General features: G+C 37.8%; 1 protein-coding gene across 1 annotated transcript; it reads left to right on the top strand.

The window, feature by feature from the left end:
• Positions 1-903: 903 nt before the first annotated feature.
• Positions 904-58017, top strand: DHX15 (DEAH-box helicase 15). The gene is made up of 14 exons (XM_030800873.1): positions 904-1182; positions 9223-9658; positions 15087-15280; positions 29476-29635; positions 30945-31163; positions 36409-36576; positions 42346-42432; positions 43354-43503; positions 44430-44538; positions 45079-45270; positions 48215-48337; positions 52338-52528; positions 55736-55905; positions 57454-58017. Exons 1-14 carry the CDS (start codon positions 1112-1114, stop codon positions 57569-57571), a joined length of 2388 nt encoding a protein of 795 aa, XP_030656733.1. The 5' UTR covers positions 904-1111; the 3' UTR covers positions 57572-58017.
• The last annotated feature ends 14072 nt before the right edge of the window (positions 58018-72089 follow it).

Consider the following 72089-nt stretch of genomic DNA (forward strand, 5'->3'; position numbering starts at 1 on the left):
TAACACTGTGAAAGTGCATTAATAGGCACAGAAAGAAAAACAAAAAACAAACAAAAAAGCAAATTGTGCCCTCACTGCTAATTCTCTGTATTCTAGTTAAAAACATCTATAGCTTGAGTGCATGGTGCCCGTGCTGGGCAAGAAAAGGGCAAAATAGATCTTGACAAGCCTTAACATTTTCTCACTTCAGTTTCCTCACTGCAATTGATCTTTTTTTTCTTTCAAGTCGGAGTCTTGTTCTGTCGCCCAGGCTGGAGGGCACTGGCGTGATCTCGTATCACCGCAACCTCCGCCTCCCAGGTTCAAGCGATTCTCCTGCCTCAGCCTACCGAGTAGCTGGGATTACACGCGTACGCCACCACGCCCAGCTAATTTTTGTATTCTTAGTAGAGACGGGGTTTCACCATGTTGGCCAGGCTGGTCTCGAACTCCTGACCTCGTGATCCGCCCGCCTCCGTCCCCCAAAGCTTTGGGATAACAGGCGTGAACCATCGCGCGGCCCCTCACTGCAACTGAGGGTAGCGCAGTGGCCGCAAGTTCCAGATCTGTAGTTGCTAAATAGCTGGGTTCCAATCCCGGCTCTGCCACTTATTAGCTGTACGATCTTCATTCGTTTCTCAACCTCTCTGGGTCTGAGATTCCCTTAAAGCCAGGGTAATAGAGATGAATAGGATTTCCTAACTAGGACTAAACTTTCTCAATTTCTTGACTCAGAGGGGCAAGGATAGCCTGAAATGGAAAGTGAAGGCCTTCAGGCTCTTCCTAACACCCGCTCCGAGGAGGGGAAAGCTACAGGAAGAGGGAGGAGACTCAAGAAAGGTCGGACCAATGAGGCAGCGGGCGGGACAGGAGTTCCCGCCTTTAGGCGGCGTGCTCGCGCACCTCGCTCACACGCACACTCGCACGCACGCACGCCGCGGAAGCGCGCGCGCGCGCGCGGAGGCCCAGCCCTCGTCGCCGCCGCCATTTTAGCTGCTGGTTCCGGCCGCACCGTGTGGGCTGTAGTAGCGGGAGGGGTGGGGGTCCTCCAGAGTTAAGTGGCTGTCCTCGACTGTGCCCATACAGCAGCCAGCTTTCTTCCTTAATAATCGCCCGTTCGAAGACTGCGAGGATGTCCAAGCGGCACCGGTTGGACCTAGGGGAGGATTACCCCTCTGGCAAGAAGCGTGCGGGGACCGATGGGTAAGCCAGGCCGGGGGCGCGAGGCGGCAGCTCGGGCTTTGTTGGGGTCCTGGCAGGGAGCGGGCCGGGGCTGGCCTGGCCGAGCGGGTCCTGGAGCCCGAGCCTTTGTTTCCCTCTGGGCTGGGTTCACTAGCGGCGGGTCGGAGAAGCGCGGCGCCCGTTCGGCCCAGCAAGGGCGCGGGGGGTTGCGTGCGACGGGGCCGCTGCCCAGCCCAGTCCGGAGGGTAGAGAGGCCTGCAGTGGCCATGAGGGCGCCTTCTCCCCCAGGCGGAACCGAGCGGGAGTCACTTGCGAGGGCGTCGGGCGGGAGTGAACCGCGGACCTCGTGGCCTCGGTTCCCGAGGAAGGCCTGGAGCCGGGGGAGAGGGTGGGGGAGGGCGCGGCGGGAGTGTTCGCTTCCAAGGGCAGCAGGCACTTCCCAGGCAGAGGGGCCGTGGGGAGGGCCTGGGTGGGGGCGCGGCCAGGCACTCCAGACGGGAAAGGCGGAGGGCGGAAAGTGAGAGCAGCGCGTGGATCCTAATGTAGGCTGGGATGGGGGTGGCGGGAGTTGAGAGAAGCCAGCAAATGGGGAGTTCTCGGGGGAGGTGGGAGTACAGGATCTTTCTGGAGAAAGGAAAACGTGGAGTAATCACCTGATGGGCTGGAAGGCTGGTGCTTTGGGGCGACTGAGTTTATAGTTCGGCGGGAGAGAGCGTGCCTTGGTCCATTCAAACACTTCAAAGTAGATACTAGCAAACTTCCGCCCTCTGCCTACGCTCCCGCCATCTCCTCTATTTCCTGCTTTGGTTAAAACTGGTTACTGAACATCATCCCATGGGGAGGGATTAGAAGGCATTGTTTTTTTTTTTTTTCATCATTTATTTTCTGTGCATGTCCCACTTTTCTTCCTAAGTAGCTTTTGAAATACAGGGATCATGTTCAAAACGTGTTTTTAGTATTTATGGCGAAACACCGCCCATGTGGAGGTTGAGAGTTGAAATACTTACACAAACTCATGGTGTTCCAGATTCCTTTCCTTAAAGGTACAGAGGAATTGAGCAGTTAATTTAAGCAATTTCGTGAAAATCATTTCTTGTCCCGTGTGTGTTTTCATTGCTGAAGTACAAAGACCCGTTTGGATAATTCGGGCAAAACCCGCAAAAGCCCGAATAGCCAAATACTTTGCATAATTGTATCATTTTATTGTGTACTTGTGATACAGAATCACTGTGTCAAGTCACCTGTATAGCTTTTTTGAAGTTTTCAGCGAAAGTTCTTCATTGAAATTGATTTCCAGGGATATGTTTAGTGTCATTGTAGAGTATAAGCCAGGATAGGGTGTACTTTTTGAGGCCTTGCCATATGTTGAATTATTCAATAGAAAGCAAAAGCATGTCGTATTTTAATTTTGTGAGATCTTTAGTTTACAATATTAGGCATTGTAAAAAGACAATGACATCGTAAGACAGATTCTCTTTAGGCTATCACCCTCCCCCACCATTACCCCCCACAAAACGTTAATGCCTCTGAGCTGTATCTCACAGACTCTCAGAGCTGGAAGCAACTTAAAAAAGACTATACTCAGCTCCGATCAAGGAATGAGAAATGGAAAACAGAGTTAAGGTGGCTTGTGCAAGTTTACAGCAGGATCTGGAACCCTGCCTTTATCATTTTCACTCAGCAGCACACAGTTCAGTACTGTAGTTAAGAGTCATTACAGCCTATTTTAATGACATTTATAATGCGTTGGTAAAGTAGGGAACACTTAGTTCTTGATTTCTCTGAGGCAAAAATAAATTGCTGTCATCTGGAACTGATGTCTCTCACAGGAGGTCAGATTGGAACAAAATATTCTGGGAGGGAATGAATGAATTCATTTGTATTTGTGCATATGTGCACCATTTAAAATGTTTCCCTTAGGATTAGTGGTCCCACCATATGTATGTGCGATTGTTTACTTTCTCTTGCAAAAACAGATATTCTTAGTAAAAAGGTTGACTTTTAGGGTCTAATGGTAGCTTTATGATTCCCCTGTATATTATTTAGAATTTGCCTATGGATAAAGGAGAGTTCATCTTTGGAATAATGCCCAAGTTATAAGAAATTGTAGAGGGAAGTTTTTATACTCATTTCTATGTCATTTGAGTGCCATTTATCATAGAACTGGTTTTATTTAACAGTGGACTTAAAATGATTATCGGCATCAGAATTTTTTCATACTCGATAATTTTAAGTCACTTGTTGACTGCCATGCAATCCTGCAGATTTTTTTTTCCCCTGATAGCAAGTGGTTTTATCTGAGAGTATAAGCTTGTCCGTCTTACAAACTCCACTGCCAGATAGGGTTTCTCCAATACTGAGAAGGGAAGGTAATTCAGTGGGAGATTTCACTTATATTAATACTCCCAGACTATATAAGGCTTTATTTACTCCTGGCATATTTTAACTTTGAAATCAGGTGAAGTTATTATAGGTTTCTGTTGCATATTCTGGCCTCATTTCTTCTTTTTGTCAACCCACAGAATCTTCACTATACAATTACTACCGAAAGTAATACTTTTCCATACTTACCGTTGAAGTATGGAAAAAAGTTTTCGATGTTAGGGACGTTTTTCTTTTTGATGTTGGTTTTTGGTATTACCACCTGATAAGAGTTTTTTCTGTTAATTATGGGAAAGTAAAGCTAGTGTATTAATACTGTGATAACATTTGTAAAGCATGCACACTTTCACTACAATCCTGTATGGTAGATGAGGTTAAATGAACTTGCCGCGTGAACCCCGGGAGGCGGAGCTTGCAGTGAGCCGAGATCGCGCCACTGCACTCCAGCCTGGGGGACAGAGCAAGACTCCGTCTCAAAAAAAAAAAAAAAATGAACTTGCCACAGGGAACATAAGAAATGTTTATACTCAAAGGTTTAAAGAAGGCATTCCCTAAAATCTTCATCTCCATCTTTGGAAAACAGTTTTTGGTGAACATTTTTTAAGATCTCTGCATATTGACTCAAAAATATGAACTATAAAATTTAATATCACTGGGATCAACAACGCGTGTCATTTTGTACTTTGATTTTTTTTTTCCACTCAGAAATGTCATTAACTGTAGGTATACATTATGCTTTTAAATTGGCTGCCATAGGCCGGGCTTGATGGCTCACGCCTGTAATCCCAGCACTTTGGGAGGCCAAGGCGGGTGGATCACCTGAGGTCAGGAGATGAAGACCATCCTGGCTAATACGGTGAAACCCCGTCTCTACTAAAAATACAAAAAATTATTTGGGTGTGGTGGCAGGCACCTGTAGTCCCAGCTACTCGGGCGGCTGAGGAAGAATGGTATGAACCCGGGAGGCGGAGCTTGCAGTGAGCCGAGATTGCGCCACTGCACTCCAGCCTGGGCAACAGAGCGAGACTCTATCTCAAAATAAATAAATAAATAAATAAATAAATAAATAGATAGATTGGCTGCCATAGTACTCCAGTTGTAAAGGTATGACATCACTTATTTAACCAATATCCTGTTCATTGATATTTAGGTAGTTTTCCACTTGTTGCTATTTTATAAATGAGAAGTTTGATGAACATCCTTATACATATGTATTTGCACACATCCTTGAGAAGTTCCTGGAAATAAGATTGACAGATAAAAAGCAATGCTTATTGCCGAGCGCGGTGGCTCACACCTGTAATCCCAGCACTTTGGGAGGCCTAGGTGAATGGATCACCTGAGGTCAGGAGTTCAAGACCAGCTTGGCCAACGTGGTAAAACCTGTTTTTGTCCCTGTTAAAAATACAAAAATTAACTGGGCGTGGTGGCGCACCTCTGTAATCCCAGCTACTCTGGAGGCTGAGGCAGGAGAATTGCTTGGACCTGGGAGGCAGAGGTTGCAGTGAGTTGAGATTGCACCACTGCACTCCAGCCTGGGTAACAGAGGGAGACTGTCTTTTAAAAAAAAAAAAAAAAAAAAAGGCAATGCTTATTTAAAATACCATGATTTTGATGACCAGTTAACGTCTTCCTTAGCAGTACTTCAGTGCCTGTTATTATTCCATGTAGAATATTTTTATTTTTTAGAGACAGGGTCTTCCTCTGTTTGCCAGGCAGGAGTGCAGTGGTGTGATCATGGCTCACTGCAGTCTCAAATTCTGGGGCTCAAGTGATCTTCCCGCCTCAGCCTCCCAGGTAGCTGGGACTAGAGGCGTGCCACCACACCTATCTAAGTTTAAAGTTTTTTTGTAGCGATGGGGTCTCACTGTATTGCTCAGGCTGGTCTCAAACTTTTGGCCTCCAGTGATCCTCCCACTTTGGCCTCCCAAAGCACTGGGGTTACATGCGTGAGTTATTAGGTCTTGCCCTCCAGGCAGAATTTTAACGTGGTTTTAGAACTTTAAAAAGATCTTTAATAATAACCAATATTGGCGGGGGCGCGGTGGCTCATGCCTGTAATCCCAGCACTTTGGGAGGCCGAGGCAGTCAGATCATGAGGTCAAGAGATTGAAACCATCCTGGCCAACATGGTGAAACCTCGTCTCTACTAAAAATACAAAAATTAACCGGGTGTGGCAGCACGTGGCTGTAGTCCCAGCTACTCTGGAGGCTTAGACAGGAGAATCGCTTGAAACAGGGAGGCAGAGGTTGCAGTGAGCTGAGATTGCGCCACTGCACTCCAGCCTGGTGACAGAGCAAGACTCCGTCTCAAAATAATAGTAATAATAACAACAACCACCAATATTGGGCATTTGCAATGTGCCAGACAACACTTAAAGCACATCACATATATTAACTCATTTAATCCTATTGATACTCTACAAAACATTGACAGCCACATCTTATAGGTGAGGGAAGAAATAACTGTGATCGCATAGTTGGCTTAAGTCTTGAGCCAAGATTGAACTGAGACACAGTACAGAGCAGTGTGTTCAACAACTGTGTCATGTCATACCTCCCTCCCTGCTCGTGTTGTGGCTGTGTCTGAAGCACTGACTTGATACCAGTTTTTAAAAACCCTTATACTTCAACTAGTAAACTTTTAAGAACAAAACTCGTTTATAATAAAAAGTATCTGTTTAAAAAAGAAAACACGCACATGCATAATAGTTGACAAATATTTATGAAGTGGAGGGTTTGATTTTCCCCTTTTACTCACCTTTCATTTGTATCCTCCCTCTCTCATCGAAGGAAGGTAGTTTGAGCCATAAGCAACATTTCTAGGTGGCTGAATTTGCCTCCTGCATCCTCCCTGTTTTCTACTTTAATCTGAGACTAAAAGTATCTGAAAATGCTCTTCATTTTGCAGATCAGTAAATTGAGGCGGTGTCTTGCAACGGTGATTCCAGCATTCCTTTTATCTTAATACCACAGCTGTCCCCATTGCTTGATCAGCAGCTAACCTTTTTATCTTTAGAATGTATTTTATACATCCTTTGTTTGGTTTGGTAATGAAGCATCTGATGAAGTGGGCCCCTGAAAAAATCTTTGTTAGTATAGGTATTACTTTAACAAACTAAGGCAATGTATAATACATGATTTACTTTGTCACCCCTCTTCCCCCAAATTTTGTAACTCTTGAAAGGTTAGGTCCATTGCATTAAACTAGGCTGGGCATGGTAGCTCATATCGGTAATCCCAGCACTTTGGGAGGCTGAAGCAAGAGATTGCTTGATCCCAGGAGTTGAAAACCATCCTGGGCAACATGGTAAGACCCTCATCGCTACAAAAATAAGAAATTAGCCAGGCGTGGTGGTGCATGCCTATCGTCCCAGTTACTTGGGAGGCTGAGGTGAGAGGACCACATGAACTCGGAAGTTTGAGATTGCAGTGAGCCATGATCCAGTGAGCCACTGCACTCCAACCCAGGTGACGGAGCAAGATCCTATCTCAAAAAAAAGTTGTTTCAATTATTTTTTGTCATCTCCTCCTTCCCCCATGGTTGAGTGAATACTAGAAACATGAATCCTTTTTGTTTAGACCAGATGTTCTTTAAGAGTTCTTTTCTAGATGTATGATCCATGATCTTTAAGGCGTCAAGTATTTGAACCATTTGTGAGTACAGTGCTTCTTACTTTACTGGGTACATTTCTGTGTACTCTTATTATAAACTACACCTCGTTGGCATTTTGGAGCAATGTAAACACTTAATTAACAGTCACCTTAGGCCAGAAGCAGAAGAAGCAAAGATGGTTGATGGCATATTTCAGAAGATAGGCCCAGACTTTCAAGTATTGAATTGTGAGACTTCATTTTATGTTTAAGTTATCCTTTGACTTTTGTTTCCCATTGATTTTCTTTCTGTTTATGCCAGGTGAAATGAGAGGCTTCATACAGTTCTGGCTTGTATGCTCTGTGATTTTTGTAGAAGGTGAACATTGGGATGGAAGAGGGGAAAATCACTTTTCATTTTTATATATGCATATATATGGCTTTTCCGCTTTTTGAGTAAATTTGTACATGTCACACAACTGTACTTGGAGCACAGGGAATTTGTACTTTTGTGTGTTGTGGGTAAGGAACAATGACATGTTTAGGGGCTTGTGTCATAGCCCATCATGCCTCATTATTTCAAGTCTGGTTTAAACATCTTGAGGCAACTTTCTGTGCTGAAGGACTTGGTCTGAAGTAAACTGGATTAGTAAAATGAACAAGCATAGATTATTTTATTTTATTCCCACCACCAGTCTCCCAGAGGCTGTGCTGCTTTCAGCCACAACGCATATGAACAACCTGTAGCCATTCTGCTTGTGAAGTTCTTAGCATAGATACTTTTAAAATGACTTACTAAGGTCAATCTCTAGTAACTGGAAGTAGATACCAGAATTGACTACTTAAAATTGACCCAAGTTTAATAGAGTGGCTACCTGCATAATTTGAACATGTTAAACAACTTAATAGTATTCAGCGAAGCTTATTTTTAATTTGGCTATGTTTCATTTTATGGTAGACCAAGATACATAGATTGATAGAGTGCTTTCAGTGTTTTGCTGTTGCTGTTTAGGTTAAAATGCAAGAGTAAACAAGGAAGAAGGAATAAAAGTTTTAATTTCAGTTTTTTTAATAAAGCAATATACATTTACTGAACAAAATTGGGAAAGTGCTGGAAAGTATAACTAAGAAAACAAATTCTGCAGTCCTGTAATTCATATTTGTATTAGTTGAGATATTGACATGTATAACATTGTACCATGCTCTTTTCACTTTGCATTACAACCAAACATTGTCCTATGGCAAAGAAAGGAATATTAAAGTAATTTATTAGAAGTGGATTATAAAAGTATTGAGCAAAACCCACCACTGTTGACTGTAATAATGTGAGGTGGAGTTGTCTTTATCTCCAGTAGCAGTGTTTGTGCTAACTTCTGAATATACTTTTACTGCAAAAAATACCTCTTCACAAATTGAAGGAGAATTTGAGAAAGATTGAGATGCCATCTTCTTTTACCCAATTTGGACCTATCCTTTCTTCATCCTACCCTGAGTATCTGATTTCTGTTGTCTAAGTAGGAGGGGTTTTACTTGCAGCAGACTGAGTTCTTGTGTTACCTCACCTTATGTTAAAAGTTAAGGAAGGTGAGGCTGGGCGCGGTGGCTCACGCTTGTAATCTCAGCACCTTGGGAGGCCGAGGCGGGCGGATCACGAGGTCAGGAGATCAAGACCACGGTGAAACCCCGTCTCTACTAAAAAAAATACAAAAAATTAGCCAGGCGTGGTGGCGGGCGCCTGTAGTCCCAGCTACTCGGAGAGGCTGAGGCAGGAGGATGGCGTGAACCTGGGAGGCGGAGCTTGCAGTGAGCCGAGATCGCGCCACTGCACTCCAGCCTGGGTGATAGAGCGAGACTCCGTCTCAAAAAAAAGGAAAGTGAGGCATCAGCAAGGAAGGGAAAGATGTTTGTGGTGGAGTATGAGAGACCCTTGATTGTAGGGTATTTTTTATTATTTCTGATAGTTACATAATCCATTGGACTTCTTATTCATTTGAATGTTGGACATTTACTCTCTTTGTGATTATAACTTTACCATGAACATTCTGCATGAAATTCAGAATCTGAATTCTAAATTTTTGTTTTTAGGAAGGATCGAGATCGAGACCGGGATCGTGAAGATCGGTCTAAAGATCGAGACCGAGAACGTGATAGAGGAGATAGAGAGCGAGAGAGGGAGAAAGAAAAGGAGAAGGAGTTGCGAGCTTCAACGAATGCTATGCTTATCAGTGCTGGATTACCACCTTTAAAAGCTTCCCATTCAGCTCACTCAACCCACTCAGCACATTCAACGCATTCAACACATTCTGCTCATTCAACGCACGCCGGACATGCAGGTCACACGTCACTTCCACAGTGCATTAATCCGTTCACCAACTTACCCCATACTCCTCGATACTATGATATTCTAAAGAAACGGCTTCAGCTCCCTGTTTGGGAATACAAGGATAGGTTTACAGATATTCTGGTTAGACATCAGTCCTTTGTACTGGTTGGTGAGACTGGGTCTGGTAAAACAACACAGGTGAGTTACTGTATACCATGGTACGTATTTCATTTATGTTTAAGTTTACCAAATGTTGCATATTTGATTCTGGTGGTCATTTCCCTTGTCTGTCCTATAGAACATCTTGAAGAATAGTTGATTTGATGTTTAATTGGCACTCTGAATTTCAGAGTGGAAATCCTGTAGAGAGTACCTCTCTCCCCTGAGTCTAGGGGAAAATAGTGGTGCTCGCTTTTCAAATTTTGTTACCTTATGTATGGCAGAGTGATGCTCTCCCACCCATTTTGACTCTAGGACAGTACAGATTTAGGGACACACAGTTTGTTTTCTGGTGCTTGGGTGGAGAAATCACTGGGGTAGATTTTTGTCGTTTGTATTTAATGTAGTATTTTGAACCATGCAAATATCTATTTTTCCAAAAAATGAAGTGCTAAAATGATACAAAGTCTATACCAGTGACTTGTCCATCTAGTCGTCCTCCCCCCCATAGAACTAAACACTGTTACTAGTGTCTTATTTGTAATATAGCTAGGATATTTTTTAAACATGGATGGGCTGTTATTAACTAGACCCCTGTTGATAGACATTTAGGCTGTTTCCCATGGTGGTTTTGCATGGGGCAGGTGTTCCTGTAGGAAGCAGAGATTGGTGGGTCAGAACATCATTTGTAATTCTGATACAGAAAGCTGGATAGCCTTCCAGAGGGGGCGTATCAATTTACCTTTCCATGAGCATGTATGAGAACACACGGGAAACAATTAAAACATGAATTTTTACAAATCCAATAGGTGAAAAATTGCATTCTAATGTACTTTTTAATTTGCATTTTCTTGCTGTGGGTGAGAAGTAACTGTCTTTATACACTTAAGCCTGAACCATCAATTAAAAATTTCTGGTTTCAAAAGTAGCGGTCCCTTATCATTGTAGAAACTTTGAAAAAATCAGCAAAGTATTGAAGCGAATTTAATAATTACCTGTCTTACCATGCAGAGATTGAACATACTGCATACACAATTTATCTTTTTCTAAAGTTACATGTGCATAGAGACATCTTGAAGGTACAGTACCAACCAAAATAGGAAGCTTTTATTGCAGACTGAGCCTTAGTACCATTCTTCTTTTTTCTTTCTTTCTTTTTTTTTTTTTAAATTTTTGTGTTGTTGTTGAGACAGAGTCTCTTTCACCCATGCTGGAGTGCAGTGGTATGAACACAGCCTCAACCTCCTGGGCTGAAGCGATCCTCCTGCCTCAGCCTCCCAAGTAGCTGGGATCGCAGGCATATGCCACCAGTGCCTGGCTAATTTTTAAATAAAATTTTTGTAGAGTTGAGGTTTTGAACTCCTGAGCTCAAGCAATCCTCATGCCTTAGCCTTCCCAATTTTTCTTTTTTAATGAAGGAAAACTTAGAATTGATGTTAGGGTATTCAAAAATCACCTTATGGAAATTTAAAGAATTTTCAAACTACATGAAAGACTGTAACTCTGAACTTACTATTTAATTGACATTTGGGTAAAGCCAGTCACTGTATACTTTACATGTATTAGCTTATTTACATTTTTATATAACCCTGCAGGGAAGATATTCATCACCACTTTACAGATGAGCAAAATGAGGTTTAGGTTTATGAGAAACTTAGGTTTAGTGGATTGTCCTGGGTTACATGGATTATGGATTTTGGTGGGCTCAACATTTAAAACTTTGTACCTTTGTCTTTATATCTAAAGTTACATTTCATACTGCTATTCTGTGGTCTGATATGGGTAGCCTCATTTCAGAGATGAGTTTATTAATGGTTAGTGTAGAAGGAAGTCAGGTCAACTCAGGATGAGATTTGTGATTATTTGGATTAATATTTAACTTTTAGAGGGGTAATTAAGATACTTGAATACTGAGGATTACAGCACATCTGGGGGATTTGAAGGGAAACCAAACAGTTTAAAAAGTGAATTTCATTCAAATGTTTCCTAGCATGCTCTTACTAAACTTTGACTCAAACCGTTAAAGCCAGTCTTTTTTTGGTGATTTGTTCTTGTCAGAAAAATTCTCTGAACAAAATCTAAAGTAATGACTTTAACTTTTTTTTTTATTATTTTGAGACAAAGTCTCGCTCTGTCACCCAAGCTGGAGTGCAGTGGTATGATCTTGGCTATCTGCAACCTCCTTCTCCTGGGTTCAAGTGATTCTCCTGCCTCAGCCTCCTGAGTAGCTGGGACTACAAGCGTGCGCTACCATGCCTGGCTAATTTTTTTTTTTTTGTATTTTTAATAGAGACGGGGTTTCACCATGTTGGTCAGGCTGGTCTCTAAATCTTGACCTCGAGTTATTGGCCTGTCTGGGCCTCCCAAAGTGCTGAGATTACAGGCCTGAGCCACTGCACTGGGCCATGACTTTAACTTTTGACAGACCTACAATAAAGACATTTCACGTTGCTGCTTAGTAGACACATAACTGCACATGAGGAAGGAATTGAAGCTAGATCAGCCAAAGGGACAGTGTGAGCAAGGACACATGTTGAGCTAAGGGAATGCAGGTATGCTATGGCTAGAATACAGGGGGTTTGGGAAGGTGGAGGTGGGGCAGGTGAGACTGGAACTGTAAGTTGAGCCTTAATATATTTTATATAGATCGGAAGCTATCAGAGCTCTTGAATTGAAGAGGAATGATGAGGATTTTTTTAAAAAAATGTCCTGTCTAGTGAACATATTGATGATAGACCATGTAAGAGGTCATAACAAAAGTTTTGATTCTGTGAAGGGCCTTGGGAATAGAAAATAAATAATGGATTGGAGTCAGGATATTAGGAATTAAAAGTATTTTGGAGGAAGGTGAGAAATGGTTTTGCTTTTGAATGTGTGAATTTGAGATACCGACTAGGTGGAAATGACCGTTAGCTCTAAGATGGAAGCTAGAGTTAGGATTGGCATTGATGTATTATAGGTAGTATTAGAAGTTAGGACATACAAGACTTCACAGGATATTGTGTAAAACAAGAAGACTAGACACCGAGGATCAGTTTTTAAGATGACCTCAAGTGGAGGAAGCAAAGAAGCTGAAAAGGAGGAATGGCTTTAGAATAACTCAGACCTGGCTGGGTGCAGTGGCCCATGCCTGTAATCCTGGCACTTTGGGATGCTGAGGCTGGCGGATTACCTGAGGTCAGGGGTTTGAGACCAGCCTGGCCAATATGGTGAAACTCCGTCTCTACTAAAAATACAAAAATTAGCTGGGCGTGGTGGCGCACACCTGTAATCCCAGCTACTTGGGAGGCTGAGGCAGGAGAATCACTCGAACCCTGGAGGTGGAGGTTGCAGTAAGCCTGGATTGCGCCCCTGCACTCTAGCCTGGGCAGCAGAGTCAAACTCCGTCTTAAAAAAAAAAGGATCCCTGGCTTGAATACAACAGTAGCCTGCATATTTCAGGACCTCCTTCTTTTCCTAGTGCTATTTTCCTTAGAAATGTGAACAGATGCATTAACTGACTGGTTCTCCAGCTATTGCCAGGGAGTTCTTGAAAGTCCTTGAAACCATTTCAGGGGTCCTAGAATTTGTGAAAATATAAGGAAATGCACTCTTCTAGCTAAGTTTTTTTGTTTGAAAAGTAGTCATTTTTATAGAAAGCGTTATTTTGTGTTAAAACAGAATGAGTTTTTATTGTTAGGAATTAATGTTTTAGCAATTTTTCAGTTTTAATTTCTTGACACAGTTAATTTATTAGTAGCTTGGCATTCTTGGTCATTTTCAGAGTGAGTGTACAGGGGTCCTGAGAGCTGCTAATTAACTTGTTGATCTTGTTTTTAAAGTGGAGGTAAGCTGTTGATTTTAGCGGAGTGAATTAAAAATTCTGAACATTCTTGGCCAGGCATGGTGGCTCATGCCTATGATTCCAGCAATTTGGAAGGCCGAGGCGGGTGCGTCACCTGAGGTCAGGAGTTCGAGACCAGCCTGCTCAACATGGTGAAACCCCGTCTCTACTAAAAATACAAAAAATTAGCCAGGCGTGGTGGCACGTGCCTGTAGTCCCAGCTACTTGGGAGGCTGAAGCAGGAGAATCGCTTGAACCTGGGAGGTGGTGGTTGCAGTGAGCCGAGATTGTGCCACTGCATTCCAGCCTGGTCAACAGAGTGAGATTCCATCTCAAAAAACAAAAAAACAAAAGATCTGAACATTCTTGCCTTGAGAATTTTGATTAATTTTAACTATCTTTAGTTCACCAGTGAGTGAATTTCACTTTCTAGATCTTTGAAAGTACATTTTGCCTTTGTAAAAGGGTTGCCGAATTGAGGATATATCAGTAAGTAAGGCTTTATAGCCTGACTAGGAAACCACTTAAACTTAGGTCTGTGGATTTACAGAACCCGATAGATACTACTTCTTTAGCTATTTTTGTTCATTTAAAGTGTTTTAAAGATATATATGATGTTTTTAGAGAATCAGTATAATTACCCTCCCTTTCAGATACTTGTTAGTGACAAGTTACCCCCAAATTGCAGAAGCAACGTAACTAAAATGTAATAATAGTGCAGCCACCAGTATTCCTTATCAGTTTTACTGTACTGATACTATGCAGAAAACTCCATGTTTCCTGTAGCATTAGAGTTTGATAGGCTTTTGGAAGCTTTGATGTAAACCAATTATGCTCTTCTAGCAGTGGATTTCCGTTTAATATGGTGAGCACTTACATTTTTCCCATGGTTCTTTTCCAGTTAAGTGACTGGAAAACTGTAAAATTGGGGAATCCATTAGCTTATATTGATAATGGAACTGGGGGAAAATGTACTGCCGTCATGGCAACCAATTTAACTTGTGCTTGGGGGTCCCCCACCCCTTTGGCTGCGCTTAACGAAGTGGTGCTGCTCTAGGTCCTGTTAAATTTGAGACTGGCAGTTCTTAAAATTGACTTTAAGGTGGTACCTAAGGTGCTGCCATTGTGCATACTGCTCCTGAGGGGGAAAGCATAGGATTACAAAAGAGTTGGGTGCTAAGAGTTAGGTTCTGCTGGCTTATAAACCAAATTTGAATTGAATTAAATAAAAGTACAGCTTCAGAGTTACAAGGGGGTATGATTTCTACTTGATTTTGCAACTCAAATTATGTAAGAATTTAAAAGTTGCACTTTCTTAGAAACGTTTGTTATAAAGTAGAATTTGTTGTAAGTTGGATTTTTTAAAATTGCATAGAGAAATACTTCATGATGGGATAGTCACACTGTTGAGTGTATCCCTGATTGTGTCTACCCAACTTGGGTGTGTGTCATATCAGTATTATACATAACTGTTCCGTGGTTTAGAGAGCTTGTGTTGTTACAAGTTTTGAGTCACACGTCTTTTAGTCATTTGCCTAATTGGATTTGGTTTTAAATCATTGGAATGAGATGAAGTGCTTTATGTTACATATACTTGATATGCAGGCAGAATAGAATTAATTTAATTGTGAAATTATTTGATAGATTCCACAGTGGTGTGTGGAGTACATGCGATCATTACCAGGACCCAAGAGAGGAGTTGCCTGTACCCAACCCAGGAGAGTGGCTGCAATGAGTGTGGCTCAGAGAGTTGCTGATGAGATGGATGTGATGTTGGGCCAGGAAGTTGGTTACTCCATTCGATTTGAAGACTGCAGTAGTGCAAAAACCATTCTTAAGTAAGTACTATATCTTTAATGATGCTTTTATTTCTCTGCTTACCATTTTCTGCTATTAGATAGAAGACTTTGCTAGGGCAGGCTTATGTCATCCAAATTTAGAATTGTCCAAAGTAGGCCTTCTTAGACTTACCACATGACCTTAGTTTAATTATATATTATTGGTAATCTATAGTTATTTGGTAGAAATTGAAGTTCAAAGGTCAGATTTTAGTTACTTGTTTCTGCATTTTAGGTGAAATGTTACTGATACTGTAAAATGTGTGGTTTTAGTAGACACAATGGTGTATGATTTAATTGTGAAAGAAAAGGAAAGTGATATGTCTTAGTAAAAGATAACTACTTTTAGAAAGAAGAATGTATAGGATGGGATATGATTTATTTAGGGGAGAGAGGACTTTTAATGTTAATTATGCAGCTATTACTCTGCGTCTGTTATAAGCTAAAAAGCGAAATCCTTTGTTCTGTAATACACTCTTAGAGCTGCTTCTAGGTCCTCGTTTCTCTATAGCTACGGTGCAGATAATTGACTACCATATTGAGCTTTCTAATGTTTTAACTCTACCAACTTTTTATTGTCTTATACTTGCATTCTGCATAAGTTATGATATGTGCTACCTGATGATGATTCTTTCTCAAGTCTTACTTCCCTCTGGTTGCTTCTGCTTATTCTGTATTTATGTGATATTTAAGTTCTTTTAAATGTGACTTGTTTGAGTGGGACTCAGTGGCATATGCCTGTTTATTCCCAGCCACTTGGTAGGCTGAAGCAGGAGGATTGCTTGAGGCCAAAAGTTCAAGGCTACAGTGTGCTCTGATCATGCCTGTGATAGCTACTGCATTTGAACCTGAGCAACATAGCAAGACCACATTTCTTTAAAAAAAAAAAAAAAAAAATCATACCTATGTGATCTTCTCCCTGAGGTTTTTAAAAACCATTTTGGAGCATTGTGTAGGCAGTGATATGAGTCTTTGTTGTCAGAGAGATATATAGTGTTAATGGGATAAATGAAACAAGAGTCTCTCTTTTTTTTTTTTTTTTTTTGAGATGGAGTCTCACTCTGTTGCCCAGGCTGGAGTGCAGTGGTGCCATCTCGGCTCACTGCAACCTCTGCCTCCTGGGTTCAAGTGATTCTCCTGCCTCAGCCTCTCGGGTAGCTGGGACTATAGGTGTGCGCCACCATGCCTGGCTAACTTTAGTAGAGTTGTGGTTTCACTATGTTGGCCAGGCTGGTCTCGAACTCCTGACCTCATGATCCGCCCACCTCAGCCTCCCACAGTGCTGGGATTACAGGTGTGAGCCACCACACCCAGCCACAGAAATTGAATGGAATAATGAACTGCATGTGTTTATCATCGACTTTTAACTATTTCAGTTTTATTTAATTCATATTCCAAAACCCTTTCCCTGTCCCATGTTATTTTGAAGCAGTCTTAGATACCAAATAATTATATATATAAATATTTCAGTGTGTGTCTCTGAGATAGTTTCTTAAAATAGAGCTATCATAACTTAAAACAATTTATTGGATCAAAATATCCAGTCTTCATTCAACATTTGTGTCAGTTTTTTCTGATTCTTTGATTTATCTCATTTTATTAGAACTTTTTATTCAGCGTGATATTTAATAGCAGTTGAAGTTTAAAATATTTAAATAAGCTTATCCTTATGACTTTATGGTACATATTTTTGGCTTAAACCTTAATCTTCACTGAATAAATTCTTGTAGTTGTTCAGTGATATGTTATTGATCACTGGTAATTACAGTATAATTGACAATAATTACATAAGTAAAATCATAGCTCATTATGTTATATTACTTTAAAATGCAGATAATATCAAGGACTTGAGGATAATAAGGGGGAGATTTTACTCATCTTTAGGAGGAATATCATTATTCTGACTTGATTCACATTGCCTTGAATTTTTCTTGGTAAGCCACAGTTGAGTTGAGAACAGAATTTGGAAATTGGGATACAAGAAAGTTATGCAATATTGGTGCTGTGTGTATGTGTAGTAGGAAGTGGGTGGAGGATAGGCTTTCAAAAGATGAGTACTTCTGAAAGATTTTGGTTCACTTCATAGGGAATGACAAGTAACAGATTTTATAGTTCAAATGAAGTATTTTTGGCATTGTGATTTTTTTTTTTAATGGAGCAGTTTCTAGAGGTTATAACTACTTTTAAAGGCTTACTTAAGACAGGGTAAGCTTATTGGGGTTTCTTTTAGGAGCTAACCTGGTGTTGCCTTTAAGTAATATAAATAAAGGAGTGTATTATTACAATAAGTTAGCTTAAAATTTAAAAATTTCAAATGTAACTCTTTGCTATTTGATAGGAAGAACTTAACTAATGGGAATGCTTCATTAAATGTAGCTCTTATCATATATAGATATAAAATGCTTATATATCCATTGTGTAGCCAGGGCGAAGTTTAATTTTCACTCTAGGATGGTAAAGAGGCTAACTTAGGCAGATTATGCTTGAGGAGCACAGAATTTAACCATAGTTTGAGAGCATTTTAGCTAAATAATGTATCTTTAAATTGTCCCCATATAGATTAAGGGTCCGTAAGATAGTTTCTTCAGTGTTTGGGATGCCTATTCATAAATTTTAGGTTATAGATCTGATACTGTGCTCTTTTTGGAAGATTGGATCTGGTATAACTTAGTGCACACTCTGTCAGTCTAGCCTTAAATGGCTACCCCATCCCAGTGGACAAGTAAGTTTACAAAGCTGCCACTCCTAAATGGTTTTTATATTTCCTTTTTTATGTGTTTGCTTGTCCCTATCCTTTTCTTCTGAAGCATTCTTTTTGCAACATACTTACTTTCCTGTTGTCTTGGAGTGGAAATTATGAAGAAAAAACCCAATGAGATACCTAAAGAGCTTACCAGTCAGGGAACAATATATTGCTGTATTTGTGACTAGTCAGTGTAAATACCTTGATTCATTTTGATGTAGGGAAGGAGAGGTTGTTGGCTTCTGGTGTAGCCCTTTTGCCGTGGATTTTAAGAAGCATTTGTCTGTGGTTGTAACTTTTTTGTTTTTTTTTTTTTTGGTGACAGCTCTGTCGCCCAGGCTGAAGTGCAGTGGCACAATCTCGGCTCACTGCAACCTCCACCTCCTGGGTTCAAGCCATTCTCCTGCCTCAGCCTCCCAAGTAGCTGAGATTACAGGCACCCGCCACCACCCCCAGCTAATTTTTGTATTTTTGGTAGAGACGGGGTTTCACCATATTGGCCAGGCTGGTCTCAAACTCCTGACCTTGTGATCTGCCCACCTCGGCCTCCCAAAGTGCTGGGATTACAGGCAGCCGCCACCACGCCCGGCCTGGTTGTAACATATTTTAATTCAGAAAATCACCTTCAGTTTTTTGAAGGAGCTGATAATTTTTTAGGGAGGAAAACAATTTGATAATCTGGTATGTGTAGAAAAACATAATAATTGAAGTTGTTAATTTGATAGGTAATTTTACTGTTATTTTAGGTGATATGCTTCCTTTTTATTTTTTCCTAAGCTGTAAAATTAGAGATTTTTATGTTGAAGGAACCTAATAATTTGTACACACAACGATTAGTCATTCAGTCAGCTAATAATTAAGTACCTTCTATGTGTTGGGCAGTACTAGGTATAATGAAAAATGAATCTAGTCCCTGTTCTTGTTAAAGCAAATAAAAATGTAAATAAAAAGTTTGACATTGTGATTAACCTTCTGAAGTAGAATATGGGTGTTCATATGAAAGAATGATTTGAGAATAAGTTTAGGTGGGAAGATGTTGGATTTATTTATTTTGGAGACAGAGTCTCATCTCATCTGTCACTCAGGCTGGAGTGCAGTGGTGCCATCTCGGCTCACTGCAACCTCCACCTGCCGGGTTAAAGCGATTCTCATGCCTCACCCTCCCGAGTAGCTGGGATTGCAGGCGTGTGCCACCATGCCCAGCTACTTTTTGTATTTTTAGTAGAGACAGAGTTTCACCATGTTGGCCAGGCTGGTCTCAAACTCCTTACCTCAAGCGATCCACCCACCTCAGCCTCCCAAAGTGCTGGGATTACAGGCGTGAGCCACTGCTCCCGGCCAGGAAGTTGGAATTTAAGTCAAGGGTTGAATTTAAAGTAGTGGTTAGCCAGAACAGGGGTTATGGGATAGGGAATTACAGGGTATTGCCATAGTGGATTCTTTGGTGCCTCTGGAAACAGCTGACTGAAGCACTAACTGTATAAAAACTACTTATGCATATTCCAGAGTGGGTTTCCAACAAAACAACTTTGTTTAAAAATACCTTGAGGCCAGGAGCAGTGGCTCACACATGTAGTCCCAACAGTTTGGGAGGCTGAGGCAGGAGGATTACTTGAGTCCAGGGTGGGTAACATAGTGAGACCCTGGCTCTCCAAAGATTTATATATAAAAAAATTAGCCAGGTATGGTGGTATGTACCTGTAGTCCCAGCTACTTGGATGAGGTGAGTGGATCACTTGGACCCAAGAGTTCGAGACTGAGGTGAGCTAGGATTGTGTCACTGCACTCCAGCCTGGGTGACAGAGCAAGACTCCATCTCTCTTAAAAAAAAAAAGGTGGCTTGTGAAGAGAATCAAAAGGAAATAGATCCTAGAGCATAGCCTCTAGGGTCAGTGTCTGAGTTGTCCTAGCTCTGCCCACGTATTAGCTGTGACATTAACTATGTGTTAAGTAGCCTTCATGTGCTTATTTCTTTTTCAAAAGATGGAGCTGGTACTAACTACCTGATAGGGTTGTTCTGAGATCAGATATAGTTGTCTGTGTACAACTCTTCGTCATTTATGGCACTCTGTTTAGGGGTGCGTCAGTTAGCATTGCTGATTCTTGCTGCTCTTGGTGATGATGGTAGATTTCCAGTTGGAGAAATTATTGGATCTTTTTAACCAGTTAACCCAGTTAGAGAGGGACTTATAAAACCAATTTAATAAAGTTCCTTTTGGCACGATAATTGAATTACAATTGGGGATGTAAACTTAAACCTTGACATGACTTGTCATTGGAATGAATCAATTCAAGTATTCTTTTAGGGCTGGAGGTAAAGGTGAAACAGATGTGGCACTTTAAGGACCATTAATTATACAAACAATTATAAACTAATTTATTGAACATTTGTTATGTGGCAGTCTTGGTTCTAGTTCGTGTGTAGCACGTAAGTTAGGTAAGGGTAATTTTATTGGACTGTTAAAAAGAGGTGGGAATAAAGGATAAATGTGGTTATTTAACACTTAGGCAGTTTCTACCAGAGGACTAAAAAGTTACTGGGGTCACCCTAGAAGTAGAATTCTATTGGCTTTTGCCAATTCCTAGAAAGCTAATTTGGTTTGCTGAGGCTCTATGTGTTTTGTTAAATTTGACCTTTGTACTTAAGTATTTGTGAGGATTAGATAGAGAAGGCTCTCTTTGTTTATACAGTGCCAATATCTTACAAAATATTGAGTAGAACCTACACATTCATGCTAGCTTTCTGTGAGTTCTGTTGAGGATGAAAGAATATTCCCTTTAAAACTTGTGAAAATTTGAGGAATAGGCAATATATTTTTATTTAGTTGTCTTTATTTTCCATTGTTAACTTCTTAGGCATTTTTTCATGATTAGGTATCTAACTCTGAAATACATACCAAATGTATTTTAGCTGTTTACACTAACAAAGCTGTATGAGTTTGATTGTGGTCTTAAACATTTCAGCTCTCTTTAAGAGTCCAGGGTTTGATGTTTCCTTTTTGCCCTGTTTGATGTATTGAACATTGAAACACTGTAGATTCTGAGTTATTCAAAATATGTTCCCTTTCCTTGTGAGCATTTACATCTAGTAGTTTGTTGTCATTGTAACCAGTATTTTGCTATATGTAGTGCTATTGTGATTACAGTAAGTTAGTGTTGCTCATATTGTGTAATATGGTTGCTAAGAACATACCAGATTGAACTAGAGCCTGTCTTTGTTTATTCCTTCACCAATAGAAGAAACATTATGTAAGGACTCTGCTAATATCACTGGTTCTTCACTGACTTGGTTGGGGAGGGATAAACTGTCAAGCCAATAAGAAGGTAATTTGAATGTATAGCGATTTCACAGAGGAGGAGGTATTTCATCTGAGTTGAGAAGGACGGAGAGACTTTGATAGGCAGATATACTAGCCAGTAGCAAATAGTATCAATCATTTCCTGATACTCTAGGTAGATGAGCTGGTTTCCATTAAGGTTGAAGTTCTCACACTGTCTTAATTGACAGCGCACTTAATATCTCAATAATTTCTTCGTAGTACCCTAGGCCTAAAGAAATATTTCAGAATTCCATTTACTAAGTAGTTGGGTCCTAATAACCTAAGTATTTATGTTTCTTTTAAAAAATACTACACATACATTGAAAGAAAAATTATTTCATTCTTAAATAACCACCATTATTTACTTAGTGTGTTAATGCTATTTGATCACTCACAGTTTCTCAAACCTTGGTAACAGATTGAACGCTACCTCTTTTATTTCCTGTTCTATACTGATGTTTGCCTCATGCTTTTTTTTTTTTTTTTTTATGAGACGGAGTCTTGCTGTGTCCCCCAGGCTGGAGTGCAGTGGTGCAATCTTGGCTCACTGCAAGCTCCGCCTCCCAGGTTCACACCATTCTCCTGCCTCAGCCTCCCGAGTAGCCGGGACTACAGGCGCCCACCACCACGCCCGGCTAATTTTTTTTTGTATTTTTAGTAGAAACGGGGTTTCACTGTGTTAGTCAGGATGGTCTTGATCTCCTGACCTCGTGATCCACCCGCCTTGGCCTCCCAAAGTGCTGGGATTACAGGCGTGAGCCACCGCGCCCAGCCTTGCCTCATACTTTTTAAAACAGCAACTGTCAAAAGTCTAGCTTCACAAATATAACATCAAAAGGATTTATGGTCTACTTTTGAAACTCTCAACTACCTTAAACTTGTAGTTCCTGGGATGTCCTACATGTTGAACATGGAAAATAGTAAAAAATTATGTTTTAAATCATTAAAATGAGAACATATATATTCTAGGTGATCATTTAATGCATTTACAGATGGAATCAACAACTTACTCTACCATTTGAGTGATCTGTTTATACCCCAAAAAAGAGTTTAATCTTCTTTTGGCTGGATGGACATTAAGGTTGTAAACAAGTCCAGGTGCAGTGGCTTATGCCTGTAATCCCAATACTTTGGGAGGCTGAGGCAGGAGGATTGCATGAGTCCAAGAGTTCCGGGATGTAGTGTGCTAGTTTGGCATCCATATGGTAACTCCTTGGAGAGCGGGGGACTACCAGGTTGCCCCAGGAGGTGTGAACTGGCCCAGGTTGGAAAATGAGCAGGTCAAAGCTGATCAGTGGTGGGACTGTATCTGTGAGTAGCCACTGCCTTCCAGCCTGGGCAACATAGCAAGGCCTTGTCTCTTTAAAATATATACATACATATATATGTATTTCTTTATATATAGATTATATATATTTCTTTGTATGTATATAGAGATAAACCTAAAAGATCAGTTGTAAATAGAAAAATTATACCTGGACATTTAAATATAAGACCTATAGGTTCATTTATTGTTAACATTAATCAACACCATTTTGTTGAGTATGGGTCATTTGTTTGGAATTCCATTTAATTCTAAAGCTGGAATTTAAACTCAAACATTTAGAAAATACACAAGTTGGTTTTCTGGAATTTAAGACAATTCAGTCTTTTGGAATGCTTGGTTTCTAGGCTCTTTTAAATCTTTCAGAGTTGTCTCACAGATTTGGTAGTTTTGTGTATGTGAGAGATTCATCTTGTTCTAAACTTCTGAAACATACGACTTAGTGTTCATATATATGACTCTTTTCTATGCTTGGGGTTTATCATTTCATGTCAACTGTAATTCTCTTGACCCAACTGATGGAGACAGGATTATGTATATATTACACTGTGTTTCATAAAGTGTATGGCTATCCCAAGGATTTATGAGTTACATGGAGGCTAGTTAAGAGTGTGGTATAGAACTGGTTATTGAATATTTCCCAAGTGCCAGGCAGTTAGTGTACTGAGGACTTTATATATGTACATTGTTTTGTTTATTTTAAACAATTTTTACCCTGTTCACATTTTTACAAAGGGACCATTACAGAAGAAATTGTCCAAGATCAGACAATAATAGGAAAACAGGGACTTAAACCCAGTTTTGTCTTGCAACAAGTATGTATTCTTAACCTCTGTGTGTTTTATTTCCTTCATCATTGTTCCTCATCACTCCATGTAATTCTCTGAGTGTATTGTAAAGCTTTCCTAGGTAATATGGAAAACAGTAAATCTGATTACTCAGATTAAACAGTGCCATTCATTTATAATAGATGCCTTTTTTAGGTTGCTTTATTTATGCTTTTTTAACTTTTAGGTTCAAGGGTATGTGTGCAGGTTTGCTGTATAGGTAAATTACATGTTGTAGGAGTTTGGTGTACAGATTTTTTTTTTTTTTTTTGGAGACAGTGTCTCACTCTTCCAGGCTGGAGTGCAGTGACGCAGTCTCAGCTCACTGCAACCTGTGCCTCCTGGGTTCAAGCAATTCGATTCTCTTGCCTCAGCCTCCCGAGTAGCTGGGGCTATGGGTGCACGCCACCACGCCTGGCGAATTTGTGTATTTTTTGGTAGAGATGGGATTTCCCCATGTTGGCCAGGCTGGTCTTGAACTTTGACCTCAAGTGATTCACCTGCTTGGGCCTCCCAAAGTGCTGGGATTACAGGCTGGTGTACAGATTACTTTGTCACTCGGGTAATAAGCATAGTTACCCGACAGGTAGTTTTTCTGATCCTCTTTCTCTTCCCACCCTCCACCCTCTGGTAGGCCCCAGTGTTTGTTGTTCCCCTCTTTGTGTCCATATTTACTCAAAGTTGAGCTCCCAACTGAGAACATGAGGTTTTTGGTTTTCTGTTCTTGTGTTAGTTTGCTTAGGATAATGGCCTTTAGCTTCATATATGTTGCCACAAGAACATGATCTCTTTTTTTATGGCTGCATAGTTTCCGTTGTGTATATGTGCTACTTTTAAAAATGAATTCTACTTTTGATGGACATTTAAGTTGATTCTATGTCTTTGCTATTGTGAATAGTGCTGCAGTGAATATACACATGCCCGTGTCATTATGGTAGAAGGATTTATATTCTGATTGCTGGGTCAACTGGTAATTCCATTATAAATCTTTGAGAAGTTGCCAAACTGCTTTCCACAATGGCTGAACTAATACATTCCCACCAGCAGTGGATAAGCATTCCCTTTTCTCTACAACCTTGTTATGTTTTGACTTTTTAGTAGCCATGCTGACTGGTATAAGATGGTATCTCATTGTGGTTTTAAGTTGCTTTATTTTTAATGGCTGCATAGCATTTGTGATTGTACCTTAGTTTACTTAACAAATTCTATTGATGGAAACTCATTTGCAGTTTTTGCTATTAGACACATTTGCTGTCCTCCATATCCTCTTACAAACTTGTACAAACATTTTTTTCACACATACATATCTGTGAAATAAATTCCCTACAAGTGAAATTGTTCAGGTTATAGAGTATACTTGAATTTTATCAGCTTTTGGCAGATTGCCCTCCATAGAGATTTTTATATACTCTCACCAGTAAGGAATCAGTAAATGAGCATCTATTTCTTTACCCTTGCCAACTCAGCATTATAAAACTTTTTGTCAATCTTGTTAAGTGAAAAATGAGATTACTTTATGGTTTTAACTTGCATTTATTTTCTGTGAAATTGAACATCTTTGTATATTAGCCATTTGTATTTCTTTTTGGAATCTGAGACTGGTGCTTTTTTCATCTTCTCAGGATTTCTACCTAGTTGATAGCTGTTTTTAAGGTGCTATTTAAAAATGCATCTTAGTTTCAGAGAATTTAAATTTGACCAAATATGCGGTATTATCAAATTGATAGAATTAGATGTTTCCTCATATGCTTTGCCCATATTTCTATAGTGGGTTGGCCTTTTTCTTACTGATTTGTAGGAGCTTATAACAGAATTAGCACTTTGGATATAAGTTGCAATTTTTGCCCAGTTTGTCATACATTTCTTTGTCTTTGCATGACACTTCATGCAACACAGAAACTTGAATTTTGTACACGTATTGAATTAACCACTTTTATGATGTCCAGGGTTTACATCATACCCTGCCCAATATTGTTTCAAATAATTTAATCCATGTATTTTACTATTTTGTTTTTGTTTTAAACATTTAACCAAGCTGGAATTTTACTGGGGAGGAATCATAAGGTTTGAGGTAGGGATTTCTGGTTTTCATTTTAGAAAAACGATTTTTTGCCTTTCTGAGGCTTAGTTTGTAATTTTTTGGAATGTTTCATAAAATATATATACATATATAAATACAAAAATATAAATAAGTAATATATTTGCAGGATGTAATGTTTTACCATGGTTTGTTCAAATCAGAATTAGTGATGTGTTAGGTGTCATCATCTTGCTGAGATCATAGTTGGCAGTTGGCCTGTAGTTATACTATGCCATCTACATGTGCCTGTTGCAAAAAAATACTTAAGCTAGGTTGGTACTATTCAGTACATTGGGTTTTTGATATATTTTATTAAGCAGTCACAGTTGAAAAGCTGAACTGTTACTTACTCCAAGGATGTTTTTGCTACTTTAGACATCTACTTTAGGTAATCTGCTTCTTGTTTAATTTGATTAATTTAGACTAGTGTTTCTTAAACTTTAGCAATCATCAGAATCACTTGAAAACTTGTTACAGCAGACTGCTATGCCTCACCTTCGGAATTTCTGATTAAGTAGATCTGAGATGAGACTCAAGTTTTGTAGTTCTTACTAGTTCCCAGAGGATGCTAATAAATTTTTAAGAGCGTCTCTGCCCTAAAACAGTTGGAAAACACTGTAGATAGTAAGGCACCCAGTAAAGTGTAGAGTTTGGCTATCCTGTGGCACTTTTATTAATTCATCATTGAAACTTCAAACTTAAAATTTTACTATTGTGACTCATCCTTAGCCTGGATAAATATTTCATTACTACTAAGAAAGGTAGTAAAACTTGACTCTTACATAAAGGAAAATGGACTGTAGTTTTTATCTCCAGTGCCTGGTTCTGCCTTTCCTGAGTTCTATGTCAAGTTAGTTTTTTGTTGTTAAGCAAAGGGTTTCATACATTTAACAGTATAGCAAATCATTGAGTACTGTTTCTTTTCCTTTTTTTTTTTTTAGTGGCTTAAAATTAACAAATTCATTCTGTCACAATTCTGAAGGTCAGAAGTTCAAAAACAGTACATTGGCAGGTTAGTTTCAACTGGAGGCTCTAAGTGGCAACAGTCGTTCATGATTCTCTCCTAGCTTTTGGTGGTGGCTAACAGTCCTTGGCATTCCTTGGCTTGTAGCTTTGTAACCACAGTCTCTGCCTTCATCTTCACGTGGCTTTCCTTTTGTGTTCAAGTCTCCCTCTCTTTACATTTTGTAAAGATACTGGTCATTGAATTTAGGGCCCACTCTTAAATTCAGGGCGATCTTGTCTGAAATTTATAACTTAATTACTTCTGCAAAGACCCTATTTCTGAATAATGTCACGTTGGTAGGTACCACAGGTTAGGACCTGGGCATATCTTTCGAATAGCTTTTTGCTATGAAATTTGTATGTACGATGTGTTCCTTTATCTGGGACTTTGTGAAGTGTGTGTTAATGTAGGAGAGACTTAGGACTGGGAATCAGTACAGTGATACCTAGTCTTAGTAACTGGTTTTGAGAGTCTGGAAAAGTTGACTACGGTTTTTTCATTTTCTTCACTGGAAAATAAATAAATTTGACTATATTCTTGAGAACTTTGAAATTTTAAAATTTCATTTTTCTTGAAATTCTTCATTGTACAAACAGCAATATCCCATATTAACTGGTGATGCAGGAAGTAATTGAGTGCAGCACCTCATGGAATGGGATCACTGGGTGATGATCAGTATTGAGGAACCATTAGGAATTGTCTGTGGATGACAGAAGTTTTGGCCATTTAACTAAGTACTCGCAATATGCATAGTTAATAAAGCACAATAAAATATTTCCATTAAGCTAATTTATAATATTTATAGTCTGCCATCTGTAACATTTCTTCCCTTAGAAAAATAAAAAGGAATGTCTGTTGGTTAGCTCTGCTCCATATTGTGATTGATTAAAGCTTGAGGAATGTGAGGAGAAAAAAGATCAAAATAAAGAAGGTGACTTTTAAAACTAGTTTTAAGAAGTTTTCAACTTAAAGTCATATTTTATCATTTCTGTGACTTTTTTCTCAAGTTTTTTTTGTCTGAAGTTACAATGTGTCTTACAGTCTACTGAGGTCTTGTAGTTGGTGGCAGTCTGGTTATTATTGCCTGTGAATGCTTGAACTTGATCTAGCTGTACATATTTTCACCTCACATAATGTGAATTGTTGGGTCTGTACTGAGAGTATTTGCTAATTTAAATGCCTTCAGAAATATTAAATATTACACTATGATTCCATGTTGAAATGAGTACTGAGTATCAAGAGGCTGGGAAATGGAGCAGTAGAGTGTAAATATGCTAGTATTTGAGCAAATGTCGGAAGAGTAACCAATCCATTTTTTTTGCCCTGCAAATCAACAGACAGCTCTATTGAAGCTAAGAGAGGTAACTCACAAATAGAGGAAGCTGTGTGTTATGTTCTGCTACTGAGATCATGTACAAGAGTATTGCCTATCTCGTGTCTGTGATATATCGGAAGACAGGAAAAATTACCAAATGTCCTCAGATCAAAGAAATTTCAAAGCAGCTACGGGCTATAGTGTTGCTGATTCATGCACTATGCTTTACTGTCTTTAAGGCACTGAGTCATAATTTAATTGGCAGTGTGTTTTCTTTCTTGGTCTTACATAAAATAACCTTATAACTAATGCTGTTTGTCTCTCCCAGGAATGTGGTAGTTTATTTTTAAAAATATGACCAAGGACAAGAAGCATAAAGCACATAAATGAGTTAAGATGAATTTGTTTGCCAAAAGTTTATTAAATTTAAAATTAAGTTTAGGTGAAATAAAGAGAATTCACTTCTTTTTGTTGTACACTATCAATTTGCTGAACTTAATGCTGCAACAGATGGCATGAGCTAAAAATATCCAGTTCGTCCATGAAAGATTAGGTTAGACTAATCATAAAAAGAGCCAAAATGGTGAATTCATAAATGATGGCTTCAGATTTTTTAATACCACTTTTAAATCCGTAAATAAAATAATGGGTTTTTATCTAACTGAATGAGCTGTGACTTAAGCATCTAAAGGCATCCTGTGTTTTGTCCAGGTGCCAAAAGGAAGATAGTTGTTTTTCATAGTGACGTCAGTAACCAGTGTGGAATGGACAGGAGATAGCTGACCCCTGCAAAGTTATACAATCTTGACCCTTGATCTCATTGCCTTCATTCTTACATGGCACCTCTCTTTTGATAACTGGAGTCCATAATAGCTGCCTTCACTTGAGCCATCCCTAACTAAGCCTGGTTTCCCTTTTTGGTTCATTGATCAATCTGACATCATTTGTTTTTTATCTTCCGTTTATGTATCAGCATTTCTTTAGTGTTGGTGCTGCCCCTCAGTCCCACTTCTTTTATTAATGAATTCCTTTTGTGCTTTAAGATTATTTCTTTGGGGTGGGAGGACTCACGTGCTTTCAGCCCTTTTGAACCAAGAGCCTGTTGTTAGCTTATTAAGTAAGGAATTGTTAAGGCTTAACAAAAAATGCTTATTTGCATGTGGTAACATTTTAGTGGTGTGACATGAAGCAACTTAAAATGGTTTATTGGTTTATTTTGCGTGTTGAATATTTGTATGTTTTTAAAAGGTTTAAGAAATTGAAAATGACGAATTTTGCCTTGGCATTCGTGTGAAACCATGTGATCATTATGTTCCATAATCGGTCATATTATGTCTTCCCAGTACACTTCAGTATTACATTTTTCAAGAATTGATGATGTATATCTTGTTTCATTGTATACTCTTAAAAGATTTTCTTGAAACTTAATTTTACAATTGATCATGAAACAGTAGCACATTTATTTGGGGCAGAAGTTTATTTTTAATTTACCTAATGTCTTTGCATTTCATTTTTGTCACGAAGTTTGGTTTTAAAATGACCTAACGGAACCTTTAACCAACGTGTTCTTTGGAATATAGGTATATGACTGACGGGATGTTACTTCGTGAAGCTATGAATGATCCCCTCCTGGAGCGTTATGGTGTAATAATTCTTGATGAGGCTCATGAGAGGACACTGGCTACAGATATTCTAATGGGTGTTCTGAAGGAAGTTGTAAGACAGAGATCAGATTTAAAGGTGAAGTAATTTCTTCTCTCCATTTAACTATATATGTGTGTATGTGGGCATAAAAACAGGGAATGCATACTGATCAATAACCAACTGTAAGAAATCACCTGTAAAAGAAGGAACTAGTAAGTACCTTCTTGTTTTGTTTCTGCTTTGCTGTGCCTTCATTTTAGACTTTATTTCTCCCCCTTTATAGTAATGCATTTTTAAGCCAAATCTTCTCAATTTGTAACTCACCTAGTTCTTTTATAATCTAATAACATATATGTGTAACTGTGCTACTCACTGTACCCTTCATTAAGTACAGAGGCTTATTTTACCTAAGGATCAAATCTTTCTCCCTCAGATCCATGTCCTTGTCTCGTCACAAACACCCATTGTAACTTGCAGTGTTGGAGAGTGGAAATAACTATACACAGGACAGGCAGCTCCTTAGAAATGTAGTCACTTACCCTAGTGTATTACTTCTTTCCTCCATACCACATGTACCTTGGCCCCTGTTACTGTATTGATTAAGGGCCTAAAACTATTTTCTGACATTTTTGTCCCCCAGAGTCTGTGACGTTCCCCTTTTTGCTGTGTTCTGTGTGTATACTATTCATTGGAATGTAGACTCATCCCTTGTTGATATGTGTGTTATAGAAGGGTTCATAGCCTGGTGACAGAGTGAGACTCTGTCTCAAAAACAAACAAACAAGGGTTCAGTACTGGCAAGAAAGATTCTGGGTCTTTAGAAAAAAAACTGAGGCCTGAGCATGTTTTTGTTTATACAAATTAGGTCAATGCTTTAAAAAATATATTTAAAGAATAATGTGAGTACTATCATTATTTATTAAATTTATCGTGCTACCAAGGTTTTAGTGAGAACCTGAAAATAGAAATTAAGAACTTTAATGAAACATTTTATGGAGGAACCTTTCTGTATCTGGTCCACTGAGGTTTTTTTTTGTTTTTTGCATTTTCTTTCTGTTTTTTCCTATTTGCAAAATTTTGTTTTAATAATAGTAGCAATAATTATACTGCATATTAATGTTTTCGCAATCTGAATTACATATAATTTTATAAACTGACTTTAAGGTATTTTGTGAAGAAATGCTGTAGTTCATGCATTTATTTTTTTTCTAAATTTTTAAAAATGTAAATAACTTTTACTATAGTTCAGCCATTATGTATTTGATTTTTCATTTACAGTTTATTTGGAGGTTTTCATGGGCATTTTTATAGCCGATATATATGTAGAATAGTAAATGTTGCTATACTTTAAGACCATGTAATAATCCTTGAAGGCAGCTTCAAGTAATTTACTGTTTTCTTTCAGGTTATAGTTATGAGCGCTACTCTAGATGCAGGAAAATTCCAGATTTACTTTGATAACTGTCCTCTCCTAACTATTCCTGGGCGTACACATCCTGTTGAGATCTTTTATACTCCAGAACCAGAGAGAGATTATCTTGAAGCAGCAATTCGAACAGTTATCCAGATTCATATGTGTGAAGAGGAAGAGGGAGATCTTCTTCTTTTCTTAACTGGTCAAGAGGTATTGTTTTAATTTTCTTCATTATTTAGCTTTTGACATACTGTTTCTAATGCGCAGCAACTTTAATCATAAGAACATGTTAATCATATTTTTTATTTCAATGTTCTTCAACCTGATTGTATTAATATGTAAAATATATAACCCCTTTTATCTGTATACCGTAGGAATACTTTTGTATACCACTAGAGTTTGTGTTATAGTTAATTATTTTAAGAGTGTTAAATGCTTTGGAATTTCAAGATTTTGCAATTGTAGTTATAGGAGATCCCTGGGATATAAGTGCTATTATGCTGAGGCATGAATTTGCATCACAGCTGCTTTGAAATCAGGTTATCCTCATCAGTTATTTAGCTTGTGAGTGAACTTGGGAGCCTATTCATCATCAAAACACTTCAGTTTGGTTTTGTCTTCCCATATGCTCTTAAAGGTTGGGAAGGATGACTAAAAGTTCTTAGTTAGAATTTACTTCATTTAAAATTTTATTCTCAGATGTAGCTTTTTTTTTTTTTTTTTTTTTTTTTTTTTTTTTTTTGAGACAGAGTCTCGCTCTGTCACTCAGGCTGGAGTGCAGTGGCTCAATCTCAGTTCACTGCAAGCTCCGCCTTCCGTGTTCATGCCATTCTCCTGCCTCAGCCTCCCAAGTAGCTGGGACTACAGGCACCCACCACCACACCCGGCTAAATTTTGTATTTTTAGTAGAGGCGGGGTTTCACCCTTGTAGCCAGGACGGTCTCAGTCTCCTGACCTCGTGATCCACTCGCCTTGGCCTCCCAAAGTGCTGGGATTACAGGTGTGAGCCACCGCGTCCGGCCAAATGTAGCGTTTCTAAGCTTCTTTTCAATAGGGTGTTTATAGGTGTGCTTTGGAATACCTGAGTGGCTAAATAAATTCAGAAGCTATTTGGATAATACAGAGTTTTAAAAAGCCTTTTACGAAAGGGTTTTTCTTTTTCTTTTTGGGGGTGGGGAGGGAAGACAGAGTCTTGCTCTGTCACCCAGGCTGGAGTGCAGTGGCATGATTATCGGCTCACTGCAACCTCTGCCTCCTGGGTTCAGGCGATTCTCTTGCCTCAGCCTCCCAAGTAGCTGGGATCACAGGTGCCCACCATCACACCTGGCTAATTTTTTTTTATTTTTAGTAGAGACGGGGTTTCTCTATGTTGGCCAGGCTAGTCTTGAACTCCTGACCTCAGGTGATCCACCCGCCTCGGCCTCCCAAAGTGCTGGGATTACAGGCATGAGCCACTGCGTCTGGCCATATGTTTGTTTTTTAAATCACTATTTAAAATTGTCATCATTCTCAGATAACGTAAGCATATTGAGATTCTACCAGAAATATCAAATGGCCTCATGATTAAGGACCTGAAAGGTTTTTCTCTGAGACAACTTTGTGCGGTATTTTCTGTGAATCCCACAGCTGGGGAAAGGAAGGGAGTAAGCCGAAGGGTTTTCAGATGTGTGCTAGAGTGTAAGTCTTCCATGAAATAAAATGCCACTCTAGTTGTCAACTGTTTTTATGCATACCATTGCTTCTTTAAATTATCTTTAGATTCCCAGTCTTGAATTTGAAGAGTTTTGGGGAGAAGGTAGCAGAAAACCTAACGTTTTGTTTACATTTCATTTGTTGTATTTAGTAGTAGAGCTGGTCTAAAGTAAATATTACCTTCTCATTTTTGTGTACCTTCGTTATTTTTACTTGGTAAGTTAAATGCAACTGCGAAATCAGTACTCCTTTCTTTGTAAATTTGAATAGCCTCCATGAAATTGAGTAATCTCAAAAATTTAAAACTGGTTTTTAAGAACATATTCTGACTGCCTAAATAAAAGTGCTTCTATAGTCATGTGAGTTAATTTGGGAGGGAGAGAGAACAGTTTAAAGTGTTGCCTAGATAGTAATTAGATAAGAGTGATAGTAATTAAATAATTTTATTTTTAATTTTGCTTAGTAAAATTTTTTTTCAACATGCAGTGAGTTAATTGGTAAGGTCCAGATTAATTTACTGACATATTGCTGCTTTTGGAGTTAAAAATCTTTCCTCAAATCAAAAACTCCTGAACTGTCTGTCTTTATTCTCAGTATTGCTAATGACTAAGCAGATGGCTGCTGTTGGGACAGTGAAACTTCTTTTCCTCCACTACCTGTTTCTCTTTATATTCTGATGAATGCAGATAAGTTTTGTGTCATTCTCAGCTGATAGTGTTGACTTTTTGGAAGTTTGGCAAACCTCAGGGAAAATTTTTATTGCAAGTTTTAAAACTGTTTAGGACTATCTAAAAACATAAGTGTTACATCTTCCACATTTTAGAGATGCCTTTATATCCTACATAGTCATCATTTTGTTTTAGCTCCATCCATACTTAGCAGATTGGGTAGTCTAATCTCCAATAAAGTTAGAATTGTCATTTTAAAATACTGGAATCACAAAGCAAATGTCTAATTTAAGCACTTAATTTTTAATGTGTGAAATCTGGATATTTTGTGATTTCTGAGCATTTAGTTTTCATTTATATACAGTAAAATTAACAAAATTGCAGACACTTTTAAATGTTGGAAGCTTAGTTTTATATTATGTTCAAATCTTTTTTAAGTTGGAGAGCTCTTAATTTTTTATTTGCATGCCAGCAGGGGGCATTCTAATCTAGATACAACATTTGAAAGCAGTATTTTCAAAAAATATTTGTTCGCTTTGTTATATTTTTTATTTAGATGAATAGCATCTACTTTCATTTTCTTTTAGAAACTTGAGATTTCAAAGGAGGATCTAGTAACATTGAATCTTTAATAGTTTTCTGTGTTACAGTTTTTGAGACAGATAACCTTTAAAAAAAACTGATGCGTTTGAAATAAGTGAAAAGTAATTTATTTGTTCTTGCTGTGTTTAAGAACTTTGTGTTTTTTGATATAGAAACACAGTTGGACATTAAAAAAATATAAAGTAAATGTCCTAAAATTCTTCCTCACCGTTTAGTATCATTGTCCTTTGAAAAAAACACGCAATTTGTTGACAAGGGTAGCTTCTGATTGGGTCATTTATTGGACAGGCTGCCTAGTATATAATAAGCGTTTTACATACTTCTGGGTTTAATTGAATTAATACTTCAATAAAATTTAGAATACATTTGTCCGCAGTGCTGCCTTCCATTTTTAAGTTCCTTTGCCTCTCCCAGAGCTGTCATACATAATCTGTCTCTCTCTTTTTTTCTGTCTTGATATTCATTATGTCTCCTCTTGAATGCAAATGCGTTAGAATATAGTCATGTGCCACATAACAACGTTTTGGTCAAGACAAACTTCTCAGATAGCCGTGGTGCTGCTCCCATAAGATTATAATGGTAACCTTGCAACATCATAGCACAACATGTTACTGCTTTATGGTGATGCTAGTTCAAACAGACCTGCTTTGCTGCCAGTTATTTAAAAGTACTATATAGTATGTACAATTATGTACAGTACATAATAATAATGATAATAGGACATTGTTAGTGGTTTTTGTATTTACTGTGCTACATGTTTTATCATTATTTTAGAGTGTTCTCCTTCGACTTAAAAATGTTAACTGTAAAACAGGCTTAGGCAGGTCCTTCAGGAGGTGTTCTAGGAGAAGGCATTGTTATCTCAGGAGATGACAGCTCCATGTGTGTTACTGGCCTTTGAAGACCTTCTAGTGGGTTAATGTTAAGGTGGAAGATAGTGATAATGATGATCCTGACCCTGTGGGGGCCTAGGTTAAGTGTGTGTGTCTTTTAACCAAAAAGTTTAATAAGTTGTAAAAGTAAAAAATTTTAAATTAGAATGAAGCTTATAGAATAAGGATATAAAGAGAAAATACTTTTGCACAGCCATACGGTGTGTTTGTGTTTTAAGCTAAGTGTTACTGCAAAAGAGTCAGAGTTAAAAAAATTTTAAAGTTTATAAAGTTAAAAAGTTGTAGTAAGCTAAGGTTAATTTATTGAAGAAAGAAAAATATATAAAAAAAAAAGAAAATACATTTTTTTATAAATTTTGTGTGCCAAAATGTACAGTGTTTATAAAATAGACAGTTCTGTACAGAATGTCCTAGGCCATCACATTCACTAAGTACTCATTCACAGCAAGTTTTGGTCCTGCAGACTTCATTCATGGCAGATGCCCTATACGAGTGTACTGATTTTTACCTTTTTTTTTTTTTTGAGACGGAGTTTCCCTCTTTTTGCCCAGGCTGGGTGCAATGGCGCAATCTCGGCTCACCACAACCTCCTGCCTCCCGGGTTCAAGCGATTCTCCCGCCTCAACCTCCTGAGTAGCTGGGGTTACAGGCATGTGCCACCACGCCCAGCTAATTTTGTATTTTTAGTAGAGACAGGGTTTCTCCATGTTGATCAGGCTGGCCTCGAACTCCCGACCTCAGGTGATCTGCCCGCCTCGGCCTCCCAAAGTGCTGGGATTACAGGTGTGAGCCACTGTGCCTGGCGGTTTTTATCTTTTATACCATATTTTTGCCATGCCTTTTCTTTGTTTAGATGAACAAACATTTCCCATTGTGTTACAGTTGCCTACTGTATTCACTTCAATAACATGCTCCTCAGGTTTGTAGCCTAGGAGCAATAGGCTATACAGTTTAGGTTCGTGAATACACTAGAATGTTTACACAACAGAATCGCCTAACAAATTTCTCAGAACATATTCCTGTCATTAAGCAATGTGTGACTGTAGTTTTCTGAGAAAAAAATTTGTAGCTGCTCTAAGACATTTGGGTTAGCCTAGTTCTTAAATATCTGTGTTGATACAGTAAAGGTGTTTGTTCTCATTAGGCACAATGAAGCAAATCTTCCATATAATTGCATTAGTGATACGTGACATTAAAGCCTAATTGGCTTATTTAAAATGTCTAGCACATCAATTTCTTTTAGATTGTGAAAATTGAAAAGGTCATGAGTGCATTTAAATATTCCTGGGTGAGAAATTTCAATTTTAGTACAATTTGTTGAGAATTAATTAGGAAATCTGACTCTAAGAAAAGGGGTGTGGAATGCAAATAAGGCAGTTATATATTCATTTGAATACAATAATGAAAGTTTCTTGGATTGTTTTGTAAATCCCATTGAAATTTGCTAAATTAGTTTTGGTTACTAAATTGAAAATAGGGTATACATGAAGTGAAAGAAGATGGCATACATAAAACAGACTGCATAGAACTAGGATTATAATAAATACTTTAAAATGTTTCAGTATTCGTTTTGTTTTTAGACTCACTTTTATTTTGTAGGAAATTGATGAAGCCTGTAAGAGAATAAAGCGTGAAGTTGATGATTTGGGCCCTGAAGTTGGCGACATTAAAATCATTCCATTGTATTCTACACTTCCACCTCAGCAGCAGCAACGCATTTTTGAGCCTCCACCTCCCAAAAAACAGAATGGAGCAATTGGAAGAAAGGTAACATTAGAAATGTTCTTTATAAATATTTCACTAATAATGAAAGAGTTATTTATGAGATATAAACTTTATTCAGTTATAAAGGACTAAGTTATGGGTGATTGTGATCTAGGTTTTATACAACAAAATAATATCCATTTGTAGGGTTCTGCATATCTCTTGACCCTAAAGTAAGAATGAGTACTGCTTCTCCTAGGTAGTCCCTCCTTAGCAAATGGAAGATTCGTTAGGATGGGTTAAGAAAACAGGATGTTGGCCAAGTACTGTCTTTTCTCCTATTAAATCACTTGGTATAAAGTAAGCACTTTTTCTTTGGTGCCTTGGCCTTCTGCCCATAATTTTGTTTAAGGCTTCACCAAATGTAATGTCTATAGGTGTGAAATGTTGACCCTGTGCAGACCTCTAATAACAGTAGCACTGATCTGGCCGGGCGTGGCGGCTCATGCCTGTAATCCCAGCACTTTGGGAGGCTGAAGCAGGTGGATCACGAGGTCAGGATTTTGAGACCAGCCTGACCAACATGGTGAAACCCTGTCTCTATTGAAAATACAAAAAAATTGGCCAGGCATGGTAGCACGTGCCTGTAATCCCAGCTACTCGGGAGGCAGAGGCAGGAGAATCGCTTGAACCCTGGAGGCGGAGGTTGCAGTGAGCTGAGACCGCACCACTGCACTCCAGCCTGGGCAACAGCGTGACTCCATCTCAAAAAAAAAAAAAAAAATGTGGCACTGATCACACTGCATAAGTATATGAGTTCCTGGAACGCAGAAGCTTCATCTAGATCCTGTCACACGGACAGGAACAAGATTATTTCAGCCCTATTTCTGAGATACTTTGTTGAGGGGCTGGGAAGACATCTTTGATTCCTCATCAGCAGATATATATATATATAGAGAGAGAGAGACAGACAGAAATATATGTCTTAAATATTTATATAATAAGAAGTTAACACATCCTCCAGGCAGAGCGTAATTTTTTTTTTTTTTTTTTAAACAACTTGGGGTCTCACTATGTTGCCAGGACTGGTCTTAAACTCCTGGGTTCAATTAGTGCCCCCTCCTGGGCCTCCCAAAGTGCTAGGACTACAGGCATGAGCCACTAAGCCCAGCCCTCAGCCTGCCTAGTTTTCATTTGTCTTGAAATCATGTGTACTTTGTATATCTGTATTTGTTTTATTTTTAAAACGTTGTGTTTGTTTACCATTGAGTGAAACTGGTGTACAACAAAGGTGTCCTGTTTGCGCATCCTTTTGTGTACTACTTGTTTCATTGAGTTCTTCTTTGAGATACATGGGCCCATATTTACTAGTTACACATCTGAGCTCTTGCTGTCGTAAGTCTATGAAGTAAATTAAAGTTTTTGTTTCTGTTTTGCTTTTTGTGTTTTAAATCCTTAGGATGCTGAGGAGAATTTTGTCTTACTGAAAAGAGTGACTCAGCAGTGGCTGGATATGTGATGATGGCCACAGCTGGTGATGGGCTCACTCTGAGGACTGATCATGAGCTTTTAATTCAAAACTAGGGGCTGTATATTGCCACTTTGCCATCCAGTGATGGTGTTTCAGCCAAAACTGTAGGACCTCTTGCTGGGAAATCATGTTATCCTTGCCTTGAGTCAGTTTCATCTTAGAGGTTGAGACAAGCACTGATGTAGCTTCCCTGGACAGTCTTAGGGAGAGTAAAGGAAGACTTCCTTGGCAGTTGCTGCATCATTTTCATTATGAGGAAGAACATTCTGAGGCGCAGCATGTTAAGCACAAATTTAAAGTTTTCATACAAGCCTAGCTTATAGAGGAGGGATCTATACAAGTTTTACTGTTCATATGTAATTTTAAACTTACTGTTTGCATCTAATTGTGAAAAACAAAATATTTGATTTTTTTTTGTTAAACTGTTCTAATATAAGGATAGTAGCTAGCATAGAGCAAATATATAAAAGTATTGAAAGTTTTTGAACAAATATAATGTTTAATACAAGTTTTAATTTCCATCAAATTAATTGTGATTCTGTGTAACTTTTATTTGAGTCCCTTTTATAAGGCCGTGCCATTTCTTATTTCTCTATTAAGTTTATGAAAAATAGATTTTATAACTTGGTTGTGGTACTAATAAAACAAACAGCCTTTTAAACATGTTACAGCACTGATGGTGAACGATTTCAAGTTTTTAGCAATCAAAGGTTGAGAATGCAACATATATTTATATGAGGGTAGATATTTTTACCTCTTGATAATTTTTGAAGTTTATTCAAGTATTTGACTAAGTTAAAAGTTATAGTAAGTCTTTACATGCATTCAAGTTTACTCTTCGGTAGATAACTTCTGCATTTTTGGACTGAGACTTAAAATTGCTATTTTATGAATTTGGTTGTTATTAAAATACAACTATAATTATTTTTTAAATATTTAATTTTCATTAATTTTGTTCATACAAATAGCTCACTTTTCTATAGTTGATCCTACATTTCGTTGATTAATATGGTTCAGAGCATACATTGCTCAGTAAAAAAGAGAAATGGCCCTTGTGGAGATGGTTCTATAGTTTTAAAGAAAGACTTAATGATCCAGGATCTGAAGATAGCTTACTGTGGTGCTGCTGGGATGTTTATAAGCAAATAAGTTGATGTCCTTGTGTTGGAGACCCCCACAGAGTTCCCTGGGGACTAAAAGTCCAAATTGGTTTAAATGCATTATTGTGTCCAGACAGTATTCAGGTAGGGCAAATGAAGTACTGCGAGTTCTACTTTGAAGTGGAGTTATTGGGGGTGGAGCAGGGGGAAGTGGTTGTATTAGAAAAAAAGTGAGTTCTATTAGAAGGCAGGTTATTGAGGGGGGAAAATTTACTCTTAGCATGTCCTGACAGTGATGCCAAGCTTTTCACCATAGGGTCTGTTCCATATTAGTCAGTGCGGTTTGAACACTTTTTAAGGCTCTTTGAACGCATACTGCAGTGTTGCGGTCTAGAAAGCATGTAACAATTATATTGATTCTTACTGGTCATAATGTAAATCCCTTGACAAATTCAAGGTCATTTTGTCTCCTGATGGGTTCCTGATTGTATGTTGTGCCATTTACAATTAGAATATGCTTAGGGCTTGCCTCACTCAAATGCTGAAGTACCAAAGAAGCTTTTATCTTGTCATTTATTAGTTTGCTTTTGCATTGTGTGTGTGTGTATTTAGCCTTAGCTATTTTTAGTCCTTGAGAAAGGCTAAAACTTGTGCTTTTTTATAAGGACTCAATTTAACACTTGTATTTTAGGGTTTGACTTTGGGCTGGCAATAGGCTCTTATTAATATCAATAATGACAAGGGTTTGCCAAGTTGGCATAAATCATGTGATTCTTAAACACTTGCAGAATCATGCATCCGCGTCTTGTTAAGTATTAACAGAATTTAATACACTCACCCAGACAAAAAACATACACACAGGATGAAATTATTTTGTGGAGAAAAATTAACTTTTTTATAATAGTAACTCTTCAAAGAGTTGGTCACATGAGAAATTTTTATCACATTGTATTGTTACAGAAGAAATATGTGAAATGTATTTTTTCCCAGAACAACTTTTTTAAAAGTGATTTTCTTCATAAATATTTTCAGAACTATGGTTTTCACCCCAGAATTCCAGAAAGCCAGAAGACGTCTTCTGTATTTACAGGCATCTAGTTGGTTCTGTATAGATTTGAGATAGGGTCTCAGTCTGTTGCCTAGGGTGGAGTTCTGTGCCATGATCATAGCTCACTGCAACCTCAACCTCCTGGACTCAAGCAATCCTCCCACCTTAGCCTCCTAGGTAGCTGGGACTACAAGCATGTGCCACCATGCCTGGCTAATTTCTTTTAATTTTTTGTAGAGGTGGGGTTTTACTATGTTGTCCAGGCTTGTCTCAAACTCCTGGACTCAAATAATCCTCTTTGGCCTTTTTAAGTGCTGGGATTACAGGTGTGAGCCACCATGCCTGGCCTATTCTGTATAGTTTATAGAGCATTTCTACATCCTTACATAATTTATTCCCTACAACCCTGTGTTACGTAGACTAAGTAATATGCAAGTTATAAAAGGAATACAAGCTTGGGGGTGTTAAAACCTTTCCACAGTTACTTTAGCCACTCAGGTTTGATTGCTAGGTCTGCCAGTTACCTCTAAATTCATCGCTTCTTTAACTACAACAAACTGACTTTCTAGAAGAATATTAAATGCAGGTTATGCTTATTTGAGTTTCACCTGTTAACCTTATGTATGTCGTTGTTTGCTTCAGTTCTAGTTGCTGATTATTCATCTAAATGTACTGAAGAATGTATTTCAGCAACATCATCAAACCACTTGTGGTTCCTTATTCTTTTGCTAGTTGTCAGTCTTTTCAACTGACAAATAAAAGGAAACATTTTGGTTTTTGACTTGTAAATTATTCTGAAATACCCTGATGGTAAATTGCTATTATGTTTTTAAATCCCTGAGGTTTCCTGCTAGTATTTTGGGAAGTCTACTACTTAGTAAATATGAAATCAGAAAATGAAACTGTTAAGTAAAATAGTTAATGCAGCAGAAGCCTATGATTTTTTAAAGCTATTTGATTTATAAAATTAAGTGTTTTTAAAATAAAATAGGGATAAATATAAATCTTTTCATTTTTTGTATGTGCCCATAGGCATTTCTCCCACGTGTTTTTTTAAGATTGAACTTTAGTGCTAGTGTTGTTTCCTTCTCTCGTGAGTAGGTCTTAACCTTACCTTCAAGGACTATCCTTAAATGCTATTATTTTTCAGTAAAGCTTTTCTTGTCTTTGATATGGAAGTAAAACCTTTTTAAATTTCACAGTGTGCCTTTGGTGCCACTCACACTTTCTATCCATGTCTAATCATCCCTTACAAATGGTAAAAGCAGACTCTATTTGATTCATCTTCTGTATCAATTGCTCGCATATACAGACATCTTCAACTTAATATCAGTAACCTGTTCCTGAAAGTCATGTCCTGAGTTAAAATACTAATGAGGAATCCCCATTTCCTATTTAAAAAAAAAAAAAAATTATATGTAACATGTATTTCCCAAGTCCTTAACTAATTTTCTAAAACATATGTAATATATAGTAAAACATGCACATATACAAAACAAGCTATCATATTAGTATGTAAATGCTTTAAACATTTTCTGTCAATGAAGAATTATAGTTCGTAACAGTTGCTTTGTATGTAGTAACGTATTACATGTCATCCCTTTGAGACTATGCATTTACCAAAGTATTTACATTTGATTCTGCTGATCTGTCTGTTCTTATTGGATTATAACTTGAGGTTTTTTCCATGTGGCATTTTGTTTAAAATGTTGAGTTGAATTTTGGTGATATAAATAATGAAGTTTTCATTTGTAAATATTGCCCAAAAACATTGAAAGATACACTTGTGGAAATTTGAATACAAATTATAAGGGCTGTTTTATCAGACGTTTTGTAAGGCATGTTATGTTGCTTTATCAGTATTTTTCTTTTTATGCTGTCTATTAATTTGATTAAGCAAAATGTAACGGGGTTGAGTGATAACCTGAAGTAATAGCTTTGTTGAGAAAAGTTGCTGTTGTGGCATAAAGAAAATTTTGGTTTCTTAAACTTTAATTTACCTTTTTAAAGCACTGGCCATTGAAGATCAAATAATATTTCTGGTTTATTTGCTAGTTCGAAATTCCTTGTGTTAGTGAAAGTGGCTGATCTTTAACAGTCCTGTTAATTTTATTTGATATGTAATATAATTTATATACTCCATTTCTTAACAGGTAGTTGTGTCAACTAACATAGCAGAGACATCTTTGACAATAGATGGTGTGGTGTTTGTGATTGATCCTGGATTTGCGAAACAGAAGGTACATATTTAGTGGATACTTTATAAATTAGAGTTGGTTTAACAGCACTTACTACCCATTCATTTAATGGCTAAAATTTACCTTTCAGAATTATTTTCCTATCTTTTGTTTCGTTTTCAGATTTCTGCTGTATGAACCCTTTATGTTTTGGCTGGCTCTCAGAAATTAAGACAGTGTTTAATATGTAATTCTAGGCTTTTTTATCTTTTAGAGTTGCTTTGGTTTCTTTGTTTCAGTGTAGTGACGGTGGGCGTTTTGGCTTGTATATTCATTGAACAGTATGGGTTTAGTAATAAAGTACAGGATTTCCATCCCTGCAGTTCAGTCACTTATCCAACATTAGAGTTACTGCTGTCAACTAGGCACACTATTTGAAAACAGTACTATGTTACTCCTCTAGTTTAACAGTGCTGTATACTAAATGAAGTGAAATGCAGGTGAAGTGGCTATTCAATAAATACATGTTTTATTTTTCAAATATCTTTTGGATAAATTGATTACATTTTGTTATTGATGGAAATTTTTTCATTAAACAGTAATAGTAATAGTACTCAGACCGTCGAGTTTTGAAAGTGAAGGTTTCTTTTCGGGCAGAATCCTTGACTGCCCAGCATATAAAAAGCAAGGAACAAGGTCAGCCTTATAGACCTGAAATTAGGAGGAGTAAGGATTATATAAGCTGTCTGTGTGTTTGACGAGAAGTTTTTCATGTTAGTTTGAGTCTTTCAGATGATCGAATTAGAATGTCTGAAAGAACTTTAAGGTTCAGGATGATGGGTTGTCTATTGCAGCAGCATGATTTATGGCTATCGATATTTCTTTGTTTATTTTGGAATTAACTGTGGGCTTTGGGTACTTCTGTTGCATCACAATTTTATGTTTGACTGAAGAAAGACTCCTGCGTTATTTCAATTCCAATAGGTCTACAATCCTCGAATCAGAGTTGAGTCCCTTTTGGTGACAGCTATTAGTAAAGCTTCAGCTCAACAAAGGGCTGGTCGAGCTGGACGTACCAGACCTGGAAAATGCTTCAGACTTTACACAGAGAAAGCTTATAAAACAGAAATGCAGGTATGGGGTATTGTCGTTTCCTGCCGATATGTTTAAAATGTTAAGTTGAATTATCTTACCAGAAGAAAATTGCCTTATTTACTTAATCTTGCCCTTTAGGATTAAAAGCTCCTTAGCTTTTCCAGGAGTGAAATGTATGGCGTAATTAACTTAGATAGTTGTACACCCCCTTATTCGAGGCCTGATGCATTCCAAGACCCTCCCCTCCCACGCCGAAAACTAGAATATGCTGAACCTTACTTACATACACTATGTATAAATATCTTTCTTTACAATTTCACTGATAGAAGATACATTCTTACTTTAGATGTGATTTTTTTTTTCTTTCCTTACTAGGTTTCAACTTTTTTTCTTTCCTTACTAACTTTCAACCTTTCACTTAAAGGAAGCACTTCAGGGCCTCTCATTGGCATATCCAAATTGTCAGCATCACTATTCTTGGCGCTTTGGGGCCATTATTAAGTATAAGGTTACTTGAGCACAAGCACTGTGATACTGCAAAAGTTGATCTAATAACAGATGGTTGCTAAGTGACAAATGGGCGTATAGTGTATATAGCATACTACTAAGAATGTTGCACAATTTATAATTGATGGATTGTTTCTGGAATCTTTAAAATTTTTTGTGTTGACAGTGCTTAACTGAAACCATGGAAACTGCAAGTACAGATGAGTGAAGACTACTATACAGATTTCTTTCTGAAGTTGCGAGTTTTATGGACAGTAGCAAACACTTTGAATACTATAAAGATAGTTGGAGAAAAATGATTTCTCTCTAATCTAGCCTACAAGTATTTATCTCTACTGAGACAGCGTAGAAGTAATGCCAAAACAAATAGCTCAGGAGGCAGCAGATTTTTGTTTTCTGGAACGAGGAGACTGAGGCATTTTTAACATGACAAATAAATGTTTTTTGTTTTTTGCTAGGATAACACCTATCCTGAGATTTTGCGATCTAATTTAGGATCAGTTGTGTTACAATTGAAGAAACTTGGTATTGATGATTTGGTACATTTTGATTTTATGGATCCACCAGGTATGACTTACCAAAACACATTTTTATCAGATCTTTTAACCAAAATTGACTCTTAGTGTTTTTCTGCATCCTGTTTAATACATGTATTAAATACATTTTGCTTTTTCCGTCCAGTATGCATCGAGATTAAGTCTTACATGATAGCATTAAAACTAAAAAAGGTGACAGTTATATGAGCACATTCTTTTTTTTCTTCAAAAGTTATTATGGGGGAGTTTAGGTAAATTGGATTATCCTCTGGGCATGAAAATATGAGAATTCCTAATTTTTCTTTGGGGAAAAAACAGTTTGATAAACGCATTGATGAATTAGCAATTATTTAATGTATTTCGGAAGAAGACAGTTTTGCCTACAGGAAAATTTTGCAGTGTTTTTATGATTCATTGTTTGCTAGATCTGTATAATTGAATTGGATGACAGTTTGAGTTTGAGTTTGGTCCACTGCAGAATGAAAAATGAGATTGCTTATAATAGTTCGTACTTTGTCACATTTTTGCTTGCTTAAGGCACCGTGTCTAATAGATTGTCTTTTACCACTAGCTCCTGAAACTCTGATGAGAGCCCTGGAACTTTTGAATTATCTGGCTGCTTTAAATGATGATGGAGATCTGACTGAATTGGGATCCATGATGGCAGAGTTTCCTCTAGATCCACAGCTCGCAAAAATGGTTATTGCAAGTTGTGACTACAACTGTTCTAATGAGGTCCTATCTATTACTGCTATGTTGTCAGGTAATAGAGGGAAAGGAACAAAAAAAAGCCCAGCTCTTCAAAGTTTGGGTGGACTTCACTTTTGTTTTTGTTTTTTAGTTTTTAGTATGATAGTGGATTTTATAGATGGTTTTAAGGAATTAATTTTGTTTCCTAAATACCTTGTAAATAGCTTCGTAATGACATAGTGCTTACAAAAGTAAAGTAAGTCATTGTGCACAAAAGATAGTAAAGCATTGGCTCTCTTGAGTGCTAATAAAAATTGCAGTAAGTTTGAGCACAGTTGTAACTGAATTCTTTGGTTAAAGGTCCATCACTGCTATCTTTGTGGTTTTTTTGTTTTTTGTTTTTTACTGCAAGTACAGGAAGAACTTTGCTCTCGTACTTAGCTCTATTAAATGTGCCTGTGACAAACTTAAAGCTATACATTAAGTTGAGCCTTTTCTATATATGTACTCCAATGGCACCCAAACAAACATGAATTTCAAACTTGATATCAAGTAAATAGAAATAGTAATGTATAATTTTAGGCTTAAAATCTAATCTGATAATGGTATTCTTTTACAATGGTAGAAAAACTTGGTAAAAGAAACATACCTAATATATAAAATTGCTAATTTTGTAAAATTGGACCATTAAGCTAAGGAAATAATGCTGTTTTTAGTAACAATAAAATGTAATCCACAAATGAATAGTAACTTGGATATTAGATTTTCCCTAAAGGAGAAGAAATATTGTTAAGAAACAAATGAATGGCTATTCTTACAGCTAAAAATAGAAAATAAGTTCTTACTGACGATCAGAATATTCTCTGCTACTAGTTTTAGCACCGGAGAGAACTGACTCCCTATAGCCGAGTGGTTTATTGATCTTAATGCTGCAAATATTTCAAAATATTCTGTGGAATTAAAGGATAAATTGAAAAAATTTAAATATAAAATTATGGCTTAGTTTAGATGTATGGTATATTCTAATGGTGTGAATTTTTTATTTAAGAAGTAGCTAAAATGTTTTCTTGCAGAGTTATGACTGATCAGACTCAGAGCAGATGGGCAGGGCAGTATTGAGTCACTTTAATTAAATTGTAGGTTCATTTGCGGAGGTGGTGGTAGGTTGTTGTCTGCCTTTCTTATATGTTGTTTTATAGATTCTCCCAGTTGTACTTCTCCCAAGATTTTAGTTTTTAGAGAAAGTATGGGGCAAGAACTAATGGATTGTGTACTTACTTGTCTATCTGCTTAGTTTTTATTTCTCTAGGTTCTCTTATCAGATATACTTACATGATTACATGATTACTATTGTTTGAGTTTAGAATATTAGCTCTGTAAGAAGTTTGTTGTTGTGATGCAGTTGTAATCTTCCAACTACATCTCAGTTTTATTTGTAATTAAAAAAAACCTTATTTTTATTTATTACAAATAAAAACCTTTAGTTTGTCAGGAGAATGAGCATTCATGTGCAGCAATGTAAATGGACTGTTTTTAAACGGTCCATTTGTAGGAAAAGTGTTGAAATAAGAGGCAAGGAAGAAGTCAGGGAATAAAAAATAGTTTGCTGAGCTTGTAATGCTTTGTTTGACATTAAAATAGTTTTTGAAGTTTTGAGATCCTGATATTAACAGTGCAAATCTAGAGGCCTTTGAGAGCACTACTTATTTATTCCCACTTAACTCTAGTGGCTAGTTCACATTAAAATTCACAGCTGTGAGAAGTTTGTGTGCTTTTATGAATTACCTTGCTTCAATTAAATTAAGCAAGAGTTTTAATATTTATTATGATCATGTTTTGTTGTCACTATCTGGCTATTTTGGCATCTTTTTAAAGGGGAAACTGTATGGGAAAGAGTAATATGATACTGTATTTTATCTTGTTGTTGATTATTCCCATTATCTTCTATCCGAACCGATAATTTATGAATTTTTTCATTGACAAGGTTTTAAGAGCTTTTAAAATGTGTTGAAAAAGTCCCAAGCTGTTAAGTATTTTTATTTTCATATTGCTTTTATGACTATGGAATTGCTAAACTGAATTAAGGAAAGTTGTATTTCAAAAAATGTAGTACATGCTTTGTAACAATTTAAAGTTTTATGTGAATTAATATTGAGGCTCTAAACAAATAACTGTAGTTACATATTTTGATGACCCTTGATATGATTGTTTCAGACTAATTGTCAACTTTTGAAATATTGGACTTTGCTTTTATATTGAGGTTTTGATTCAAATAAGTTTGTTTTTTTTTTTCTTTTTTAAATTTGGGACTTTATTTTCTAATCCTTTTGTTAAAATGCTGAAACACTAGGCTGAATATCCCAGCCTTTTTGAGTTTTCTTAATTCAAAGGCGGTTTAACCTTCCACCACTACTGCTATCATCCAAACCCAAGAATTCTTGATATTTTTATGTTTACATATGCTTCTGCTCACCGGTGCTAATAGTGATACCCACCAGCTGGTAATAGCCACAGTATTAGGGAAAAAATTCTGATAGAAACATGACAGTAGACCGGTTTCAAAGTTGTTGTTAGCTCTGCAGTGGGCAAGCATAGCTTCCTAACTTTCACAGCCATTCAACAGATTTAGTGGATGCCCTTTTTAAAAATTATAGTTAGCTAAAAGGCAATTGACACCATTATTCTGATTATTGGTAGAGCTATCAGCACTGGTTTTTTTAAATAAGTTGAGCTTTTTAGTATCCTGATGGCCTTCAGAATAGCTGTTTTGATGCCTACTTTTAGATCTAGTTAAAATAATCAGGTACTCTGTAGCTTTGAAACCCTCTTGTCTTACAGATGTGGTTAGGTGTTGATGTACCAAATCAAGGTAGTAAACAGTCCAAGATGCAGTTGGAGGCCATCCTGCCCTGCCCTATGCTCTGTGAACTGACCTAGCTAGGCCTTGTTCCTCTATCTGTGAATGCGTGACTCATCGATATGGGCGTTTGTGTTGGGCCCATACCAACCTTGTTTAGTCCCACAGTGTTTTGTTCGCCCCACGGAGGCCAAGAAAGCCGCAGATGAGGCCAAGATGAGATTTGCCCACATAGATGGAGATCATCTGACACTGCTGAACGTCTACCATGCTTTTAAACAAAGTAAGTGTAAATTTGTTTGGAGACACTCTTGTCTAAATGTCACTTGCAGTGTATAAGATGTTTCTTCGTTCCACTTTGATTTATTATCCGTGACAACTTACATTAGAAACCCAGAGGTACTTTTGAAAAACTCCTGACGAGCATTTGAAATAGAAATTGCCAATCTTTTTCAAAGTTTTTTATGTTTATAATCAGGGGATAAAGCACCAATTGTAGAAAACCTGAAAAATAACAGTGGTAAAAATGACAGACTTGTATGACATTTATCACTAACATACAAGTTTTTATATACTTTTATTTCTGTGCATTTTACATTTTTAAGAATAGTTTTATATTGTTTATACAATCATTACTCTAACATTTTTACTAATAAAGAACTTTTTACACCAAAATCAAACTAATAGAAAAAAATGGACAAGTATGAATGATGGTTCTCAGGCTACCAGTGGTCTCTAAACATGATATGGAAAAGTTCAGCTCTACTGTTAACCCAAGAAGTGCATTATTATTTTGGCATTATTATTGATAATGAAAGGCATTTACCATTTTCTCACCTATAAAATTTGCAGATATTGAAGAAAAATTTTCCTTAGCTGTATGGGAGTGGGGTTAGTTGTGGTCTTTATGAAAAGTTGATTTTATGTTACCAGGAACTTCAGCAACTGTATACTCTTTGACCCAGAAATAATTTAGAAAGTTATTTTTTGGTATTCTATGGACACTGATTTGATTAAATAATTTCACCAGAATTATTTGTGGTGGTAAAAAGAAAATTGGCTACCTAAATGCCCACCAGTGGAAAAATTGTGAGTTATGCTGTAGACATATGAAGTAATTGTTCTAGCTTTAAATCATCTTATCAGAGAATATTTAGTGACCTGAAAAACATTTGCCAGTGACTTGTAAATGAGGAAACATAATAACAATGAAGTTACTGCTAGCTGCTGCTGTTTGGAATGTACCATTTACAAAAATTGAGAGGAAACCTTAATAAATTTAAAGGAGAAAAAAAATAAAGAAATTGCAACTGGATCTGACAGTTTTTTTTTTAACTGATAGCCCTACATCATCACCCTGTGCCAAAAATGTGGAATTCTGTCACTAAGTTTGTAGTTTCTTCTCATGAGAAATTGGTTTCCTAATTTATAAAGTTGACATTCCAATTTTGTATGTCTGGTTTTATTTGTAACTCATTTTTATTATCTCATAAAAATCTCATTTATACTCTTAAAACGGGGAGCCTGTTGACTTTGGCACATCTCCGTAGGGGTGATGGTGAATTTATTTGTCTTGGGGTCCAGAAGTGCTAGAGGGCCAGTGTGTGCACCAGACGTAGTACCTAACTTGATTTACATCTGTTCCTTACTCCAGAACCCTGATATGAGTTGAGTGCAATTGATGACTAGCAGAGAGAAAGAATGGAGCCCTTCTCTGCCCCGGCCCAGAAAACTTGGGGCAGATATGAGAGTTAAGGGAAATGTGGTTATGAAACCACAGGCTGAAGACCAGCACATGGTTTACCTTAGAACAGTTATTTAATCTTTCTTGTATCCAAATACTGGTATTACCTAGTGTTAAAGACTTACCCCTGATTAGACAGATCTACTCAAAAAACCTACTGTATTCCTCTTGCATGCGAAACATGCTGGGTGACCAAGAGATATGTAACCTGTTAAAGCCTTGAGAAGGAACAGATTCACAGTCAGAGGGAATGTAGTAAGTTAAAATGGTGTTATCCAGTCACTAGATGTGTGATCTATTTCTGATAAATACATCAAAATACTACTTTCTACATCAAAATACAACTAATAAAATAGAGAAACGGACAAGTATGAATGATGGTTCTCAGGCTACAAGTGGCCTGTAAATAAGAGGTGGAAAAGTTCAAGTCTATTGTTTGCGCAAGAAATGCACTATTAGTGAAAGGTACTATGATTTCTCACTGCCAGAGGGATGGTTTAGTCATTGGTGGTTTTTAGGGGTTTGCAGTATGTGATGACTTGACATTTGGTAGAGCTGTCCTTATTAAAGATGAGGATTTAGCCTTTTATCACTGATTGCCACATTTTCAAATAAGAGAATCTCTTTAAAAAAAAAAAAAGCAAAAAACTTTGCCAGATCCCCATGCTTTATTATTTCGATATATCCATATATATATGGATATGAAAATATTTGAAATATTTTCACGAAAGCTTTTTAAATGGTTGTATGTTATTAATTGAAACATTGAGTACATTTGAAAAAAGCATGTTTCAGATACTGGTCAAGATGTTTTACATTAGAGACAATAGTTGATTACATAGTGAAGCTAAAATGTCATGTCAATTAAAATGTTGTCTTAATACTATATGTAAATAACCCTTTGAAATCCAAAACTAGATTTAAGTTATTTTACAGTACCTTAATCTGTCTGGGGAGGGGAGATTTCTCTCTAAAAATCAGACAAATGGTTTGGCTTTAGATCTTAGGGGTGGTTTACTGTATTGGCGAGAGATAAACAGCTAGAATTATATTAATGTTCCCAGTTTTAGATTTACTTTTCTCATTTACCCAATTATTTCTCACAAGTTTAGAAATACAGTAGAACCATCAGATGTTAGTTATTAGTCATTTGTTCTTAACAAATAACTTAGATTTGCCATTTTTCCATCTGTAGTACGTGAATTCTAAAAATTGAGAACCACACAAAAAAGCTACATTTCAAGCCATAGTCTGCAAGTCAACAACCCTTTCAAAAATTTGCCTTTTTATTGTCCAGCTTGGGCATTTTCCTGCCTTTCAGCTTGTTACAGAGCATCAGCATAAGTAAAATTACCTCTAAGATGTGCTGTTTCAGCTCCCAAAGATACTCAGTATTTTGGTTTAAATGTCAATAGCTTCAGATGGGTAACTTTTATTTCTCATTCCAGATGGATTAATTAATGGGTGTTCTAATATGTTATTGTATTCTTTAATTCAAAAATCTATTTCCTATCTCCACCTCACCCACTCTTAATTTCTGAAATGGGGATGCATTTTGTAATGGATAAAAATGTACTTATATATTTGTTATGTCTAAAAAACATTAAGGCAAAGTTATACACTATAACTGGTAGAATCCTAGAACCAAAGAGAAAAGAGTATGCTGAAGATAAGCATACATCACAGTAGCAAAAGAAGGATCAACAGTTTTAATTTCTGTTTTCTCTCTCCCATTTCACAATAACCCTCTTAGTTTTATTTATCAAAGGTCCTCTGAAATAAATAATGCAGTTCTTTGCCATGACTGTCTTTGGCACATAAAAGATGTCACTGTAAAATGTCTTTCATGATGCTACAGGTTGAGTTCTTTAAGTGAGCAACACTAGGCTAGTTGGAAGCTTATCAAGGATTCATCAGTGGAGAAATATCCTTTTGATAATATGTGTAATAAAATTACTTGAAGTGCTTAGACTTAGGTCTTGTTTATTAAAGATGAGTGGAGGTTTGAGGCATCCTTGTAAACCTTCTTCTGTTTCAGGACTTGCTCATAAATTGCTGAGAGGCACGTGTGTCGCAATAAAACTTTGCTGTCTTTAAGTCTGAGGTGCTCTATCTCAGGCATAAAGAACAATACACAACAATTGTTTGCAGTTATCTTAATATAAAGCTGTAGTTTCATTGAAAAGAACAGGTCATGACTTTTACCAAATACTTCCAGCCTTCCTTTATCTGATAGACCATCTTTTGGAAACAACCAGGTGGATGTTAATGGGTAAAATAATTCACTAAAAATAGTTAATTCAAAATCATTGTTTTGGCATCCAAATCCAAAAGCCTTGTTACTGTTTCTAATGTTGAATCACACTAAAGGTCTTTGAGAAAGTTGGTAACATTGCAGTTCATTTAAAGAAAATGTTGTGGGTAAATCTCCTTTCTGGTTTATTTAGCTTATTCTTTATGACAATTTTTTTAATTAGAGAACATTCCTGTGTGGATGATTCATGGTGCCCTCTTTTCTCCCCGCCTTCTACCTTTTTAGATCATGAATCGGTTCAGTGGTGTTATGACAACTTCATTAACTACAGGTCCCTGATGTCCGCAGACAATGTACGCCAGCAGCTATCTCGAATTATGGACAGATTTAATTTGCCTCGTCGAAGTACTGACTTTACAAGCAGGGACTATTATATTAATATAAGAAAAGCTTTGGTTACTGGGTATTTTATGCAGGTATGTAGATAATATGGGAATGAATAATTAAATACTCACATGACACTGATTTCTATTAACAGTCCTTTGAATCCACTCAAAAGCAAAAGTGAGTTTATGCATGCTCATAAAAATTTATCTTAAATGTTGTTACATCCAGTTTCTTTGAGTGAATTAATATACTAAGAAGTTTTAAGTATTTAATGAGTAACAAATTAATGCACTAAATGGCTAAGGTAGTCTAGTTCTACAGGAATCATTTTTAGAATTATTAATAGAGCCTTTGTTATACAAAATGGAAACTTTGGCTACTTTCAGATGTGATTAGGCACCTATTTCTTCAGGAATGTGAATATTGATCAGTGCATTAAAGTTTCTCTGAATCTAGGTCTTAATTGGAAATACATTGTCATAACAGAGTACTATAAGGAAGCAACTGAGCGGATCCAGAAGTACATACAGTTGGCTTTAGTCTTTATCTAAAAACTAAGCACCTCCAAATTCAAATATTCAAATATGTGGATTTCATTTACAGTCCTCTACAGAGTGATCATTGGTAATTATGACCAAGACCCTTGGGTACTGCAAAAGCCGAAAATGTCTGTTGAGTAGCAATAAAGATGAAACATAATTTAAAAGGTTTTATTTAGTTTAAGTGTGCTGTGTTCACAGCTATAAGAACAGAAGTAAAACTTGTCAAGTAAATACTGCGAACAGTTATTTTAAGGTGTTTATAAAATAAGAGAAACTTTGAGAAAAATGGAAGAAAATTTTGTGGTGATAAAATTGACAACAAATCACTTGATTTGGGATAAGTCTCTTCTCTCTCTTTCCTGTTCGTTCATTCTCTTTGGCTGTGCTATTAAGCACGATGTGGCTTACCCTTAAGGCCAGATGGGCTCAGTAGCTAGAATATGAGCCTAAGGACACTCAGTTTCAGAATCAAAAATCAAAGGGGATTGGTGAGATGTCTGTATTTGAATCTAAGTAACAGAATGTTTATTATGTCATCTTATTATATAATAGGCTTATTAGAATTTGGTGAATAATAGGTATGAGCATTCTTTCTTGAAACTCTTAACTATATTCTTAATATTTGATATGTACTAGCTTCTCTTCGGCATGTTCTGTTCTTTTTTAGGGGGAGGGGATGGGGTGAGGGAGGCAGTGTCTCACTCCCAGGCTGGAGTGCAGTGGTGCAATCACAGCTCACTGCAGCTTTTATCTCCCTGGGCTCTAGTGATCCTCCCAACTCAGACTCCTGAGTTCCTGGGACTACAGGCACGCGCCACTATGCCCAGCTAATTTTTGCCTTTTTGTGTGTGTAGAAAGAGGGCCTTGCCATGTTGCCCAGGCTGGTCTTGAACACCTGGCGTCAAATGATCCTCCTACCTTGACCTCCCAAAGTGCTGGGATTACAGACGTGAGCCACCAGGCCTGGGTTGTCATGTTCTTAAATTTGCTTTTTATATTTCAAAAAAAAATTGGCCGGGCACGGTGGCTCACGCCTGTAATCCCAGCACTTTGGGAGGCTGAGGCGGGCAGATCACGAGGTCAAGAGATCGAGACCATCTTGGCTAACATGGTGCAACCCCATCTCTACTAAAAATACAAAAAATTAGCTGGGCGCAGTGGCAGGTGCCTGTAGTCCCAGCTACTCGCGGGGGCTGAGGCAGGAGAATGGCGTGAAACCAGGAGGCGGAGCTTGCAGTGAGCCGAGATAGCGCCACTGCACTCTGGCCTGGACTAGTCCCAGCTACTGGGGGGGGGCGGGCTGAGGCAGGAGAATGGCCTGAAACCAGGAGGCGGAGCTTGCAGTGAGCCGAGATAGCGCCACTGCACTCTGGCCTGGACGAAAGAGTGAGACTCCGTCTCAAAAAAAAAAAAAAAAAAAAAAAAAAAAAAAAGAAAGAAAATTGATGAAATTATATTCAAGCATTATACTTCTTAATTATGTAGATTAAATTGTAGTCCTAGCTACTAGAGAAGTTGAGTAGAGAGCAAGGAGCGTTGAAGCCAGCCCAGGCAACATAGCAAAACCCTATCTCTTTTTAAAAACAAACAAAAAATTTATTAGAAACAGCATGCATTATAGTACCTGACACCTAATAGGTGTTTAGTAAATATTTTGAATGAAATTGAGTTTCTTTTCTATTATTCATGCTCATTCTTTAAGCACAGAATATTAGAATTGGAAAGAGAGAACTGTCCCTTTTGATGAGTATCACCAGTCAAGGCGTTATCAAATAAGAAATGAAAGAGAAGCACATGCAAGCTCTTTTTTTTTTTTTTTTTTTTTTTTTTCATTTTTATTTTCCTGTCTTTGTAGGTTACCTTTTTCTTTTCCTCTTTGCCCTCTAGTTTTCTACCTTATTTTTATTTTATTTCTTTATTTTCTTTTTTGAGATGGAGCTCTCGCTCTGTCACTCAGGCTGGAGTGCAGTGACTTGATCTCAGCTCACTGCAAACTCCGCCTCCTGGGTTCAGGCAGTTCTCCTGCCTCAGCCTCCTGAGTAGCTGGGGATACAGGCATCCGCCACCACGCATGTCTAATTTTTGTATTTTTAGTAGAGATGAGGTTTCACTGTGTTGGCCAGGCTGGTCTCGAACTCCTGACCTCAGGGGATCCACCTGTCTCAGCCTCCCAAAGTGCTGGGATTACAAGCATGAGCCACTGCACCTGGCTTTAGTTTTCTACCTTAGACATGAATGTTCTGGTAGTTGTTTGTCTACTCATAGTTGGTGCCCAATGCTGAAGAGCCTGCTCTAGATGGTCTAAGGCAGGAAAGATCAGATAGTAAATGTTGGGCTCTGTGGACCCATGAGGGCCTTGTCAAAACTACCTAACACTGCCTGCTCTTGGAGCATAATAGGTATAGACAAATAGGCATGGCTGTGTTCTAATAAAACTTTCCTTATGGACACTGAAGTTTGAATTTTACATGCTACTCATGCTTCACGGAATGTTTTTTGTATGGTATTTTTTCTTTCTAATTAAAGATATATAAACCATTTTGGATTCACAGACCTTACAAATAGAGGCTATGAGTTGGTTTTGGCCCACAGGCGGCAGTTTGCTTATCTCTGCTTTTAGCAGACAGTGATAAATAAGTATAGCCATAGAATGAAAAGTAAAAGGGAGGCCTGCCTCTTCCTAATTATATAGGTAGCTTTACAACTAGCATGTCAGAAGCATTGTATTAATAATATACTGGGTGTTGGTTTCAGGTGGCACATTTAGAACGAACAGGGCATTACTTAACTGTGAAAGATAACCAGGTGGTTCAGTTGCATCCCTCTACTGTTCTTGACCACAAACCTGAATGGGTGCTTTATAATGAGTTTGTTCTAACAACAAAGAATTACATCCGGACATGTACAGATATCAAGCCAGAATGGTAAGTACACCTTTTGTTCTAACAGTTTTTTGTTAATACTTTGCTCAAAATGGAACCCGACTGTTGCCAGAGTCATGGCCCTGCATTCATTCATTGAGAATTTATATTTTAGTTTGTAGGTATGAGGGAATTGACTGGATGGTGTGATTAATCTTTCACACCCTTCCTTTGATAAGTGGACAGTGGGATTGTTGATATTTATGGGCAGGATTTGAAGCCAAATGTGAAGTTACATTTGAATAGCATGAAAAGTTTCTTTAGGGGCTGGGCATGGTGGCTCACACCTGTAATCCCAGGACTCCAGGAGGCCAGGATGGGAGGATCACTTGAAGCCAGGGGTTCAAGACCACCCTGTGCAATATAGCCAGAACCCGTCTCTACTAAAATATATATAGGTGTGTGTGTACAAAAATTAGCTGGGCATGGTGGTGCTGCATGTCTGTAGTCCCAGCTACTGGGGAGGCTGAGGCAGGAGGATTGCTTGAGCCCAGGAGTTTGAGGTTGCAGTGAGCTATGATCATGCCACTGTACTCCAGCCTGGGTAACGGTGACAGACCCTGTCTCTCAAAAATACTTTAAAAAAAGGGTTTTTTAAATTTTTTTTTTTTTTTTTAAGAGTTTCTTTGGAGCCATTCTCTTGCTGTTGTGATTAACTCAAGTCAATAGTGTTTCTTGCTTGCAGAAATCTTTTTTTTTTTTTTTTACATTTTTTTTGTCCCATTACAATTAGCTCTCAACTATTTATTATTTATATATTGGTTTTTAGGAACTGTGCAGGCATAAAAATGATAGCTCTTTGTGTTTTAACATACTAACTTATACAAAATGTAGAGTAAGAATGGATTGTTTTATTTTAAGCAAAATAACCCTCACCTTCATGGTGTTTTATTTATGCCAGAATCTATTCTATAACCTATGATAGGAAATGTCAGCCAAGAGTAGTGGGACTGAAGGCACATAATTTAGGTGCTGTCACCACTTTATATTGTGCCGCTGCTTTCTTATACAGATTTGGGACTTTTGACACTTAAATTTTGTAGGACATTACCATTTTATCTTAAACGCTTTGTTGAGGAAAAAATTGTATAGCTAAACTTTATAAAAGATTTCAGTCAAGTGTATTTTGGGGGTATAGAGTTATAGTTACTAAAACATTGAAAATGAGAAGATCCAATCATTTGAATACCACGATGTTTCCTACACAGGACCTGTTATATATTACTATATCCTTGGAGTGGCAAATTAATAGTGTGCCAGAGTAAAGAAATCAGTGACTTTGTTATCTTTACATTAATGTATCTTGAGGGGTTTTTTATTAAGTTTATGGTAAGTCCAACATCAGAAAATTCACATCTTACTAAATAAAATACTTAACACATTTCTAAAAGTGCTATTTGTAAGGATTAGTTATTTGTATTTTTCTGAGACTTGAATTCATAGATTTGCCTTGGTTCATCAGTATATTAATGAATAACGCCAATCCTATCAACAACTCCAGTACTTCAATTAAATGTTAATTTGGACATTTTTCTCCCCCCTTCTAAACAGGTTGGTGAAAATTGCCCCTCAATATTATGACATGAGCAATTTCCCACAGTGTGAAGCAAAGAGACAGTTGGACCGCATCATTGCCAAACTGCAATCCAAGGAATATTCACAGTACTGAATTCAGTGCTTAGAACTGAAGTTATTGAGAGGACAGCTTTAAAAGATGAATGAACTCAAAAGTTCGAGTTGTGCTCTTCACGTTGGTTCGATAATGGCCTTTATTTGAAAGCTTTTTAATTTTTCTTTACAGTAAATATTCCATTCTGATTTCATAAATTAAACATTTATGCCTCCCTTTTGTGTTGACACTGTAGCTCATACTGGAAAAGTCGATCAATGTTTTGCAGTTTATTGAAAGTAGTTCTATATATAACAATGTTATAAGCATTTCTTTAGAAATGGTTGAAAATGCTTCTAAAATGTGATTATCGACCATGGTATGCATGATCGTTGTAATTGTTGACATTCCTTTTAGAAGTTGTGAAATGTTACAACTTGTGCTTATGTAGACACAATCTTCTGTCTCAGTACAGAGGCACTGACTTCAATAAAGTCTATTTATACTAATTTTGGCCAAAGCCCTTTGGTATCTTTTTTCTAGTCTCTAAGTATAGCTGTTTTTCTTTTCAAGTGTGGAGCTTTTTTATTATTATAATTATACTATTACTACATATTTAGTGTCTTTCTACCAGGAGTACTCCTTAGGAAAAGTAGCTGTTAAAGCAATATTTTTAAGAGCATGGCTTAGCGCTTTGTTAGGTTAATCAGGATGTGATCGATCTAAAAGGGGTAAAGTGTGTGTAGTGATCATTTGACACTGGACCCCAAAAGACAGAATAATGAAAGGAGAGCTCTCTACTTGTCTTTCTTAGAGTTGCTTTCATAAGGCTCATAATTTATTATCTTAACTACATTTTTGTCAGATGTTTTTATTGTACTTCTAGCTTCTCTAACATGTTTATTAGTATTAGGTAAGAGGAAAGCATATTTTGGATCTCAGCTTAACAAAATTCTTAGTGATGGAAGTTTTATGCAGTATACGAAATAATTTGTATAGTGTGTTAAAATGTACATTTGACCTTCCATTTTCTATGACAGGCAGTAGGCAAGTTGAAAACTTGTCTACGTTCATTTTGGAGTGAAAATTGAGGTGTTTTATGTGGCCCATAAAATTTTTCTTAATTATTTTCATGTGAAGACTAAATACTGTACTCATTAATGTCTGGACTTCCTTTTCTTCCCCTTCTACCTTTGTGTTAAAGGAAATATATAGGTGTGTGCCTGGCATTTAAATATACTTGGTAACTAGCATGTGACTTAGGGAGTTGGGCAAGTTAACTCTTTGAAGCTAACTAGTATGCTTTTTAGTGTAGGTAGGTGTTACTAAATGATGCCTAGTGGCTCGAAAAAGTTAATGTGCCTTGTATAAGTGCCTCATTTTGTTCCCATGGAATAATTTACATGGTGGAATAATACTTCAGGTTACATTTAAATATTGGTTAGATATTCATGCAACATTAAGCATTGGCAACATTGCCAGAATCTCTTAAAGTTATGTTGAAAAAGTCTAAATACTTGGTCAGACTGTTCTCACTGAAATGGCAGCTCTCACCAGAGGAATATTTTGCCTGTTAATTTAAGCTGCAAATGTAGTTTGTAAGTTGTTGTGTATCTTTATAATCTGAACATCCAATTTTAAGTAGGTCTCAGAGTGGTATAACGTATTATTTAATCTTGGGCTGTGTAAAATGTGAAGTTAGACCATTAGGTTTTCTTACAGAGAAACTGTTAAGTGTTAGAGTTTTCAGATATCTAGAATAAAGTTTGGTATTTGGCAGAGCTTCTAGGAATGATGGGTGTGCATTGAGAATGGCCACATAGAAAGAGCAAGTTGAGTTTTTATCATGATGTCTATCCCCCGCCATCTCCAGTTGTTCTAGGCTGCCTACATCTGACCAAAGCTGAAAATTCTTCTTTTTTTTTTTTTTTTTTTTAAAGATGGAGTCTCGCTCTGCTGCCCAGGCTGGAGTGCAGTGGCGCAATCTCGGCTCACTGCAATCTCTGCCTCCTGGGCTCATGCCATTCTCCTGCCTCAGCCTCCTGAGTAGCTGGGACTGCAGATGCCACCACCACGCCTGGCTAATTTTTTTGTATTTTTAGTAGAGACGGGGTTTCACCATGTTAGCCAAGATGGTCTCGATCTCCTGACCTCGTGATCCGCCCATCTCGGCCTCCCAAAGTCCTTGGATTACAGGCGTGAGTCACCATGCCCAGCCTAAAGCTGAAGATTCTTACCATTGATGTTATTGACAAAGTTGTGGCTTTTAAAAATGGTCTTCTCTCAACCTTCTTATCTTACAAATTTGGCAGCTGAACACCAAAGTTGTTAGTTTCCTTTGTTCACATACAGCTATGCTATACAACAAGAAAATTAAAAAGTTTTTTGGAGATTACCTGAAGAGTTCACCTTCCCTATCTTTCAACTTGGAGTAGATGAACTGCTTATTGCAATATGGTATAAGGAAAGAAAGCCATCAGCAAGTAGAACCATTGACCCTGCAAATGTCAGGAAATTAACATAATTTGTGAGAAATGGGACAAGATAAAAGATGCCCTACAATAAACCAATTTAGCTAGAATCCAAAAGCATTCTATACTCATGTTTTTTATATGGCATATGACTTAGTTCTAGAATTTTAGGTTTATAAGGTACTCGCATATACTTAGAAGTAATTTTAATGGCTATCCTACCTAACCAGATACATGAAGAAAAACAGTTCATTACCCTTGAGGGCTGCCTAATAGCTCTTAGAAATGCTAAGCTAAAGCCCTTTCTGTGTAACACCTAATTCCAGTTTTTCCTTCTAGAACATAATAAGGCCGTTCTGCTACTTGATGGCCATTTAGATATTTGGAGTTAACTGTCATTTTCCCTTATTTTTAATTTAGACTGAATACCCTGGGTTTTTTTTGTTTGTTTTCTTTCCTGTCAACATTTCTCTTTAACACGGATTCCAGCTATTCTGAACATTCCCGGTTAACCTCTGCCAAATACTCTGTGGATTGCAGTCAGTACTATGGTCTAAGCTGGACAGACTGCAGTTGAACTTGCTATTTCCCAGAGGACCAGGCCTACCATCACTTCTGTTACTACAATTTCAAATTACATTAACCTTTCAAGCAACCACAGCATACTTTTGTTTCATATTAATCTTAGTATAAATTTAAGGCACCTAATTATTACTTGAGAATTTTAATCTTTGTGGCTCAGGGCTGAGAAGGGACCTTCACAGACCTTGGGTCATGTTAATCTTTGGAGACTTCACCCCACATGTTCAAATATATCCATAGCTCACATGTTCAAATATATCCATAGCTCATTAATGACATTTAAAAAAATTAAAGGCAGGATAGGAATATCTTAATTATAAATGTTTTCTAACAGTCTCAGAATTCTTGTATGAAACTAACCACATTACTTCAAATGCCGTTTTTATCAGTTACATTTAAAAATGAAGTTGACAGATTTAGTAAATGATTGTATGTAAACATTAATTTGAAATTTGCAGTTTCTTTTAATATTAGAGAACATGATGTGGTTTTCTGGTCTTGTGCACTTTTAGTGGTCCCTAAAAAATAGGCTATAAGGATTTCTTAGATGATTAACAGCATTTCAGAGCAAGAGTCATGGTTCAGAGGCAGTTTTTAAAGTTCTGCTTTATTGAGGTATAATTAACATCAACTATATAGTCTGATAAAGTCTGACAAATGTATACAGTTGTGTGTCACCACAATCAATATGCAACATTTTCATCACCCTAAAAAGTTCCCCATGTCTCTCTGTAGCTAATACCCTTCCTTCTATTCCAAGTGTTTGGCTACTTGGAATCATACTGTGTGTAGTGTTTTGTGTCTAGATTCTCTCATTTGGCATAATCCTTTCAAGAGTCATCTATTTCACATATATCAGTGAGTTCTTTTTATATTGCTGGGTAGTATTCCATTGTCTACGTACCATATTTATGTGTTTTCCACTTGTTAGAAAGTCAGCTTTTGACTGTTATGAGTAAAGCTATTTGCATGTAGATTTTTATATGGGCCTGGGTAAGTTTTTCTATTGGGTAAGTAACTAGGAATCAAGATTGCTGGGTTGTGATAAATGTACGTTAAATTTTGTGAGAAACTGCTAGTTTTTCAAAATACTGTATCATTTTGCTTCCCCACCATCAGCATATAGGTGTTTTGATTGCCCTGTATCCTGGCCATCATTTCATAGTATCTATTTTATTTTAAATTTTAGCCATTTTAGTAGGTGTTGTACCTCGTGGTTTGTTTGCATTTCTCTAACGACTAATCAGTAATGGTGTGGAATATTGGGATATCTTTTCATGTCCCTATTTGCCATTTATATCTCTTAGGTGAAGTGACTGGTCATAACTTTTGCCCTTTTTATAATTAGTTTTTTTAATTATTGAGTTTAAGAGTTCTTTGTGTATACTGGACCTGACTTCTTTATGAGATAATGTGTTTTGCAAATGTTTCTCTAACCCGTTAGCTTGTACTGTTGTTTGCTTAAGAGTGTGTTTTGCAGAGTAGAACTTTTTTTTGAGACAGAGTTTCGCTCTTGTTGCCCAGGCTGGAGTGCAGGGGTGTGATCCCAGCTCACTGCAACCTCCACCTCCCATGTTCAACTGATTCTCCTGAGTACTCAGCCTCCAGCGTAGCTGGGATTACAGGCATGTGCCACCACGCCCAGCTAATTTTGTATTTTTAGTAGAGACCGGGTTTCTCCATGTTGGTCAGGCTGGTCTTGAACTCCTGACCTCAGGTGATCCATCCACCTCGGCCTCCCAAAGTGCTGGGATTACAGGAGGGAGCCACCGCGCCCGACCCAGAAGAATAGAACTTTTTAAAATATTGATCAAGTCCAGTATTTGGTTTTGGGTTGGTTTTTGTTTGTTTTCTTAAATGGTTTAATGGTTTGTGCTTTTTGGTCGGGGCCAGTTTTGGTAGTATGCTAAGAGGACAGCAAAGAGCAGTCTGGTTTGAATGGAGCATGATCTCTTTATTTAGGTAAAAACAGGAGACTATGAATTTAGGTTGGGGTTGAGTTGTGGAGGAACTTGAAGGTTAGGCTAGGTGTGCATCTGAGTTCAATATAGAGGATAGATTTTTGGAAGAGGGTTCACTGAAATCATTTAGAAAAAATACTACACAATAACCCAGGTAATGAGATTGAACTGGAAAAGAAGAATCAGAATGAAAGGGTCAGAGATGAAGTGGTGGTGTAAAGCAAAAGAGTCATCAGAGATAGCTTGTGTAGACTATATGAGATGCATGGCTTGGGGTGCCAGTCATGAATCTAGGCTGCAGATCAATTTGAGATCCTAGTTGCTGCTGAGAGAGAAGAAAAATAGTGAAGATGAAAAAGCACAGAACCTTTAATAAGAGAAGGGGAGGGGTGAAGGAGCAGCCAGAAAGTAAAATAATTTATTTAGATAGTGGAGTTTCATGCTGCAGAGAAGTGTGTAGTGGATGGGAACTGTGAATCCTGAAAGCTATGGGAATTGGTAGTTTGGTCTTTAGCCAGCTTATGTAAGTTTAAGGTAGAGGGTACAAGCAGGTAGTTAAAAGGGCCCAGATGCAGCCTGCCCTCATGTGATCCTCATGAAGTGCTTCAAAGAAATAGAGCACCTTTCTGTAAAAATAGATCCATGTAAAGTTTTCAAAATATTCCTAAGTCTGGCAAGGGCGGGCCTACCTGAAGTTTCTCGTGACACACTGTTAATTAGCTGCTTTGTAGGTAGGCATGTATTCTTCAGTTTGCCAGAACCCCTTGCATGCCTTCATTTAGTCTACCTGTAGGCATTGTTGGGTGAGAAAGGGTTTTGAAGTGGGAAAGCTTGCAAAGACTGCTTTTAACAGAAAGTTTCATGGGCAGGATTGAGACCAAGAGGAAAGAAATTTCAAGTTAACGGACCACCTTGAAATTTTAGGCAAAACCTGTACCTGTGTCATGGGAGAGACTGGGATTATGGACACACTTGATCTGAAGTTGAGGTCAAACTTAGTGATGTTAGCCTTGAAAATAGGAGAGATTTTCATAGACCAGAATGAAGATAGAAGGGAAAGTTACAAGGGACTTCAGCTTCAATTTAGTCTCTCTTATCTTGGCACAGAGGGATGTATCTGTTAATCTGAGGTGGATCAAGTTCAGGCTTGAGAGAGGGAGTAATGCATGAGACTTTGAAAGTGGTTTGATTGTGAGTAAGCAAGAGATGGTGAAGGAGATGCTTTAGATCATGGGCATACTTAGATCTTACAATTTTGATGATGAATTCACACTAGCCTGAGAACTGAAGTGGAAGGCTACCCCTGGTTGATGATGGGTAGCAGGGATGTAGAAAAGTGGTAAAGTCTTTAAGATCTTGCCCTTTAAAAGAATCATCAGGTGGGGCAGATGATTAAAGATCATTACTTAGGGTTTAATGCATTCAGCAAGTTTAGATTTGTGTGGCATTTATACCCATAAACTCATGAAGAACCAGTGGATTTTCTGTATGTCGTGTTCTGTGGTTTTTGGTTAGTAGCATTGATGAACATATTCTGCACTCAATAATAAACATGAAGACTTTGCTGAGAGGTTTCTTCATTTCAGCTCATAGATTTGCAACTTATGTAAAGAATTGTTAGGCAGTTTAAAGTAGAAAATTTGGCACAGCCAAATCTGAGGTAAGATTAAAATAAGGCATGCTATCAGTTTGAGGGACTGAGTTACTTAAAACCATGAATAGATAGAAATTCATTCTAATGATTGCACAGGTGTGTGTTTTTTATTTTAGATTATATTAAAAAGTACAGTTGCTAAGATGCTGGGAAATATTTCAACTGTGGCACTAGCACCGTTAGCTTTAGCAGAGAACCTAGTATTGCTTTTTTTTTTTTTTTTTTTTTTGGAGATAGGGTCTCACTCTGTCTCTCAGGCTGGAGGGCAGTGGTGCGATCTCGGCTCACTGCAGCCTCCGCCTCACAAGTTCAAGCGAGTCTCATGCCTCAGCCTGCCGAGTAATTGGGATTACAGGCACCCACCACCATGCCCAGCTAATTTTTGTATTTTTAGTAGAGATGGGGTTTCACCATGTTGGTCAGGCTGGTCTCGAACTCCTGACCTGAAGTGATCTGCCCTCCTCAGCCACCTTAAGTGTTGGGATTACAGGCGTGAGCCACCATGCCCAGCTGGTATTTGAGTTCTTAAAAAGGGAAATACTTTGATTTTTAAGGAATGATAGATAAAACTTGTGCAGTAGATTATAAAAGAAATGATGAGAATTTCACCTCTGATTTGTGATAATGAGTATGTTATTATTTTAGATTATTTGCTTTTTAGTGTACTGTCTCAGTTCTGCATACTACAAAAACATACTGAAGACTGTAAGATATTTACTTAAAATAAGTTTTATATTTGGCTGTTTTGTTGAATCATTGTTTCTCAAAATTATATTTATGAAATACAGCTTACAACTCATTTTCTTTTTTCTTATTATTTCCCTTTTTACACTTAAGGAGGGCTGAATGGATAACTTTTAAGGTATTGTCTTAAGTGTTAAATGTCTGAGTATGCTTTCCTTGCCTCTCCAGAAATATTTTAATAACCTTAGAGAAACATGTAGGATTTTCTACAAAAAGTGCCGGCTGCTTTAGAGGTGTCTCCCTGAAGTGATGCGTAACTGATCAGGATCTACTCATGTCGTCTTTGGTAAAGTTATGTTGCTGGTCAGGGTAAGGAGAGTTTTTGAGATGCAAATTTTTCCGTTTTTGTTTTATTACCATAGAGAAATGTAATAGTAGGTGTCTTTTGGTATAGATAACTTTTAAACAGTACAGGTGGCTCTTGGACAGTTACTGCTGTGTTTTAAACAAGCAGCAGTAAGGCAGACTGAAGATAGCAGAAAAAAATGATCAACATGGTGGAGGGAAAGAAAGCAGTCAGTAACAATTTATATAATAATTTGCAGGAACTCTTACAACTGAACCTTACAGTTAGATAGTAATATCTGGGCTAGATTGTATTATTTCCTTATTTCAGAAGAACTGAGGCCCCAGGTCACATGGCTGTTTATCTGCAGAGCTGGCATTCCACTGCTTAGCTAAGTGCTCCCTCCACCTTGATGCTATTTTTCCTGAGCTGGGTACCAGGGGAGCTTGGATATGTAAAGCTTGATTGATGTCCTTGATAGGTGCATGGTTCTAAGATTGTGATTTTCATCCTAAGTTTAGGAAGTTACACATCTGCGTGGACAAGGTGGGTCTAATTATTTTTCATTCTGGTTTAATGTTGACAAGAAAACAGACATGGAAGTGGACTTTCCTGCACTCCTGGTCTTCCTTTTCCTTAAGTAGTGCTACAAGGGTCTGACCGGGAGATCTTTTTACTGGTGGCTTGCTGCTTAATATAATACAGGTTTTGAGTACAATCATTTCTTCGTATTATTTTTAAAGTAGAGCAGTGATATGACTAGTCTGAAGTGAACATAGTCCAGAAGTCACTTGTTTGGTTTGGGGATTAGAAATATTCGCAAGGTGAACCACCCATTCTCTTCTGCTTATTTACACTACACTGCTTTTATCCGTAACTTGGAGCCATCATTAAGATAGATTGTTTTTTCTCTCTCTGTCTTTGGAACCTGTTAAAGTATTTAAAGCTGTTTTCCTCTGCTAGGCTTTGAGTTTCTTAAGGGCTGGAGCCATATCATTATGTCCCTTGCACCTGGTTCTGGTATACAATGTCATTCTTTCAGCAAATACTTGTATTTATTTATTTATTTGAGGCAGAATCTCGCTGTGTTGCTCAGGCTGGAGTGCAGTGGTACGATCTGGCTCACTGCAACCTCCGCCTCCCAGGCACAAGTGTTTCTCCTGCCTCAGCCTCCCGAGTAGCTGGGATTACAGGCGCCCACCATCACATCCGGCTAATTTTTGTATTTTTAGTAGAGATGGGGTTTCACCATGTTGGCCAGGCTTGTCTTGAACTCCTGACCTCAAGTGATCCACCCACCTCGGCCTCCCAAAGTGCTGGGATTGCAGGCGTGAGCCACCGCGCCTGGCCAAGCTTCTTTCTTTATATGGACTTTGAAACATTTACTGTGACTCTTGGGATTTCTAGTTGAAGTCACCTGCAAAGGGATTCCCCCTGTAAATGTCCATATTGCATATTGCTGTGAATATGACTGGAGGTTGTAACTTACCTGTATGTTTCCCTTTCCTGATTACATGCCAGGTAATACTGAAAGGGAAATGTCCAGAAAGGATGTATTGGATGCTTTCAGAAGAATCACAACCTTTTCATGAATAAACCTCCTTTTATTTCTGAATGGACATTGTGCTGTCTGTGACAATGTTTCTAAGTGCTGTAATCTGCTAAAATCAGTATCTGATTACAAATAAATGACCAAAGTATTTGTCTACAAGGGAAACTCCAGGACATTGTGTACTTTCTAAAGATCCTGTTTTAGTTTCCAGGGGAAGATTTTGAACTATTTGGCATATAACAGTTATTTTTCTCCTCTAACATCTTTTTTCCCAGTCTCATAAGGAAGAGAGAAAAGTCAGAAAATAATATTTAAATTGTGTAACTAGCTTATTATTTTCATATTAAAAAGTAATCACTGATAGTTTTTCTATAGGTATGAGATCAAGGGAATTATTTTTAGAAATCATTTTCTTTGTAAAAAGTATATTAGATGTCTTTTGCCAAATTTTACCTAGTTAGTCATTATAAACAGTATCAGTCTTATTTTCCTATTGTTTATGAATAATATAAAGACCTCTTAATAGTGATCTAAAAGCTTTCTGTTGTCACTGGGTTACCTTCAGAATTTCTAGGCCTGTTAGATTAATTTTTGTAGTTAGCATTTAAAGTTTTGCTCTTTATTAGAAAATAGAAAACTTAGAAAAACAGATAGTGGCAGTTCATCACTTCCCCCACTTTTATTTCCAAGTCATTATCTAGTTTCTCAATGTGGCATTGCAACTCTGATTTTTTACTGTTCGTGTACTAAAGCATTTGAGATAAGCCCTTAGTGTTGAGGAAATCCTAAATCCTACTGCTGGGGGGTTAAAAGAAATACAGTGACAGGCTATGAAATAGTGTTGTCATAACTTATCAGTGGCTAGTAAATAGGGTAGTTGCCTTCTGACACCATTTTGAGTGAAGGCAGTTTAATTGCGTTGCCTCTGTTTAGATAAGCATTTGGAATCCACAGTCAAATGTGTGAATGCTGTGGTTAAAGTATTTCCATTATATGAGATTTGATTTCTTAAGTGATTTTTTTTTCTCAGGTTCCATTCTACATCAAAAGTTATTTGGAAAATGTCTTTCACTGTATGTGTACATGGAGAACCATAACCTATAATTGTATGTAAATCTAGTGATTGTGAAAAAGAAACTTGCAGACACATACTAACAGTTGGTGACTTATCGCCAGTTGGTGACTTATTTACCTACCCCCTGCCTCTCAAATCTTGTTATAACAATTAAACAGTTCGTATTAAGACTTTGTAATTTTTTAGTTGTGTTATTTTTACTTGAAGAAGACTCTTTACCTATTGAATTAAGATTCTAGTTTCTGGGCATAACACATTCATGCTTTCAACCTCATTGCTTCTTGCAGCATAAACAATACACACTTAAACTCCTAAGCATTTACCAGGATACTCATAGAAGAAGGTTGTGGCTACTTGAGCTAATTTTTGCATGCTTTGTCAATTCAGATTTTCTACTAGGTTGAAAATCCACTTTGGTTTGCAGTGGTGATGGGTTTTATCCTCTGATGATTCAACCTTTTTGATTTTTGAAAGAAAGGAGTTTTAACCTTAGCAGTCATGTAGCACTTTAAATTCAAAACAAGAATCTGACTGTGACTCTTAAAATGATACTGTGTGTTTTGTTTTTGTGGAATGGGAGGGCCAAATGGGTGGGTAGTTTCGTTTGCAATTGGAATAACTGTCATAAAACCAGAAAGTGCTGGAAGAGACCCCAGAAGTCATTGATTTCAAATCCTCATACTCAAAGAAAACCAAGACCCAAAGATAACCAAGTTCTGTTCAAGGTCATTCAGTTTGTTATTTTGTCTCATCCTAAGCGACAGCATTTCCTCTCTATGGAGTATATCCTGTACCTGTGTTGTGTTTTTTGTTTGTTTGTTTTTTTGAGACAGAGTCTCGCTCTGTCCACCAGGCTGGAGTACAGTGGCAAGATCTTGGCTCACTGCAACCTCTGCCTCCCAGGTTCGAGCAATTCTGCCTCAGCCTCTCCAGTAGCTGGCACTACAGGCGTGCACATCCACGCCTGGTTGATTTTTGTATTTTTAGTAGAGACGGGGTTTCACCACGTTGGCCAGGCTGGTCTCGAACTCCTGACCTCAGGTGACCCATTTGCCTCGGCCTCCCACAGTGCCCGGCTGTACCTGTGGTATTTTATAATCCTATTTGGTTTCTTGCTTTCCCCAAATAGCCGTTTTTGAACTGTGCCAGTGGCATTAAGGAAAGGAGGATATAAAACTTGATGATAGTTATCAAAAGAACATTTTTCCCCATTATTTTAGTGATACAACTATGGAGGAAATTTTAAGCCTTTGCTAATTTTAAACTTTTTTTTCCCTCATTTCATTAGCATCTGATAAGGCTATGAAAGCCTGGTCCTTTATAACTAAAGATGTTTATTTCTCATTAAATTGGCAGATAATGCATAACCGTATCTTGACTTTCTTAAGGAAAAATCTTTATCTCTGGGAGAAAAACACATTTCCACTTTTGATTTGCCCCTTCCATGCTTTTTTTTGTACATTTAGCACTTAATATGCACGAAGTTTATCGGCTCTTCACAATACCACAACCAAGGCAAACGAGGTACCATAAGGTTATGTAACCTGCCCAAGGTTTAGGACTAGTAAGTGAGAACTGTGAACCCCAGGCAGAGGGATGGGAAAGGTCCACAGAGCCCATTAACTTAATCTGTAGAGCTGGTTATTTTCCTTGGTATACCTTACACCACTTGCAGCCAGTGCAGAGAACTTCATCGTCCTATGCCTGTGTCCCTTTAAAGGCCCAGACTTTATGTAGAAATCTCAGTTCTACAGCACTTCACTCACTCCTCCTTTTCCTGTCTCCAATGCTACCCAGTCACATCACTCTTAACTGTTTGAATTTTTCCAGTCCCTTCCTCCCATCCCAGAATAAACTCAGCCGTGCATTTAAAAATACGTATTTATGCCGGGCGCAGTGGCTCACGCCTGTAATCCCAGCACTTTGGGAGGCCGAGGCGGGCGGATCACGAGGTCAGGAGATGGAGACCATCCTGGTTAACACGATGAAACCCCGTCTCTACTAAAAACACACACACACACACACACATACACACACACAAATTAGACGGCCGTGGTGGCGGGCGCCTGTAGTCCCAGCTACTGGTGAGGCTGAGGCAGGAGAATGGCGTGAGCCCGGGAGGTGGAGCTTGCTGTGAGCCGAGATCGTGCCACTGCAATCCAGCCTCGGCGACAGAACGAGACTCCGTCTCAAAAAAAAAAAAAAAAAGTATTTCCTGAGCATATTTATTATATGCATTTCTAGGTGTTTTGTTGCAGGGACACTTTCAGATTATCTGTCTTAAGAATTGCTAGATATAGAAGTTCACCACTCCCTTTTAATCTTTAGATCAAGGACAGGATTGAGGTCAGTATCGCTGTGTGCTGTCTAATGAATTATTTGTACAGATTTAGAAAAGATATTTACTGGTGTAGTCAGATGAGTGAAAGTTAAGTAAGCTTCTTCAGACATATTGACATACTTAAGCCAGGTAATTTTCTGTCCTTTAGCAAATCTCACCTGCATTCTCTGGCATAATTAAGTGGGGTTGATAAACCATCTCTATTTTCTTTCCCCCGAAGCCTGACACCCAGTGGTCAGACTTTGAAACCAAAACTTTCCAGAGGGGGTTAACAAAGAAAAGTGAAGACTATTTGCTAGCCTCCTGCCTCACACTTTTTATCCTCATTGTGGAATAGGTAGCTGAAATACTGAGCTGGACGGGGAGAGCCACATCTAAGCTATTCCCTTACGGGAGACTTGCCTTAAAGAGATGAGAAATTTGAGCCACTTCCTTGCTCAGTGTCCTTGTTGACTGTTGCAACTTTGTTCACTTCTTCATCTTTTAGAGAATGATGAAGTGATGTCTCAGCTGTCATCCAGGGGCAAACTCTAAAGTCAGTCCTTAAGGCAGAAATCATGATATAGTCCAAATTGAGTCTCCCTAAGAAGGTGTTGTGATAGGGAAGCATGCTCGATTACTTTGCAGGGGAAAAATGGCCTTTTTTTCCCTCCAACATTGAAAGATTACAGCTTTTGAGCTGAGAATCTTGGTTGGCCTTCATTGAGAGGCCATGTACAAAAAAAGGAATATCTTTATCAGAAGCAGAATCCCACTCATAGATGACACACACACGGAGGGGTGGACAAGGCTTGAGCACGTAGCAGATTCATACCTCGCATCTCATGCACTCCAGGCACTTTCACTCACTAGTGGGCAGAGTTGCCTGAACTGTTTATATTGGGTTTTCTGTTTTTGTTGGTGCTTGCTGATGCCTTATAATTAAATGATCACATTTAATGATTAATTACCATCTTGGAATTGTGAGGATTAAGTTGGGTAATCATTGTGACAGATGCTTTGTAAACTAAGATCCCTGTGGTAGTCATTATTGCTGTTCTCCAAATATTTCTAATTTCAGGCATGTGGTAGGTTTGCACTGCCCCCTTGAAGTTACATATAGCCAGGTGAGACTTGCTTAGGTCAACACGATTGAGCAGAAGTGATGGGGTCACATCTGGGTGGCAGCTGTACAAGCACAATGTCATTTCACCATGCTCCCTCTCCCCCTGCTGTGGCAACGTTCCAGCATGAGGCATCGTAGAGCAAAGCTCCCAACAGACCCAAGATGGAGATGAGCAAGAAATCAATTGATGTTGTAGGAGCCACTGAGATTTGGGGGCTGTTTGTTACTACTGTGTAACTTCCTCTATCCTGTCTGATGGGCAACATGCACAGGTCTCGTGGTTTTGTGCCATTTAACCTAACCCCAGTGAATGGGCAAGGAAATAAGGATAAGACCTATTAGAAGGCTGGGAGAATACAATGAGGCTTATGGTGAAGGTACAGTTGTGAATTGTATTTAAAATGAAATCTTTTTAACTCTTCAGAAGATGGCACCAAGATCCTTTAAGGGTATGTCTGAGTCAAGCCCCATTTCCATTAACAGAACATAAGCATGACTAGAAAAAGGTGGAGATCTGATATTTAGTGAGCCTCTTCTCTGGCATTGTGCTAGACCTACTGGCACAATGAGCTCATTCAATTCTAATGGCAACCCTAGGAAGAACCCAGGATGTTATTCCTATTGCATTAAATATATGAAGTAAGGCTAAGAGATATTAACTGTCCCAGGTCACTTAGGCAGTAAGAAGATGAGAAGATTAGAAAGCACTAAGTGCCACAAAATGGTACTTCAATATACAGTGCCAGTTTCTGCTTAAACCTACACATTTATAGGAATACCTACTGGCAGAAGTTTGGTTCCCCAATT

Source organism: Nomascus leucogenys, chromosome 20, assembly GCF_006542625.1.
Source record: "Nomascus leucogenys isolate Asia chromosome 20, Asia_NLE_v1, whole genome shotgun sequence".
NCBI lineage: Eukaryota > Metazoa > Chordata > Mammalia > Primates > Hylobatidae > Nomascus > Nomascus leucogenys.

Excerpts from the sequence above, each read along its gene's own strand:
- DHX15 (XM_030800873.1), top strand. The coding sequence starts at position 1,112 with ATGTCCAAGCGGCACCGGTTGGACCTAGGGGAGGATTACCCCTCTGGC. Across the intron at positions 1,183-9,222 it reads AAGCGTGCGGGGACCGATGG|GAAGGATCGAGATCGAGACC; the intron begins GTAAGCCAGGCC and ends TTTTGTTTTTAG. Across the intron at positions 15,281-29,475 it reads AGTGCAAAAACCATTCTTAA|GTATATGACTGACGGGATGT; the intron begins GTAAGTACTATA and ends TTTGGAATATAG.